Source organism: Bombina bombina, chromosome 1 (genome assembly GCF_027579735.1).
Source record: "Bombina bombina isolate aBomBom1 chromosome 1, aBomBom1.pri, whole genome shotgun sequence".
In the NCBI taxonomy this organism is placed as follows: Eukaryota; Metazoa; Chordata; class Amphibia; order Anura; family Bombinatoridae; genus Bombina; species Bombina bombina.
This window is the reverse complement of record NC_069499.1, coordinates 1124533212-1124605300: the sequence shown is the minus strand read 5'-3', so window position 1 is coordinate 1124605300 and position 72089 is coordinate 1124533212.

Sequence of the window (72089 nt, the reverse complement as noted above, 5' to 3'; positions counted from 1 at the left end):
AGAAAAATCCCAGACTTTACATATTAATAGTAGAAATACAATTTAGCAGAAAATAACCTAAATTATACAGTTCTAATATTCCAGTCTCTTTCAGTAACGTGGTTCAATTATTAGACAAAGGCCAAACTTAATAAAGGAATTATTTATTATGCCAAAAATATTATGCACAATGCATTATTAATAAACAAGTTGTTACAAATAAAATTACACACGCAAACAGTGTTTTAAAATAAAAAGGAGAAAAAACAGAATTGAATACTTTCCTAGATTCAAGCTCTGTGCCCGGGACTGGCATGAAAATGATGGCTCCTTACTTCTGTACAGCAGCTCCCCTTGTAAGGAATGACAATCTTATTGTTAAGAAATAAAATTCTTAAACCTATTTTTAAGAGATCAGGTTGCCTAACCACACCCTCCTGGGCGGGCTAAGAAACCCCCCTGTCTTTATGACCTTCAATAGACTAATTTCTTGTCTGAAATTATACAATCCATTATGATTCTTGCTAGGTAACTCAATTTCTATATTTACATATCGGGAATCTCCTAGTTTCATTGGGAGAATCGGTTTGATATCAAATATGCCATAGGTTGTCATATTTAACTTCATTTAAGGTTATAACAGTTTTAACACACATATGTACATAATATACCAATGTCCTTTCAGTGACCTGGTCAGTTTTTGTGATGAAGGGCCTGTTTTGCATCATGCATTCTATTGACAGCCTAAGCCATAAACCCTTTCCTGTGTATTTTCTGAAACTAAGAGCTTGAGTGGCTTTATGACTCAATGCATACACAATAACACTTGGTGGGGCTATTTAGGAGGTTTCTGGCACTTCAAAGAAAATACAAACACAATTCTTCTTGAAAACAAATAACTGTTTTGAGTTCAAGCTACACAAAGTTAACTCCTTAGCAGCTGAATCCTGAGATATTTGTGACACAAATAATATCTATGTTTAGAGATGGATTGGGACTACATGACCTCTGGAGATCTCAACATCCAGACCATAGGGACTATATCTGTGTCTCTAAGACACATCACACTTTCTCACGCATAGATCATTTCCTTACCTCTCCTCAAATCGCTCCCAACATATTAGATACATCTATCCTTCCAATCACGATATCAGATCATGCCCCCATAAGACTAACGCTCCAACCTTTTAAAGTTAAATCTCCTCAAAAAACCTGGAGGTTTCCCTCCTACTTGTATACTAATGCGGACGTCCGACAGCAATTGAAGGCCTTTTGGTTACAATACATTTTTGACAATGACCGACATAAAGCCAACCCTGACTTATTCTGGCATGCCTCCAAGGCAGTTATCAGGGGCAAGATAACAGCATACACTGCACATCATTTTAAATCCCCCAAAAAAGTCACTACACAACTTCTCTCTGAATTGACTAACGCTTACAACACCTACTTAGATAGCTCTACGGAAACTAACCGTCAGAAATACTATGATGCTAAGAAGGAAAGGGACACGCATTTGCAAATTCTTGACCACAAGTTCAACCTACACCGACAGGGCAGGTTCTATCGTCATGGTAACAAGGCCGGCAGACTTTTAGCAAGTTTGGTGAAACTTCACAAGCCTAAATCCATTATAACTGCTATTAAATCGGGAACACATCTTAAGACTGACACTAAAGATATAATGAAGGAATTCACAGCCTATTATAAATCCTTGTACACTAGACAAAACATAAAAGAAGAAGATAAACACATGTTTTGGAATAATGTCACAGTGCCCTGGTTGTCTGAAACTCAAAGACACAGTCTTAACTCCCCCATACATGTGCAGGAAGTATTGCTGGCCATTGGTAACTCAAAGATATGAAAAGCTGCAGGTCCGGATTCCCTCCCTATTGAGTACTATAAGATTCTTAGCACCCACATAGCCCCAATTTTAGCCACCACCTATACTAGTTATCTCTTGGGGAAATCCACACCAGATGCGAGATTTACAGATGCCAACATCTGCATTCTCCCAAAGCCGAATAGAGACCACACACTTCCCTCCTCATACAGACCAATTTCATTGCTCAACAGCGATTATAAATTATATACCAAAATTCTGGCAGACAGACTGGCGATGATATTGCCAAACTTAATACACCCGGCCCAGACAGGTTTCATCAAACACCGTACCTCAGTGATTAATATTAGAAAAACACTTGCTGTTATATCTCATACAATAATTTATATTACACTGACCCTCAGAGACCCAGTGTTGATGCCTGCCTTCTTGCTATCGACGCCGAAAAGGCGTTTGATAGAATAGAGTGGGACCATCTTTATATCTCCTTAGGAAAGTTTGGCATATCTGGAAACTTTCTCAACGCGCTCCAACAATTATATGCATCACCTTCAGCTTCTGTAATCGTTAATGGTCAGATATCTCCCCCGTTCCACCTGGAAAGAGGAACCAGGCAAGGATGTCCCTTGTCCACGTTGCTCTTCAATTTGGCAATAGAACCGTTAGCGTGCTTTATCCGCCAGTGCAGTGAAGTTTTAAAAATTTATAGGCAGACCTTACATTTGTTTTTATATGCTGACGACCTTCTCCTATATGTCCCCAACCCGCGTACTAACGTACCCAAACTATTACACATTTTAGGCAAACTCAGGGATGTTTTAGGCTACAAAATAAACATAGACAAATCCAAATTAACATGGCTCCTTAACTGCAGGCCACTGACTTGAAAGTAACTACAGGAACCTTCACATACTTAGGGATCCAGGTAAGATTATAACCCTTATTCAAAATCAGGTGAAAGGCTGGAGAAACCTGCCTTTATCCCTCACGGGTAGAATTCATCTTTTAAAAATGATTATTTTACCAAAATTGCTTTATCCCCTCCAGATGCTCCCTATCCTGCTGGCAAAGCGGGACCTAAATAGCTTAACAACCTTATTTGGTGCATTCGTCTGGCAACATGGGAAGCAGAGAATTAGCAGGCTCCATCTAGCAATGCCAGTTAATTCTGGTGGATTTAGTCTTCCCAATCTTAGGTGGTATAACTGGGCACCTTTGACCAAAATGGTAGTGGGTTGGCTGACCCAGTCAGACTATTTTTCCATTCCAGTGGAACGCGAGCTATTAGCACCTATACATCCTGCCTTTCTGCCACACACATTGCTATCAACTCTTCCTCCACACATAAAACATAACATACTATTTAGGGATCCACTAAGGGCTTGGGCCAAACTTTGCAAAACATGGGGGATGGAATTTGTATTTTGCAAATATTTACCTCTCCAAGGAAACCCTAATTTTATCCCAGGATATACTACAGCTGTCTTTAAGCACTGGGAATGCCAGGGACTAACAATGGTTACGCAGTTGATTAATCCTACAACACATCAGGTGCTCCCTTTTTCTGACCTGCAAGCACAGTACACCCTCCTGCACGCACAGATTTGCTTATTTCCAAAGTCGGCACTATGTTCAAAACCTCTTGACTGAGGGATTAGCTTCATTGGACATAACTAAGATTGTAACTCTCTGTAACCTAGCTTCGCCGGGAACACACTCTATCACCCCTATCTATAAACTTATAGTTACACATAATGAGTCACAGACAATGCAGGATATCATATCTAAATGGCAGGGACAGAGGATTCCTGAGGTCACACAAGAACACATCATGCATAGCATATCAGCAGTCAGGGCAGCCACCCTGTCCTCGAGCCTCCGCGAAACGCAAATACAATTTCTGCACCAGGCGTACATAACACCCAAAATCCGATCCAAATGGGTTTGGGATGCAGTGAACGAGTGCTCTAAGTGTTCAGCCCCTACCCCAGATTTGATACATCTGGTGTGGGATTGTCCTAAGATGCGGAGGTTCTGAGGCAAAGTCAAATTCTGGTTGTTGAAAGTACTCAGAACTGACATAGTTTTAGCCGCAGCTAACGTACTCTTCTTTCAGAACATTTCCCTACCCCATAATCACCAAAAATTCTTTAACATAGTGGTACTATTGGCCAGGAAATTGATTCTACAATACTGGGCCTAGAATAGGGAACCCCCTTTCAAAAAACTGACACATGCATTATACCAGCAGTTCCTGATACAAAACGCAGACACACAAAGTGACCGTGATGCTAGAATAAAAACATTCAGAAACAAGTGGGACCCATACATACTACATTTACCAAGAGACCTAAGGGAAAAACTGTTACTCCCCTTTCAACATTCTGTGTTCATGCTTAACGAAAACCTACATGGCCGCTGGTGCATACAAGAACCTGACTCTGACACTTAATTGCCCGTGACTGACTTATTGGAGGGACTGTTATCTGAATGAAGGGACCTCAGAACTGTGACTATAGCCATCCGCAGAAGCAGAAGCATCATATTTACATAGCGAAGGTAATTGCATTGTTTTATGTTAATTGTTGACATCACTGTATCTATTTACCTGTCTGATCAATGTCTCTAAATGTTACCGACTTACATGGAAGGCCTGAGCACGCACAGAAACTTTTGGCAGCAGGATGAAACTTACTTTAGTGTTGATGGGAAACTCATTTATTGTGCTGACAGTGCCTCAGAGAAACTCTCTGATACATACTGATTTATCAGGTGCCAACACGCCTCTAGTCTACTGATGTCAGTTGCCGTTAATTGTTATTGTTCTGTTTATTTGTTGTTTTGTTTATTTAAATGTTTTAGTTCTATATGAGGCTTGGCTGCGCTTCACATGGTCCAAGAATGGACTTTTGGACTCAGAGTAGATTCAGCTACATTGCTGGGACTATATACCGCTACCTATAAAATGCTTTATGATGATTGCTATTGTATAATGCTATGTGATGTTGTCCAAGTTCCTCTAAGAAAAATGTCAAAATTAAAGTTTAAAAAAAAACAAAAAAAAAACAGTACCACAATCATAATTAGGATTATGGATCTTCAGAGCATTACATGTTCATTATGTTTGAATGCCAATGTGGAGTCCCTTGTTACTTTTTGTCCATCATGCACTGAAAGGACTTTGCAGTTTAGAGAACACATTTTCTTTAATAAAAATTTGTCAAAAGCGGACGCTTCTCAGGATTCTGCTGTAGAGGTTCAGAGTATGCCGCAACTTTCTCCCCAAGCGTCACAGCCATTACCGCTCGCTCAGGCGATGCCTTGTTCTTCAACTGCGTCTGCTGCGTTCACCCTGCAGGATATTGCTGCAGTTATGTCATCTACTCTTTCAGAGGCGTTATCTGCTTTGCCAGTACTGCAAGGCAAACGCAGTAAGAAAGAGGCCCATGTGGTCCACGCAACTTCTGATGCTTTGATGGCGATTTCTGATGTACCCTCCCAGGACTCTGAATTGAGGGGTATGGAGGCTCTGTCCGAGGGTGAACTTTCTGACTCAGGAAGTGTATTGCCCCTGACGGTTTCAGACATCATGTCTTTCAGGTTTAAGCTTGAACACCTCCGCCTGTTACTCTGGGAGGTTTTGGTGACTCTGGACGACTGTGATTCAATTGTGGTCCCTCCAGAGAAATTGAGTAAGATGGACAGATATTTAGAGGTCCCTTCTTATTCTGACGTTTTCCCAGTTCCTAAGAGAACTTCGGAAATTATTGCTAAGGAATGGGAGAGACCGGGTATTTCACTCTCCCCTTCTCCTGTTTTCAAGAAAATGTACCTATAGCTGACGCCATTCGGGATTCTTGGCAGACGGTCCATAAGGTGGAGGGAGCTATATCCACCTTGGCTAAATGAACTACTATTCCTATCGAGGATAGTTGTGCCTTCAAAGACCCTATGGATAAGAAGTTGGAGGGTCTCCTTAAAAAGATCTATGTTCATCAGGGGTTGCTGTTGCAACCAGCGGCCTGCATTGTTACAGTTACGACTGCGGCTGCTTTTTGGTTTGATGCCTTAGAAAAGTCTCTTAAAACTGATACTGCTTTGGAAGAAATACAAGATAGAATTAAAGCTCTTAAGTTAGCTAATTCTTTTATTACAGATGCTTATTTTCAGATTACCAAATTGGTGGCTAAGAGTTCAGGATTTTCCATCTTAGCATGCAGAGCCTTATGGTTAAAATCTTGGTCTGCGGATGTGTCATCTAAATCTAAGCTTTTGGCTATTCCTTACAAGGGGAAGACCCTGTTCGGGCCTGATTTGAAGGAGATTATTTCTGACATCACGTGAGGTAAGGGTCATTCCCTCCCTCAGGATAGAAAATCCAAACAGAGGGGTTGACAGAGTAATTTACGTTTCTTTCGAAACTTTAAGGGAACCCCCTCTTCCTCTTCTTCTAAACAGGAAGGTAGACAAATGGTATCCACAGCACCAATTAGGTAAAAGAAAATACCTTTATTTTCACATTACATGCGACGTTTCGGCCTTCACAGCCTTAATCATGCATACAAAACACTTCAGCCTCTGTCCACAGTATATAGGCTTATCAATTAAAACATTAATTACAAACAAATTTGACAAAATGTTTCACACAGAGCAATTACTCCCTCTAGTGTTAGTCATATTTTACTACATCCTATAAAATTTAACTCTCAAGTTACCAAAAATACAATTACTAGAGGAGTTTCCACTGAATGTACAAGTGTCATTAAAAACAAGAAAATATATAGGAACAAGTCTTACTGCAATCTTATATCTCTATAGTAAACAGGAAGGTAACTATTCGCCAGCCAAATCTACCTGGAGACCAAATCAGTCTTGGAACAAGGGTACACAATCTAAGAAGCCTGCCGCTGCTCCCAAGTCAGCATGAAGGGTTGGCCCCCGATCCGGGACCTGATCTAGTAGGGACCTGATCTAGTAGGGGGCAGACTGTCTTTCTTCATCAAGGATTGGATAAGAGATGTTCAGGATCCCTGGGCATTAGAAATAGTGTCTCAGGGATACAAGCTGGAATTCAGAAATTCTCCCCCCAGAGGAAGGTTTCTTCCTTCTCGATTGTCTGTAGACCAGATAAAGAGAGAGGCGTTCTTACGCTGTGTAAGAGACCTCTCCTCCATGGGAGTAATTTGTCCTGTTCCTATACAGGAACAGGGACAGAGGTTTTATTCCAATCTGTTCGTAGTTCCCAAAAAAGAGTGAGGTTTCAGACCTATCTTGGATCTCAAGAGTCTAAACAAGTTTCTCAGAGTTCCGTCTTTCAAGATGGAAACTATTCGTACCATTTTTCCATTGATCCTGGAGGGTCAATTTATGACTACCGTGGACTTAAAGGATGCATATCTTCATGTTCCTATCCACAGAGATCATCACAAGTTCCTGAGGTTTGCCTTTCTGGACACTCATTTCCAGTTCGTGGCTCTGCCTTTCGGTCTGGCCACAGCACCCAGAATTTTCACAAAGGTTCTGGGGTCTCTGCGGGTGGTTCTTCAGCTGCGGGGCCTTTGCAGTGGTGCCTTATCTGGACGATATTCTAATTCAGGCGTCATCTTATCAGCTAGCAAGGTCTCATATTGACCTTGTTATCTCCTTCCTGAGGACTCATGGGTAAAAGATAAATCTGGGAAAGAGTTCGCTAATTCCACAAACCAGGGTACCCTTCTTGAGAACTCTAATCGACTCTCTATCCATGAAAATTTTCCTGACGGAGGTCAGGAGGTTAAAGATCATGAATACGTGTTGAGCCCTTCAGCCCAATCCTCGGCCGTCAGTGGCTCAGTGTATGGAGGTAATTGGATTGATGGTAGCGGCAATGGACATCATCCCATTTGCTCGCTTTCATCTCCGATCTCTGCAACTGAGCATGCTAAGGCAGTGGAATGGAGATTATGCAGACTTGTCTCCTCAAATTCATCTAGATCAGGAGACGAGGGACTCTCTTCTTTAGTGGTTGTCGCTGGATCATCTATCCCAGGGAACATGCTTCCGCAGACCCTCGTGGGTGATAGTGACGGCGGACACCAGCCTGCTAGGATGGGGAGCAGTCTGGAACTCCCTGAGGGTGCAGGGTGTATGGACTTAGGCAGAGTCTCTCCTTCCAATCAATATACTAGAGTTGAGAGCTATTTTCAATGCGCTTCAGGCTTGGCCTCAGTTGGCTTCGGCCCAATTCATCAGGTTCCAATCGGACAACATAACGACGGTGGCTTACATCAATCATCAGGGAGGAACTAAGAGTCCCTTGGCAATGACATAAGTAGCCAAAATAATACAGTGGGCGGAGTCTCACTGTTGCCATCTGTCGGCAATTTACATCCCAGGGGTGGGAAACTGGGAAGCAGACTTTCTGAGCAGACAGACGTTTCATCCGGGGGAATGGGAACTTCATCCGGAAGTGTTTTCTTCCCTGATTCTGAGATGGGGCAGGCCGGAATTGGATCTCATGGCATCTCTTCAGAATGCCAAGCTTCCGAGATACGGGTCCAGGTCCAGGGATCCCCAGGCCGAGCTGATAGATGCCTTGGCAGTGCCTTGGGCTTTCAGTCTGGCTTATGTGTTCCCTCCATTTGCTCTCCTTCCCTGGGTGATTGCTCGAGTCAAACAGGAGAAGGCATCTGTGATCCTTATTGCTTCTGCGTGGCCTTGCAGGACTTGGTATGCCGATCTGGTGGACATGTCATCTCAGCCACCGTGGAGGCTTCCATTGCAGAAAGACCTTCTCATTCAGGGACCCTTCCTTCATCCGAATCTAGTTTCTCTGCAGCTAACTGCGTGGAGATTGAACGCTTGATTTTATCTAAGCGAGGGTTTTCTGATTCGGTCATATATACTTTGATTCAGGCACGTAAGCCTGTTACTAGAAAGATTTGGTGTAAATATCTTTATTGGTGCAAATCCAAGGGCTACTCATGGAGTAGGCTTAGGATTCCCAGGATTTTGTCTTTTCTCCAAGATGGATTGGAGAAAGGGTTGTCAGCAAGTTCCTTAAAGGGACAGATTTCTGCTTTGTCTATTTTGTTACACAAGCCTCTGGCAGATGTTCCAGATGTCCAATATTTTTGTCAGGCTCTGACTAGAATCAGGCCTGTGTTTAGATCGATTGCTCCTCCTTGGAGCTTGAATTTAGTTCTTAAAGTTCTTCAAGGGGTTCCGTTTGAACCTATGCATTCCATTGATATTAAGTTATTATCTTGGAAAGTTTTGTTTTTGGTTGCTATTTCTTCTGCTCGCAGAGTATCTGAGCTTTCGGCATTACAATGTGATTCTCCTTATCTTATTTTTCATTCAGATAAGATAGTGTTACGTATCAAACCTGGTTTTCTTCCTAAGGTTGTTTCAAGTAAAAATATTAATCAGGAGATTATTGTTCCTTCCTTGTGTCCTAATCCTTCTTCTAAGAAGGAGCGCCTGTTACATAATTTAGACGTGGTCCGTGCCTTGAAGTTTTACTTGCAGGCTACTAAGGATTTTCGTCAATCGTCTTCCCTGTTTGTTGTGTTTTCTGGGAAGCATAGGGGTCAGAAAGCTACGGCTGCTTCTCTCACTTTTTGGCTGAAGAGTATCATCCGTTTGGAAATGAGACTGCTAGACAGCAGCCTCCTGAACGAATTCCGGCTCATTCCACTAGGGCTGTAGCTTCATCATGGGCATTCAAATATGATGCTTCTGTTGAACAGATTTGAAAGGCTGCAACTTGGTCGTCTCTCAAACTTTTTCCAAATTTTCTAAATTTGATACTTTTGCCTTGTCGAGGCTGTTTTTGGGAGAAAAGTTCTTCAAGCAGTGGTGCCTTCCATTTAGGTGCCCTGTCTTGTCCCTCCCTTTTCATCCGTGTACTATAGCTTTGGTATTGTATCCCACAAGTAAGGATGAAATCCGTGGACTCATCGTATCTTGTAAAAGAAAAGGGAAATGTATTCTTACCTGATAAATTTGTTTCTTTTACGATACGATGAGTCCAAGGCCCACCCTGACCTTGTTTTTGTAAGGTCAGGTGAGAGAGAGGAGAGGGGGAGAGAGAGAGGAGAGGGGGAGAGAGAGGAGGGGGGAGAGAGAGGAGAGGGGGGAGAGAGAGAGGAGAGGGGGAAAGATAGAGGATAGGGGGAGAGAGAGAGAGGATAGGGGGAGAGAGAGAGCTCAAAAGAGAGGGGGAGAGAGTGCGCAAAAGAGATGGGGGAGAGAGAGAGCTGAAAAGAGAGGGGGAGAGAGAGCACAAAAGAGACAGGGAGAGAGAGAGCAAAAGAGAGGGGGGAGAGAGCGTAAAAGAGGGGGGAGAGAGCGCAAAAGAGAGGCAAGAGAGAGAGAGCACAAAAGAGGGGGGATAGAGAGAGAGAGCAAAAGAGGGGAGAGAAGGGGGAGAGAGAGAGAGAGGGGAGAGAGGGGGGGAGAGAGAGAGGAGGGGAGAGAGAGAGGAGGGGTGAGAGAGAGAGGAGATGGGGGGAGAGAGGGGGGGAGAGAGAGAGAGGAGGGAGAAGAGAGACAGAGAGGAGGGGGGAGAGAGAAAGAGGAGGGGGGAGAGAGAGAGAGGAGGGCGGAGAGAGAGGAGGGGGAGAGAGAGAGAGAGAGAGAGGAGGGGGGAGAGAGAGAAGGGGGGGGAGAGAGAGAGGAGGGGGAGAGGAGGGGGGATAGAGAGAGGAGGGGGGAGAGAAAGAGGATGGGGGAGAGAGAGAGAGGGGGGATAGAGAGAGGAGAGGGGGAGAGAGGAGAGGAGGGGGAGAGAGAGAGAGAGAGGGGGAGAGAGATAGGAGGGGAGAGAGAGAGGATGGGGGAGAGAGAGAGGATAGGGGGAAAGAGAGAGAGCACAAAAGAGGAGGGAGAGAGAGAGAGCAAAAGAGGGGAGAGAAGGGGGAGAGAGAGAGAGGGGGGGAGAGAGAGAGGAGGGGAGAGAGAGAGGAGGGGTCAGAGAGAGAGGAGATGGGGGGAGAGAGGGGGGGAGAGAGCGAGAGGAGGGGGAAGAGAGAGAGAGAGGAGGGGGGAGATAGAGAGAGGAGGGGGGAGAGAGAAGGGAGGGGGGAGAGAGAGAGAGAGAGAGAGAGAGAGAGGAGGGGGGAGAGAGAGAGAAGGGGGGAGAGAGAGAGGAGGGGGGATAGAGAGAGGAGGGGGGAGAGAAAGAGGATGGGGGAAAGAGAGAGAGGGGAGGGAGAGAGAGAGGGGGGGAGGGAGAGGAGGGGAGAGAGAGAGAGGGGGAGGGAGAGAGAGAGGAGGGGGGAGAGAGAGGAGGGGGGAGAGAGAGGGGGGAGAGAGAGAGGGTTGAGAGAGAGCTCAAAAGAGAAGGGGAGAGAGAGCTCAAAAGAGAAGGGGAGAGAGAACGCAAAAGAGATGGGGGAGAGAGAGAGCTCAAAAGAGATGGGGGAGAGAGAGAGCAAAAGAGAGGGGGGAGAGAGCGTAAAGAGAGGGGGAGAGAGCGCAAAAGAGAGGGGAGAGAGAGCACAAAAGAGAGGGGGAGAGAGAGAGAGCGCAAAAAAGAGGGGGGTGAGAGAGAACACAAAAGAGAGGGGGGGCGTGTCCGGGCTTGGGCTGAAGATGGTCGCAAAACTGAGAGCTCTGGTAGATTACATTACATTTCGCCATGTAATTAATATAAATTGATGCCATCCAGCATAAATACTTAACACAGCTGAAAGGGAATAGTGTGCTGATTACGGCAATACTTATATTGTGCAACCTCAGGGTCTCTCAGACCGAATCGCTGTAGTTTATTCTTGGCGGCCTCCACGGAGGGAATTTCTCAGCACCCCCCGGGGAACCGGGTATAGGGAGGTATTCTGCAAAACCTCCTTCTACATTGCCTATAAGAATGAACATGCAGGACATGCTTGAGGCTATACAAGGTTGGATGGCCGATTTGGATCGCACAGTGTCTGCTAGATTTGACCGCCTTCTTTCCCACATGACACATACTCATACTAAGATGGCTTTGCCCGGAAGCGGGAGAGAGGTGATCATGAAGCATTCTGAGTTATGTGGCAAAGCACTCAAGGACATTAGTCTACATATTGCCACGGCTACTCCTGTCTGTACTCAGCCGGGGCCTTGTGAGAACCCCTTACTTGCTTTGGTTCCTACCTGGGGAGATGCGGCCGGCTCTCCGGGGTGGGATCAGGGTGAGGTACGAGTTAAGCTGTGGATAGAGGAAGGTCTACATGCTGCACCTAAGCCACCGACACCGGGACTCCTTTGTTTGCCTGACACAGGACTTTTTCTACTGAAAGAGGAAGGTGGATGTATTTTGTGCATATTGCCCGCTGTCACGTTGCCGTCTGAAGGAGTTGTCCCCTGGATAGCCGCATGCAGTCAAGAGGTGTCTGAGAGTGGCGCCTCCCGGACCGGCGTCGGGTAACTGTGTATAACTTTTGCCAACATGGAGGGATAGTTGGTAATATTTAGGCACCTAGTTTGGCACTGACTTTGAGCTACATCCCTGAGACCGCTGAAGCTCTTTTTCTGGGACTAATGAAGACCTTGTGGTCTGATAAATCTAGTAATGGAACACAGGATATTTAGAGATTTTACCTATGCTCTTACATCGCTACGATTCAAGATACCCTCTGATGCATATACATACCACTCTTGAACGTATACTTCTTTTATCTAATGGAGGCTCGCAAGACATGTTTTACTGTACATTCACTTTAATAGCCTATTGACCATATGTGTACGTTTGTAGATAGCAGTTTGGGGGGGGGGGGGCATTGGGTTCATAACAAGGGTTTTATGTTGTTTTTCATTACTTATTTTTGGTTATGTTGATGCCTGAGAAAAAACCCTAACATGCCATGCAGTATCACAGTATAGAGGACTACTGCAGAGCAGGCGACAAGAGTACCTGATTACTTGTTTCTCTGAGTTGTACATATCTTACTTGCATCGCCTGCATAGTTAATGTAATTTATAAGATAAGGTAATATGTTATATATACACTGTTATGTTTAGCTCCTTTACCCTTTCCTCACTGAGGCTAGGTGCTCCAGATATAGATCTACATATGCATATGAGGTACCAATCCCTGAATCCTAAGGGCCTATATTTAGGAACAAAACGTAAGCAATTACAATGACTACTGGGACCATGTTATGGGCCACCCTCACACTTTGCTTAGTTAATTGAGAGTCATCTAACACTGTTAGTGTTAAGCAGCAATGTACACCTGCACCATTGCTGGGGGAGCAGATGTAATGCACAATAAGACGAACATATACTAAGGTTTTCACTTGAAGATATATATGTGTGTGTGCAAGTGTATGTAAGCAGGTGTGGTAAATACTGTTCAGCATTTCTATTGTACTAGACTTGGCACTACATATTGCACAGTACTCCATAGAGAATCTTCCAGAAGCGATGTAAGGATAAGTGTTGAATTTATAATATGTGGGCTTAATGGTTTCAGGGGATAGTTAAAAATATCTGTCACAACAGACTATTTCTCACCTCATAGGAATCTATAGGACAAGGTGCACCTTTAGGATTATAATATTTGAATGTCCTCTATATAGTACAAGAGAGTGTATTTCTATTTTGGGGAGGATCTCGGAGGACCCTTGTTGCTGTGAGCGGTTTCATATACCTTCAATATAACTAGTTCTACAATATTTAAAACTTCAGAGGTATAGTATATTGTATAGGTGCCCAAAAGCGGCCTATAGCCTATTTCTTTACACGATTATCACTTAACGTATATAACCTCCTGTGCTATGTAAGTAGTTGCCTAAGGCCCAGGAGTGGCCTTCGCAAAGCTAGGAGGTCAGAATAAAAATAATATTTTATCAACACCCTACTAAGGCGTCCCCCAGAAATTACCTCTCACTTATACTTCCCGTATGTGACCCATGAGTGGCCACCAATGCTTAAATGGGGTACGCTTTCCCTTAATTTCTGCATATTTAGGGGGACTCCTTGTTTTCACGTTTCCGTGTTTATTTATTTTATGTTCTGATGTGCATGGTATGGACACACAAGGGCCTACTTTTTATTTAGAATCCTACACGAAAGCTAGGCCGTTTGACTACTACTTGCTAATTTACTTATTGGTGTTCAAACTAACATGTACTTATATAAAAAAGAGGTGCCACTCATGGCTTGTTATATTTTCCTACTGTTTAGGAACTAATATTGTTTATGGTCACTAGGACATGCCTTCTGTATAGGATACATGAGACTCAATGTATGTTTATAGGCGTGTTGCCATGACATATGCAAGAGTTTGTTTTTGTATGCCATTGCTACCTCAATAAAAACTATTTAAAAAAAAAAAAAAAAAAGAGAGGGGGAGAGAGAGCAAAAGAGGGGGTAGAGAGAGATAGAGAGCACAAAAGAGAGGGGGAGAGAGAGCACAAAAGAGATGGGGGAGAGAGAGAGCAAAAGAGAGGGGGGAGAGAGTGCAAAAGAGAGAGGGGGAGAGAGAGAGCGCAAAAGAGAGGGGGAGAGAGAGCGCAAAAGAGAGGGGGAAGAGAGAGAGCGCAAAAGAGAGGGGGAGAGACTGAGAGAGCAAAAATGGGGGAGAGAGAGCACAAAAGAGAGGGGGGAAAGAGAGCAAAAGAGGGGAGAGAGAGAGAGCACAAAAGAAAGGGGGAGAGAGCGCAAAAGAGAGGGTGGGAGAGCACAAAAGAGAGGGGGGAGAGAGAGCGCAAAAGAGAGGGGGAGAGAGAGCACAAAAGAGAAGGGGGAGAGAGAGAGAGAAAAAGAGGGGGAGAGAGAGAGAGCACAAAAGAGAGGGGGGAGAGAGAGGGGGGAGAGAGAGAAAGAAGGGGAGATAGAGAGAAGAGAGAGAGAGAGGGGGGAGAGAGCTCAAAAGAGAGGGGGAGAGAGAGCAAAAGAGGGGGTAGAGAGAGATAGAGAGCACAAAAGAGAGGGGGAGAGAGAGCACAAAAGAGATGGGGGAGAGAGAGAGCAAAAGAGATGGGGGAGAGAGAGAGCAAAAGAGAGAGGGGGAGAGAGAGAGCGCAAAAGAGAGGGGGAGAGAGAGCGCAAAAGAGAGGGGGAGAGAGAGCGCAAAAGAGAAGGGGGAGAGAGAGAGCAAAAGAGGGGGAGAGAGAGAGAGCACAAAAGAGAGGGGGGAGAGAGAGGGGGAGAGAGAGAAAGAAGGGGAGAGAGAGAGAAGAGAGAGAGAGGGGGGAGAGAGCTCAAAAGAGAGGGGGAGAGAGAGCAAAAGAGGGGATAGAGAGAGATAGAGAGCACAAAAGAGAGGGGGAGAGAGAGCACAAAAGAGATGGGGGAGAGAGAGAGCAAAAGAGAGGGGGGAGAGAGTGCAAAAGAGAGAGGGGGAGAGAGAGAGCGCAAAAGAGAGGGGGAGAGAGAGCACAAAAGAGAGGGGGAAGAGAGAGGGGGAGAGAGTGAGAGAGCAAAAATGGGGGATAGAGAGCACAAAAGAGAGGGGGGAGAGAGAGCAAAAGAGGGGGGAGAGAGAGAGCACAAAAGAAAGGGGGGAGAGAGCGCAAAAGAGAGGGTGGGAGAGCACAAAAGAGAGGGGGGAGAGAGAGCGCAAAAGAGAGGGGGAGAGAGAGCGCAAAAGAGAAGGGGGAGAGAGAGAGCAAAAGAGGGGGAGAGAGAGAGAGCACAAAAGAGAGGGGGGAGAGAGAGAAAGAAGGGGAGAGAGAGAGAAGAGAGAGAGAGAGGGGGGAGAGAGCTCAAAAGAGAGGGGGAGAGAGAGCGCAAAAGAGAAAAAAGAGATGGGGAGAGAGAGTGAGCTCAAAAAGAGAGGGGGAGAGAGAGCGCAAAAGAGATGGGGGAGAGAGAGGGAGCAAGGGGTGGGACTGCAAAAAATGGCCCGTGTGAACGGGCTTTAGGACTAGTTTCTTATACTTTACAAGGTTACCAGTTTGAGAATTCCGTTAATATCCAAATATGTCTATCGTCATATGTTTTAGGAGAATTATGCCCATTTGTAAGAGAATTCATCTTGATAGTCTCTTATCCACGAAGAGGGTCCCAACGTAGTTGTCTTACAGAAAACTGTGTTCGCACCCTGGTCTCTTTATAAGCAAAAATGGCAACAGCAGGACTGTCACCAACCAACATTTTCCCACCATGATCTTTTCTCTCCGGGCAGGGAGCTTTTGTCTGAGACAAAATTCCTCCCCATGTCTTAATCATTCAATAGATTTGGATACAAACTTTCAGCTAGATCACAAGTTTTGTCTGTAAGGCTGTGCATTGCTAACGCTCCTTTTTTTCTTACCGCTCCCTTTAAACAACGCTGGTATTAAGAGTTTTCTTTAAGCCGGCGTTAGCCTCTGAAAAGTGAGCGTTGAGCAAAATTTAGCACCACATCTCACCTCGATACCAGCGTTGCTTATGGTAGCGGTAAGCTGGCAAAACGTGCTTGTGCACGATTTCCCCATTGGAAACAATGGGGCTGAGCTGGCTGAAAAAAACCCTAATACCTGCAAAAAAGCAGCGTTCAGCTCCTAACGCAGCCCCATTCTTTCCTATGGGAAAATAAAAAATAAGTCTACACCTAACACCCTAACATGAACCCTGAGTCTAAACACCCCTAATCTTACACTTATTAACCCCTAATCTGCCACCCCCGACATCGTCGCCACCTGCATTATACTATTAACCCCTAATCTGCTGCTCCGGACACCGCCGCCACCTACATTATACTTATAAACCCCTAATCTGCTGCCCCCAACATCGCCGACACCTACATTATAGTTATTAACCCCTCATCTGCCCCCAACATCGCCGCAACTATATTAAATTTATTAACCCCTAATCTGCTGCCGCCAACGTCGCCGCCACTATAATAAAGTTATTAACCCATAAACCTAAGTCTAACCCTAACTAAATTAATTTAAGATAATTAAATAAATTAATCCTATTTAAAACTAAATACTTACCGATAAAATAAACCCTAAGCTAGCTACAATATAACTAATAGTTACATTGTAGCTATCTTAGGATTTATATTTATTTTACAGGAAACTTTGTATTTATTTAACTAGGTAGAATAGTGTCTAAATAGTTATTAACTATTTAATAACTACCTAGCTAAAATAAGTACAAAATTACCTGTAAAATAAATCCTAACCTAAGTTACAATTACACCTAACACTACACTATCATTAAACTAATTACCTAAACTACCTACAATTAATTACAATTAAATAAAATAAACTAAATTACGAAAAATAACAAACACTAAATTACAGAAAATAAAAAGAATTACAAGAATTTTAAACTAATTACACCTAATCTAATCCCCCTAATAAAATAAAAAAGCCCCCCAAAATAATAAAATTTCCCTACCCTATACTGAATTACAAATAGCCCTTAAAAGGAGATATCTGTAATTAGAAATAAAAAAGAGGGCGCCCTCTTTTTTATTTCTAATTACAGATATCTCCTATCCGAAGACCAGAGGAGCGTTTGCCGCCAGTATATTTGATTGCAAGATTCAGCACCATCAACTCACATGAACTTTATGGTTTGTTTTTAGACCAATACCACGTATTAACCTTTTTCAGCGCACCCCGCACACGGTTCCCCTCGGGGTTCCCTTCTCAGCCCTTAAAAGGGCCTTTTGCGGGGCATTGCCCCAAAGTAATCAGCTCTTTTACCTGTAAAAAAAAAATACAATACCCCCCAACATTACAACCCACCACCCACACACCCCTACGGGTGTGTGGGTGGTGGGTTGTAATGTTGGGGGGGTATTGTAGCTAGCTTAGGATTTATATTTATTTTACAGGAGACTTTGTATTTATTTAACTAGGTAGAATAGTTATTAAATAGTTATTAACTATTTAATAACTACCTAGCTAAAATAAGTACAAAATTACCTGTAAAATAAATCCTAACCTAAGTTACAATTACACCTAACACTACACTATCATTAAACTAATTACCTAAACTACCTACAATTAATTACAATTAAATTAAATAAACTAAATTACGAAAAACAACAAACACTAAATTACAGAAAATAAAAAGAATTACAAGAATTTTAAACTAATTACACCTAATCTAATCCCCCTAATAAAATAAAAAAGCCCCCCAAAATAATAAAATTTCCCGTCCCTATACTGAATTACAAATAGCCCTTAAAAGGGCCTTTTGCGGGGCATTGCCCCAAAGTAATCAGCTCTTTTACCTGTAAAAAAAAAATACAATACCCCCAACATTACAACCCACCACCCACACACCCACACACCCCTACGCTAAAACCCACCCAATCCCCCCTTAAAAAAACCTAACACTGATACCATCTTGTATAAACACTTCTCGACTGCACATAAAGGGAACATCAAAGATGTCAAATATACAGGGATCCCAAAGATCAGCAAAAATTGGAGAGGTGGCAATTACGAGAAAAAACTTCTTACTATAGAATCAAAATGGATATTTTTTTAGATTGTCTACATCCGAAACTAGAACTATTAACTAGAACCTCTTAATAGCCAAACCCATTCTACATGTTTAGTCTTATTATTGGCTGATGTAATCAGCCAATCAGATTGAAGTTCAATCCGATTGGCTGATCCAATCAGCCAATAGGATTGACCTCGCATTCTATTGGCTGTTTGGAACAGCCAATAGAATGCTAGGTCAATCCTATTGGCTGATTGGATCAGCCAATCAGATTGCACTTCAATCCGATTGGCTGATTACATCAGCCAATAGGATTTTTCCTACCTTAATTCCGATTGGCTGATAGGATTCTATCAGCCAATCGGAATTCAAGGGACACCATCTCGGATGACGTCATTTAAAGGAACCTTCATTCTTCGTAGGGGTGTGTGGGTGGTGGGTTGTAATGTTGGGGGGAGGTATTGTATTTATTTTTTTTTACAGGTAAAAGAGCTGAATACTTTGGGGCAATGCCCCGCAAAAGGCCCTTTTTTTTTTTTAATAACTTTATTTTCACAAAACTCACCCAGAGAGGGACATTACAATTCACCACAGTAATCAGAGTACAATAGCGCTTTTTTTTTTTTACAGAGTTAGACTTACAGTTAGTGAAGGTGAAGAAATCATACAAGTAGTGCATAGGAGTCTCTCCGAGCTTGCCTTTCCTTTTTATACTAAAACCAATATTAATATTAATAAGGAAAGATGGGGCAGGGGTGGGAGGAAGAGGGATGGAGGGGGGGGTTGCGGGGGGGGGGGAGAGAGGGATGGCTTAGGGTAAGGGTGTGGGAAATAACTATAACTCAGTCAACTTGTTAAAGCACCAATCCCTACGTTACTTTAGTTAAACAGTACACAGGTTTGCAAAAAACAGGGGGAAAGTACGCAGGAGTTTAATTTTTTTTTTTTTTTTTAATTTGTAGTTTTTATTGAATTTTGTCAAAATAACAGAGTGATAGATACATCAACTGTACGAGACAATCGTACAACAAGTACAAATACATCATAGCATTTACGTAATCATTACAGACATAAAGTAAATTTCTATGAAAAGGGAGTCAGTGTCCTAACAGGACATAGGATATCGTCAAAGTGGGGGGGGGGGAGGGGGAGGAGGGGAAGGGGGGAGAGGGGGAGGGGAAAAGGGTAGGAAGATACGCTAAGATAACTTTAAAAGGGGGCTAATTCAGACATGCAAGAGTGAAGTCAGATCTACTGCTTTGTGGTTAGGGGTGTACTGCCATTTAGGTGTCAAAGGTGGGAAGCCAGAGAGTATCAAATCTATTTTTCCAATCGGACCAAATCAGTTCAAAGAAATCAGTCCTACCCGAGGCATAATAGATACTCTTCTCCATAGAGTACATGTATGCCATAGTGGATATAATATCCGACCAGGCTGGGGGGAGGGATCTTTTCCAAGATCTCGCAATATTAAGTTTAACAGCTGATAGAAGGTAAACACAAAGTGCACCATAATGTTTGGGTAATTTACAAACACCTAAGTGAAACAGAGCCGTCTCGGGAGTTCTGGGTAGGTTGATACCCAAACTGGTTAATGTGGAGAAACATTTGTTCCAGAGAGGTTTGAGTCTGGGACAGCTCCACCAAATGTGGATCATATCTCCTATGTGCGAGCAGTCTCTCCAACAAATGGGGGAGGCCTCTGGAAAGATTTTCGCAAGCCTAGCTGGGACATAATACCAGTGTGTGAGCACCTTAATGTAGGTTTCCAGGATGGTAATGCAGTGAAGGGTTTTCTTTGTAAAAAGGAGCGTGCGTTGCCACTCCAGAGAGGGTTTCGTAAAGTCTAACCTCCGTTCCCATTTCAGAATATGTTGGGCTTTGTCAGCTGGGGCAGCGCCTTCCATAAGAGAATAGTGTAAGGACAGTGGTTTGCCCAGTCTGAGCCCCTGTTGCCATCTAGCTTCCCAGATGGTAAGCTGTTGAGGCAGAGATGGTTTGAAACCCCACCTAGATAAGAAACTAGTAACTCTGGAGTATTCAAATTTCATATACAAGGGTGTAGATGGGGTTATGTTGAGTTGGGTGTAGGGAGGAAAGGTTGTATGTGGCGGGGTTGACCAAAGTTCTCCCACCTTCATAATACCCAGCCGAGCCCAAGCGTTTGGATGGGAGTCCGGTAAACCGGATAGAAGACCGGTTACAGAGGTAATTGGGGAAGGATGAGGGGCTACCTTGGGGTTATGTCTCAGGCGGTCCCAGGCAAATAGGCATTCCTGTATAATCGGATTAGAGGCGCCCAAATTCCTTCTGCAATGGGGTGGCGTCCATATTAGGTCCCTTAAAGTAAGGTTATGTGGTAGGGAGGCTTGTTCAATAGACCTCCATTTGCTGTCTGAGTCCTTGACTCCCCATTGAGAGATATGGGTGAGCATAGCGGCATCCGCATACCTAAAAATAGAGGGAGAGGCAACCCCGCCGTGCATTCTAGGGTATTGCAGGGCATTATGAGCAACTCTAGGGGGTTTACCCTGCCAAATGTATTTGGTACAGGCGCTCTGGAACTGTACTAAAAGGGTTCTGGGAACTCTTATTGGCAGACAACGGAGTGCATACGTGAGTTTAGGGAGATAGCTCATCTTTAGAGCTGCTATGCGTCCTAACCAGGATACACATTTGAAGTTCCAGCGTGTGGGCAGGGACCTTAATTCAGTCAAGAGTGGTTTGAGGTTATCCTCAAGAATTTGAGGGAGGGAATTGGATAATTTAACACGAGATGGGATACGTACTTAAGGCTGGGGATAAACTTATATTTTTTACATAAGTTTTTGGAGATCTCCTCGGGAAACCCAGAGGTGTATAGTTCAGATTTCGAGTGATTTAATTTGTAGTACGACAAGGAACTAAATGTCTCTAGGAGGGGCAGGAGTCTCGGGATCTCTCGAGAGGGATTGGAGAAGAACAGGGTAATATCATCTGCAAATAGGGCTACTTTGTGGACTGTACAGTGTAGGGTGATTCCCGAAATCTCATTATCCGTCCTGATGGCCGCAGCCAGAGGCTCCATGGCCAGTGCGAACAGAATCGGGGAAAGGGGGCAACCCTGACGGGTGCCATTAGATATAGGGAAGGGAGTGGGGTCAAACCCCAGTCCTCTCACCAAGGCTACCGGGGAGGAATATAAAGCTTTAATTGCCAAGATAATTCGTGTAGGGAACTGAAAGTTCTTTAAGACCCGCCAGAGGTATTCCCATCTGACGCGGTCAAAGGCCTTCTCGGCATCCAGAGAGAGCACCGCAAGTGGCCTATTCAGTCTCTTGGCCTCTAGGAGTATGTTAAGGAGCCTCCTGGTGTTATCTGGGCCTTCCCTCCCTGGTATGAACCCGACCTGGTCTGGGTCAATAATTGTTGGGAGCAATTTTGCTAGCCGATTAGCCAGGATTTTGGCGTAGATCTTAACGTCGGTATTGATGAGTGAAATGGGTCGATAATTAGCGCAAAGGGTAGGATCTTTATTGGGTTTGGGGATGGTAATGATGGAGGCTTCAAGGAATTCCTTGTCGAATTTCCCTGTGGACATAGCCTTATTGAAAAATCTGGTAAGCATAGGGGCGAGTTCTGCTAGGTATGTCTTGTAGAAAATGGCCGTGAAGCCATCAGGTCCAGGGGCTTTAAGAGATTTTAGCTTTTCAATAACCAATTTAACCTCCTGGCTAGTAATCGGGGAGTCAATGCACTCTTTATGAGAGTCATCAAGGGTGGGAAGCTCAAGGGTGTGAAGGAAGGAATCTATGTTTTCCGAGGGGGCTTTCCCGTGCGTCGCGGTAGTGCCTATATTATAAAGTTCAGAATAGAACTTATGAAACTGTTGGCCAATCTGGGAAGGAAGTTGGAATGAACAGCCACCCTGTTTGATTTCATGAATACGGGTGGCACCTGCACGCTGCCTGATTTTGTTGGCTAGTAAAGAATCTGCTTTATTGCCCTTGGAGTATAGGAGGTGTTTCAGACGGAGGAGATTGGATTGTGTTTTATGGAATTCTAATTGGCATATGTGCCGTCTAAGGTCCTCCAGCTCAGATTTGTAGGCTACAAAGTCCGAGATCCGCCGTTGGGTTTCAAGCACCTGCAGTCTGCTATGTGCTTGGGAGAGGGAAAGGCCTGCTTGTCTCCTGAGATGAGCTTGCTTATGGATGAAAAGGCCTCGTAGAGTAGCCTTAAATGCCCCCCAAATAGTATTCTCACTAACTTCTGGGGTATCATTGGTCTGGAGGGTGAAGCAAATCTCTTTCCTGATCTCTTCTCTAAACGGGACATCTGAAAGGAGATGCTGTGGCAGTCTCCATGGGGCTCTGGTTTTAGTAGTGTGACTAGAGTCAATATCTAAGGTGATAAGGTCATGATCTGGCCACGGGGTAAGGTGAATATTCACAGAGCGGACCAGATCTAGGTCAGTGGGGTGGCAAAAAAAGTAGTCAAGCCTAGAGTGTGTAGAGTGAGGATGGGAAAAGTGGGTGAAATCTTTGTCTAGAGGATGTATGGACCTCCAAATGTCAAAATACGTGAACTGGCAAATAAGTTCCCGGAACCTACGACTGGTAGGGTCGTGGTTGGAGGGGAGTCTCTTAGAGGGGCGAGTTTTCCTATCCATCTTCTCATCCCATACCATGTTCAGGTCACCAGCGAGGATAACTCTGCCTTGTTTGACCTTCTCCACATGCAGAAGGACTTTCCTGAGGTATCTGGGTTGAAGTGAGTTTGGGAGATAGACCGAAACAAGGGTATATGTGACATGACCTAAATTACAAATAAGGATGAGATATCTAGCCTGAGGGTCTCTGAATATAAAGAGGGGCTCGTAAGCCACTCTTTTGTGTATTAGGACGGCTACCCCTCTGGCTTTCTTTGTGAAGGAAGCCTCCCCAAATACTGGGAAGTCCTTGGAGATGTGGGGGGGGGGGGAGTCCGCTAGGAGGTGTGTCTCCTGAAGGAAGGCTACGTCCGCTCCGTGGTGACGGAGGGATCGCGATAGAAGGCATCTCTTGCCCACAGTGTTGAGGCCTCTGACATTATGGGTGAGGAATCTGAGGGAGGCCATTTAGAATTCCTGGGGGGGGGGAGGGAGAGGAGGGTAGGGTCAAAGGTTGATTGGAGGGGAGGATGGAGGATAGCAAGTGGAAGTAGTCCACCTATGTGGGGCCCTAGAATGGGCACCAGAAATTGGGGGGGGAGTTAACCTTGTTTAAAAGACAGAGGGACTAGTGCAAATAGCCCCGCTCAACTACAAGAAGATCACATAATAACTAATTAACCATATATATCAACTTAAACACTAACTTAAATTAGTTACAATAAATATTAAAAATGGAAACAAATCACAGTATATGAACCTGACAGTGGTATTGAGATGCATGCCGACAATCTCAAGTGGGTGAGGCCTGAGGCTTCAGCGTGTGGTCAGGGGGGTTCGGTTTTGACCGCTTTGGTCTTTGTTCTTTGACAGACCATTCGGGGGCTGTGACCCTCAACCTGGAGCGAGACTCTTGCTGGTTGCTGGGGGCAGGTTGGAGGCCCCAATTAGCTAGTAGAGTGCCTCCCATAGAAGGTGAAGAGACTGTGTGGGTTTGATTGTCCTTAGTCACAATCAGCTTAGTGGGGAATCCCCACCTATATTTGATCCCTGCTTTCCTCAGCTGAGTAGTAATTGGAGCATAGAGCTTTCGTTGTTGCAAGGTATGTGAGGAGAGGTCAGGTAGGAGTTGGATATCTTTGAGATTATCGGGCAAAGTAGGTCTGTTGTATGCTGCCTGCATCAACCAGTCTTTGAAGGTAAAGTGGTGGAAGCAGACGACCACATCTCTCGGTCTATCTGATGATACTGAACGTGGCCGGAGAGCCCTGTGGGCCCTCTCCATAGCATGCATGTTGCCTTCCAGAGGTCCCAAGTATGCGGTGAACAAAGCTGTGAGAAATTCCTGTAAACCTCCCGTGTTTACCGTCTCAGGTATGCCTCTAAATCTTATATTGTTCCTCCTAGCTCTGTCCTCCACATCTGCCAGCTTCAATTCCAGCTGGGAGATTTGTTCGGCTAGATTTTCTGCGTAGGCCAGGAGGTTTGAATTATCGGTTGCCAGATCGTCTTGTTGCCGTTCGAGGGAATCAACCCTATCTCCTATTTCTTGGATTTCTCTTTTAAGTTCAGCCGAACTTCTCTGAATCTCAGCAGTGATAGATTTAGTCTGAGCTGCGAGGAGTTTCTGGAGAGTACTTTCGGTGATGTAGTGGTTAAGATGCGCAACAGACTGAGAACTTGATTGCGAACCCTCATCTTGAGATTCTGGGTCGCTAATGTCCTTGCTCACAGAGGGAGGTTCCTTGCACGGTTGAGAGAAATGGTCTAGAACAGTCTGCTTCGAGGCCGCTTGGGTCTTGGAGTTCTTTCTAGCTGAGTGTGACATGGTTGATGGTTGAAGGAGACCAAGGAGTTTGTCGGTATGGTGGAGACAAGGCCCACCCTGACCACGTACCCACAGAGAAGTCACTAAAGCCCTGGACTAAACTCAGAGAAAAAGAAGGGTTAAATTTCAACACCTGGATAATACATTGGCAATATATGATATACTGTAAGAGCGGGGCCCGCACTGTCCTCGCAAGGAGTGACACCTAGCACATAGTACTACACCTCAGCAATGTTGACGGCTCCAAAGAGCCCCCACGCACCTCAGGGAGGGGGATACGACCAAGAGGAAGGGAAAAGGGGAAGTGGAAGTGACCAACCCAGACAAGCTGGGCCGGAGCGGAGGAGGCGCGAGGGGGACCAATGCAGCCCATCCCGTGCAGCGGGACCCACAGGACTATCACAAAAACACAGAGCAATAAGGACATACAGAAATATGCTTCAATGTTTAGAACAACTCTAGGAAGCAAAGGCCCTAGTAGATAACTAGAATAAAATGATGGGAAGCACTACGCCCCGAGTGTTGGGGACTAAACAGTCCGAGGCCAGAGCTAATGGGTTATCACTTAGCCTAGTATATTGAATAAGGACCTAAGAATCAGGTTAGCAGGGTGAGGGTGGGGAGGTGAGGGAGAATCACTTATGTGACATATTACTGTAATCACCCATACAGCTAACTCAGCCAAAATGTTAGTCAAGGGGGGGGTTGGGGGGGGAGAGCGAGTATGTGGGTTAGGGGACTGGGCCTTACACCTCAGATAGATATATAGAGCTAGGTAAGGGAACAGGGGTATGACCCGCCAGCGATAGCCTGGTGGGAGAGGGAGGGGAGGACACCTCCAAAGCCTGAGAGGGGCGGTTATACTAACAATGCAGATACATCTCTATACACATTCAAAACACCAACTTTATAGAGATTTAACCCTGGAGCTATTGTTATAAGGGAAGACCATATAACTAGAACAGATTACCAGGCCCTAGATATGTTTATACAGTAGCTTTTGGCAAACATATGAACCAGGCTTAAACTTAATGACCTGCAATATAAGACATTGGATGTTACTGCAAGAGATATAATAGCACTCCACCTCAGGCTACAAACCTGAGGACAATAAAGCTGACGCAGCAGCTAATACACAAAGGGCAAAGCTATTACATATATCTGAATCCAGAGAGTATGAGAGATACCTCCTCAAATTAAGGCCTTAGTAGTGTTCTCTTGTGGGGAGGGAGATGTAGATGAGAAGTTGCAACTTATTGAGTAAAAAATAGGTAAATGGGAGAAGTGGTTATTATCCAGCAGTGAAGTCTCCTATTATGCTGCGTTCCCACAAGTTCCAAACCCTTATGAAAAAGTTGCAGTAGGAAGGGGAGATAGATCCAACTCAGTTAGTGGGGTATAATGTCCCAGGCCCTGTGTGTAGCCGGGTAACTACCTTAATTATCCCTTGTGTGCAGTCTACCCACCGGGGTCTAAGGGAATAGTATAGGGTTCCAAGTATACCAGCAGTTTCTTACCCGTTCCCTGAAGTAGGTCACGCTGCGAGGAAAGGCACAACAGCTTTTGTCTGGATAGACACAGCAGCAAAAAACTCTCTCCGTTAGTAGATGGCTGTCACTCCTGGCCCAGTGTTGTGTGAGGTGTTGCTGAAGCCCAAGATGGCGGGCGTTCGCGCCTTTTCTAGAGACTGCGCAACAAGAAGGCCCGGACAACTTCTCACCAGGTCAGTAGGTCTAAATAAGCCAGCCAGACTCCCAGCACAGCCTACCACCTGATGGTATGCAATAGGTGAGTAGTCCGCCTCCGATCTCCTCCATGCAAGGACCGCCAGCAGTGAAGACCTCCAGACGCACCCGGGCAGGACACCCGGTCTGATGCCGCCTTATCAGGTACAGCAGGTGCCGCTAGTTGAGCTGACAGGGGGGAGCTGAGAACAAGTGCGGGCTGCCAGTCGCTGTATCAAGCACTCCGGAGCGGAGCCCCGGCCCTCCGGAGCAGAGGCACAGCTGCAGCCACAAGTAGTAGGGGAGTTTAGTGTCCGCTCGTGAGTGCCGATGTCCTCTAGGGTAGTAGCAGCTGGGCTCTATAGCAAGATCCAGATATGCGTGGACAGATGTTGGTTGACCCGGAGTGGATCCCCAGCCCTCCGGGTTAGAGCCGATAACAGCCGCTCACAGTAGAGTAGGTGAATGGGTTCGTATTGACGAATCAGGCGGACAAAGCTGATGAAGCAGGTCAAACCGCCAAAGGATAATGTCCACCTAAAACAGCCAACAGTTTAAGTGACCGCTAGCCATGTAGATTTACACTTTGTAGAGCACTTTTTAACTCATAGCCTCAGGAGCTTGGTGAATACACGTCTAGTCAGTGCTATGGCTAGCTCCGCCCCCCGCAGGAGTTTAATTTAGTGAGCTCATCCTGAGCTCACGCTCATTTCCCGGTTAACCTTTCTGGTAGAGAAGGGTGGGCAAAGAGTATTGGAGGATGGGTGAGGAGGGGGGTAGGGGGGGAAGAGGGGGGGTATGGGGGGGGTGATAGGGAAGGTGGGGCCGGGGGGGAACAAGGTAGGGAGTTGGAAGTGGCGAGGGAGGGGAGGAGGGGGGAAGGGAGAGGAAACAAGGGAGAACAAACAATTATTTAGTTGACAGCCTAGTTTCCCAGTAGACGGCAACTGCTATCTTAATTGAAGCCATTTAAACATTCCTACGTACATGTTGTGCTGCCATTCCTCGAAGTTATGAGCCGAAGCCCGTTCTAAGCATAAACCCCGATCAACTAGGCCTGGTATCTAATAACCGATCATTTCAGATATAAGCATGGTCAAACATTTCCAAGTGTAGAAAAAAAACAAAAAAAAAACAACATCATGTAACAACCAAGTAACAGTTCTATTGCAGTATTAAATCCCATACCGTGAATTATGAATTCTGTACCCCGTACAGGTAAGAAGAAGAAGAAGGGGGGGGCGCCAGCAGCCAGCAGCCAGCTTGTAGGTGTGTCACATCCATATCTTTAGGCACAGTCCCGGGTCTGCAATAATGTTAGGGATGGGTGAAAGTCATTATGTGATATGTAGGAAGTCAGCTATTTTCTTCTATCAGGAGCCACCGGCCCTTCAGTTGTTCAGTCATGAAGTAGGTGCTATTGCGAAAGGGTGTCAGAAGGTGTTGTCTAACGTCTGGAGCGAGTTGCAGCAAGTAAGGTTCCCATTTGGACATGAAATGTTTTACCCTCATCTCCACATCTCCCTTAACATCGGCTTGTTCAATAAGAAACTGGGTGTGTACTAGCCTTGTGAGGTGGGTTATGTGTGGGGGTTTGGGGAGGATCCACTGTTTAAGTATTAGTTTCCTGGATAACAATATAATTGCATTTATGAAGCGAACTTGCGGTGGAAAAGGGGGGTGGCCCCGCAGAAAGAAAACCTCATGTCTTGTCAGTTTGGTATTGTCGCCAGTGATCTTGGAAAGCCAGAACTGCACTTTTTCCCAGAATTGTAAGATTTTGGGACACTCCCAAAAGAGATGCACCACGCCCGGATCCAGGAAAGAGCACTTATGGCATGTGGTGTCTGCACCAGGCACCCATTTGGCTCTTAAGGTTGGTGTGATGTAGCTGTGGTGCATAAGTCTAAGGTGTGATTCTCTGGCATCTGAGGCCAGAGTGGCTCTTACGACCCGTTCATAACTATTCGTCATTGTATCTGTGTCTATCTCCTCATGCAGAGTGATCGACCATTTTTCACTAAGGTGTTGCACAATGTCCACAGCCGTCCGTTGCATAACTAGATCATAAATATAAGAGATGGAATGAGTTCCTTGTTTAGTCAGGGAGCAAAGGCTATCCACATGTGTGTGGTTCCTAATGTCCAATCCCTCTGTCTGGAGCTTGCGTACGTAGTGGGTACATTGAAGATATGGAAAGATACTGTGTGGGGGGAGGTTGTGCTTTTCCCGAAGCGTAGCTAGTGAATACACTTCTCCAGAGAGGGGGTCTATAAGCTGTGATACTGAGGTCAAACCCCTCTCCCTCCATGTTCTGAACACCTGTGTGGTCATACCCGGGAGAAAAGTTGGGTTCCCCTGCAATGGGAGGCGCCTGGTGATAGTGTGAGAAAGTCCCCACCACCTACACAATCTCGTCCATGCCCTTAGGGGGTCCCTGAACAATATACTATCTTTGATATGGGATGGCAATGAACAAAGTTCTGCATGTGGCAGGAAGGCTCGGGCCAGCGGGTTTATAAGCTTGGCCTCCAGTTGCTTATCACCGAACACTGCCGTGCCCTCCAACCATTCAAAGATCAATTTGGCCAACGTGGCCCAGTTGTACCACTCTACATTGGGCAACCTAAGCCCCCCCCTGGAAACCGGCATAGCCAGTTTGAGTCGGCTAATCCTTTGTTTTTTGCCGTTCCACGCAAATCTGGTAAACATTGTGTTTATAGCTTGCGTGTCTTTTCGCGTAAGGAGGAGATGCAGTAGTTGGAGTGGGTATAGCAGCTTTGGCATTGCTATCATCTTTATTAGGTTGGTCCTTCCTGATAGTGATAGCGGGAGCTTAGACCAGCCAGTCAAAAGGGCATGGACCTGCGCGAGTATCGGGGGGATGTTGAGTTTGTAAATCAAGTTAGGGTTCGTGTGTAGATATATGCCTAGGTATTTAAACGCGTCAGTTGTGATTTTAAGCGGTGGGTGTCGCAAAAGGCCCTTTTAAGAGCTAGAGACATTTTATTATTTTGGGAGGATTTTTTATTTTATTAGGGGGATTAGATTAGGTGTAATTAGTTTAAAATTCTTGTAATTCTTTTTTTATTTTTTGTAATTTAGTGTTTGTTGTTTTTCATAATTTAGTTTATTTAATTTAATTGCAATTAATTGTAGGTAGTTTAGGTAATTAGTTTAATGATAGTGTAGTGTTTGGTGTAATTGTAACTTAGGTTAGGATTTATTTTACAGGTAATTTTGTACTTATTTTAGCTAGGTAATTATTAAATAGTAAATAACTATTTAATAACTATTCTACCTAGTTAAAATAAATACAAAGTTGCCTGTAAAATAAATATAACTCCTAAGCTAGCTACAATGTAACTATTAGTTATATTGTAGCTATCTTAGGATTTATTTTATTGGTATTTAGTTTTAAATAGGATTAATTTATTTAATTATGGAACATCTGGGGGGGCGGAGCCAACTAGAGAAGAACCAAGACGCACAATTTAACAGCTCCCAAAGATTTTTTTAGTTTTGGCGATCTAAAGCTTGCATTTTCACAAAATTTCCAACCTATGATTATTTCTGAGGAGGGCAGCCGTAGCAGAGACTGACTTGAGGACAATTTACACGCTTGATCTAATATTAACTGGAGCTACAGACACCCGCGGTGACCACGAGGCCACGAGGGCTGTCAACCTCTCAGTCGCAATTTCATGCAGGAGGTTCGAGCGACTACACGGCTAATTATGATGGATTTTTACTCACAGATGTGGGTGCTGCTGGACAACTTTGCAGAAAAGGCGCAGCTTAATCTTGCTCGCACAAAATCTACAGCTGTCACTGAGCTCACAAGAGCAGCCGCGGTGAGTGAGGAAATGGCGATTACTACAGTCCCTACAGCAGATACAGACACCGCCGATGTAGCGAGCTGCAAGTTAAGGCTTACCAGGGTGAGTGTTTTACCCCCTATAATGCCACAAGCTGTAACACCACTTGTTACTAATTCTCCTTGGAAGAACCCAGCTACAATCTCCCTCTACACACATGAAGCGGTGGCAGCTACGCTCTACCAGTTTATGCCGGCTCACTCTCTTACTATCCCACACGCAGATCCTGTATTAACACAGATCCATTCTACAATGCAGGAGAGAGATGAGCGGCGCACCTTTACACCGCTTGCTACTTTATTTTCATGGCACCTTAATTCAACATGGGGATATGAACTATGGACACTTGGGGGGCTACTTATCAAGCCGTCTACTTTTCTGGCTTCGCCGGCCCAATACGTCCGCCTAAGCTCGCCTACCTTCGCCGCCGCGGACCTTGAATACGTTCGCCTAAGTTATCAAATAAAGCTGTCAAAAAGCCGCGGGGCGATGAGCAGCGGACTGTGACAGTTATCACTCATCCGATCTCGCTGCCCTTCGGCTTTTTCCCAGCTTTATTGCTAGCCTGTCACTAAGCACTCACACTAAACTACACTGTTCTACCCCCTATACCGGCGCCCCCGGAGGCCCCCGCAACTAAATAAAGTTACTAACCCCTAAACCGCCGCTCCTAGACCCCGCCGCAAGTCTTATAAATGTATTAACCCCTAAACCGCCGCTCCTAGACCCCGCCGCAAGTCTTATAAATGTATTAACCCCTAAACCGCCGCTCCCGGACACCGCTGCCACCTACATTATACCTAGTAACCCCTATCCTGCCCCCCTATACCGTCGCCCTCTATTATAAAATTATTAACCCCTATCCTGCTGATCCCGCACCTCTCCGCAACTAAATAAATAGTTTAACCCCTAAACCGCCGCTCCATGAACCCGCCGCAACCTATAATAAATTTATTAACCCCTATCCTGCCCCCCACTACGCCGCCGCCACTGTAATAAAATGATTAACCCCTAAACCTAAGTCTAACCCTAACCATAACGCCCCCCTAACTTAAATATTAATTAAATAAATCTAAATAAATTAACTCTTATTAACTAAATGAATCCTATTTAAAACTAAATACTTACCTTTAAAATAAACCCTAATATAGCTACAATATAAATAATAATTATATTCTAGCTATCTTAGGATTTATTTTTATTTTACAGGTACCTTTCAATTTATTTTAACCATGTACAATAACTATTAAATAGTTATTAACTATTTAATAGCTTACCTAGCTAAAATAAAGAGAAATGTACCTGTGAAATAAATCCTAACCTAAGTTACAATTACACCTAACACTACACTATACTTTAATAAATTATTCCTATTTAAAAATAAATACTTACCTGTAAAATAAACCCTAAGATAGCTACAATGTAATTAATAATTATATTATAGCTATCTTAGGATTTATATTTATTTTACAGGTAACTTTGTATTTATTTTAGCTAGTTAGAATAGTTATTAAATAGTTATTAACTATTTAATAACTACCTAGCTAAAAGAAATACAAAATTACCTGTAAAATAAATCCTAACTTAAGTTACAATTAAACCTAATACTACACTATCATTAAATTAACTAAATAAACTACCTACAAAGAACTACAATTAAATACAATTACATAAACTAACTAAAGTACAAAAAATAAAAAAAGCTAAGTTACAAAAAATAAAAAATTAAGTTACAAACATGTTAAAAATATTACAACAATTTTAAGCTACTTACACCTAATCTAAGCCCCCTAATAAAATAACAAACCCCCCCAAAATAAAAAAAATCCCTACCCTATTCTAAATTACATAAATTTCAAAGCTCTTTTACCTTACCAGCCCTTAAAAGGGCCATTTGTGGGGGCATGCCCCAAAAAGTTCAGCTCTTTTGCCTGTAAAATAAAAATACAACCCCCCCCCAACATTAAAACCCACCACCCACATACCCCTAATCTAACCCAAACCCCCCTTACAAAAACCTAACACTAATCCCCTGAAGATCATCCTACCTTGAGTCGTCTTCACTCAGCCGAGCCACCGATGGAACTGAAGAGGACATCCGGAGCGGAAGAAGTTAATCCTCCAAGCGGCGCTGAAGAAATCTTCCATCCGATGAAGTCATCATCCAGGCGGCGCTGAAGAAGTCTTCGATCCGGCCGATGTCATCTTCAAAGAGGCGCTGAGCAGGTCAAACCGCCAAAGGATAATGTCCACCTAAAACAGCCAACAGTTTAAGTGACCGCTAGCCATGTAGATTTACACTTTGTAGAGCACTTTTTAACTCATAGCCTCAGGAGCTTGGTGAATACACGTCTAGTCAGTGCTATGGCTAGCTCCGCCCCCCGCAGGAGTTTAATTTAGTGAGCTCATCCTGAGCTCACGCTCATTTCCCGGTTAACCTTTCTGGTAGAGAAGGGTGGGCAAAGAGTATTGGAGGATGGGTGAGGAGGGGGGTAGGGGGGGAAGAGGGGGGGTATGGGGGGGGTGATAGGGAAGGTGGGGCCGGGGGGGAACAAGGTAGGGAGTTGGAAGTGGCGAGGGAGGGGAGGAGGGGGGAAGGGAGAGGAAACAAGGGAGAACAAACAATTATTTAGTTGACAGCCTAGTTTCCCAGTAGACGGCAACTGCTATCTTAATTGAAGCCATTTAAACATTCCTACGTACATGTTGTGCTGCCATTCCTCGAAGTTATGAGCCGAAGCCCGTTCTAAGCATAAACCCCGATCAATTAGGCCTGGTATCTAATAACCGATCATTTCAGATATAAGCATGGTCAAACATTTCCAAGTGTAGAAAAAAAACAAAAAAAAAACAACATCATGTAACAACCAAGTAACAGTTCTATTGCAGTATTAAATCCCATACCGTGAATTATGAATTCTGTACCCCGTACAGGTAAGAAGAAGAAGAAGGGGGGGGCGCCAGCAGCCAGCAGCCAGCTTGTAGGTGTGTCACATCCATATCTTTAGGCACAGTCCCGGGTCTGCAATAATGTTAGGGATGGGTGAAAGTCATTATGTGATATGTAGGAAGTCAGCTATTTTCTTCTATCAGGAGCCACCGGCCCTTCAGTTGTTCAGTCATGAAGTAGGTGCTATTGCGAAAGGGTGTCAGAAGGTGTTGTCTAACGTCTGGAGCGAGTTGCAGCAAGTAAGGTTCCCATTTGGACATGAAATGTTTTACCCTCATCTCCACATCTCCCTTAACATCGGCTTGTTCAATAAGAAACTGGGTGTGTACTAGCCTTGTGAGGTGGGTTATGTGTGGGGGTTTGGGGAGGATCCACTGTTTAAGTATTAGTTTCCTGGATAACAATATAATTGCATTTATGAAGCGAACTTGCGGTGGAAAAGGGGGGTGGCCCCGCAGAAAGAAAACCTCATGTCTTGTCAGTTTGGTATTGTCGCCAGTGATCTTGGAAAGCCAGAACTGCACTTTTTCCCAGAATTGTAAGATTTTGGGACACTCCCAAAAGAGATGCACCACGCCCGGATCCAGGAAAGAGCACTTATGGCATGTGGTGTCTGCACCAGGCACCCATTTGGCTCTTAAGGTTGGTGTGATGTAGCTGTGGTGCATAAGTCTAAGGTGTGATTCTCTGGCATCTGAGGCCAGAGTGGCTCTTACGACCCGTTCATAACTATTCGTCATTGTATCTGTGTCTATCTCCTCATGCAGAGTGATCGACCATTTTTCACTAAGGTGTTGCACAATGTCCACAGCCGTCCGTTGCATAACTAGATCATAAATATAAGAGATGGAATGAGTTCCTTGTTTAGTCAGGGAGCAAAGGCTATCCACATGTGTGTGGTTCCTAATGTCCAATCCCTCTGTCTGGAGCTTGCGTACGTAGTGGGTACATTGAAGATATGGAAAGATACTGTGTGGGGGGAGGTTGTGCTTTTCCCGAAGCGTAGCTAGTGAATACACTTCTCCAGAGAGGGGGTCTATAAGCTGTGATACTGAGGTCAAACCCCTCTCCCTCCATGTTCTGAACACCTGTGTGGTCATACCCGGGAGAAAAGTTGGGTTCCCCTGCAATGGGAGGCGCCTGGTGATAGTGTGAGAAAGTCCCCACCACCTACACAATCTCGTCCATGCCCTTAGGGGGTCCCTGAACAATATACTATCTTTGATATGGGATGGCAATGAACAAAGTTCTGCATGTGGCAGGAAGGCTCGGGCCAGCGGGTTTATAAGCTTGGCCTCCAGTTGCTTATCACCGAACACTGCCGTGCCCTCCAACCATTCAAAGATCAATTTGGCCAACGTGGCCCAGTTGTACCACTCTACATTGGGCAACCTAAGCCCCCCCCTGGAAACCGGCATAGCCAGTTTGAGTTGGCTAATCCTTTGTTTTTTGCCGTTCCACGCAAATCTGGTAAACATTGTGTTTATAGCTTGCGTGTCTTTTCGCGTAAGGAGGAGATGCAGTAGTTGGAGTGGGTATAGCAGCTTTGGCATTGCTATCATCTTTATTAGGTTGGTCCTTCCTGATAGTGATAGCGGGAGCTTAGACCAGCCAGTCAAAAGGGCATGGACCTGCGCGAGTATCGGGGGGATGTTGAGTTTGTAAATCAAGTTAGGGTTCGTGTGTAGATATATGCCTAGGTATTTAAACGCGTCAGTTGTGATTTTAAGCGGTGGGTGTCGCAAAAGGCCCTTTTAAGAGCTAGAGACATTTTATTATTTTGGGAGGATTTTTTATTTTATTAGGGGGATTAGATTAGGTGTAATTAGTTTAAAATTCTTGTAATTCTTTTTTTATTTTTTGTAATTTAGTGTTTGTTGTTTTTCATAATTTAGTTTATTTAATTTAATTGCAATTAATTGTAGGTAGTTTAGGTAATTAGTTTAATGATAGTGTAGTGTTTGGTGTAATTGTAACTTAGGTTAGGATTTATTTTACAGGTAATTTTGTACTTATTTTAGCTAGGTAATTATTAAATAGTAAATAACTATTTAATAACTATTCTACCTAGTTAAAATAAATACAAAGTTGCCTGTAAAATAAATATAACTCCTAAGCTAGCTACAATGTAACTATTAGTTATATTGTAGCTATCTTAGGATTTATTTTATTGGTATTTAGTTTTAAATAGGATTAATTTATTTAATTATGGAACATCTGGGGGGGCGGAGCCAACTAGAGAAGAACCAAGACGCACAATTTAACAGCTCCCAAAGATTTTTTTAGTTTTGGCGATCTAAAGCTTGCATTTTCACAAAATTTCCAACCTATGATTATTTCTGAGGAGGGCAGCCGTAGCAGAGACTGACTTGAGGACAATTTACACGCTTGATCTAATATTAACTGGAGCTACAGACACCCGCGGTGACCACGAGGCCACGAGGGCTGTCAACCTCTCAGTCGCAATTTCATGCAGGAGGTTCGAGCGACTACACGGCTAATTATGATGGATTTTTACTCACAGATGTGGGTGCTGCTGGACAACTTTGCAGAAAAGGCGCAGCTTAATCTTGCTCGCACAAAATCTACAGCTGTCACTGAGCTCACAAGAGCAGCCGCGGTGAGTGAGGAAATGGCGATTACTACAGTCCCTACAGCAGATACAGACACCGCCGATGTAGCGAGCTGCAAGTTAAGGCTTACCAGGGTGAGTGTTTTACCCCCTATAATGCCACAAGCTGTAACACCACTTGTTACTAATTCTCCTTGGAAGAACCCAGCTACAATCTCCCTCTACACACATGAAGCGGTGGCAGCTACGCTCTACCAGTTTATGCCGGCTCACTCTCTTACTATCCCACACGCAGATCCTGTATTAACACAGATCCATTCTACAATGCAGGAGAGAGATGAGCGGCGCACCTTTACACCGCTTGCTACTTTATTTTCATGGCACCTTAATTCAACATGGGGATATGAACTATGGACACTTGGGGGGCTACTTATCAAGCCGTCTACTTTTCTGGCTTCGCCGGCCCAATACGTCCGCCTAAGCTCGCCTACCTTCGCCGCCGCGGACCTTGAATACGTTCGCCTAAGTTATCAAATAAAGCTGTCAAAAAGCCGCGGGGCGATGAGCAGCGGACTGTGACAGTTATCACTCATCCGATCTCGCTGCCCTTCGGCTTTTTCCCAGCTTTATTGCTAGCCTGTCACTAAGCACTCACACTAAACTACACTGTTCTACCCCCTATACCGGCGCCCCCGGAGGCCCCCGCAACTAAATAAAGTTACTAACCCCTAAACCGCCGCTCCTAGACCCCGCCGCAAGTCTTATAAATGTATTAACCCCTAAACCGCCGCTCCTAGACCCCGCCGCAAGTCTTATAAATGTATTAACCCCTAAACCGCCGCTCCCGGACACCGCTGCCACCTACATTATACCTAGTAACCCCTATCCTGCCCCCCTATACCGTCGCCCTCTATTATAAAATTATTAACCCCTATCCTGCTGATCCCGCACCTCTCCGCAACTAAATAAATAGTTTAACCCCTAAACCGCCGCTCCATGAACCCGCCGCAACCTATAATAAATTTATTAACCCCTATCCTGCCCCCCACTACGCCGCCGCCACTGTAATAAAATGATTAACCCCTAAACCTAAGTCTAACCCTAACCATAACGCCCCCCTAACTTAAATATTAATTAAATAAATCTAAATAAATTAACTCTTATTAACTAAATGAATCCTATTTAAAACTAAATACTTACCTTTAAAATAAACCCTAATATAGCTACAATATAAATAATAATTATATTCTAGCTATCTTAGGATTTATTTTTATTTTACAGGTACCTTTCAATTTATTTTAACCATGTACAATAACTATTAAATAGTTATTAACTATTTAATAGCTTACCTAGCTAAAATAAAGAGAAATGTACCTGTGAAATAAATCCTAACCTAAGTTACAATTACACCTAACACTACACTATACTTTAATAAATTATTCCTATTTAAAAATAAATACTTACCTGTAAAATAAACCCTAAGATAGCTACAATGTAATTAATAATTATATTATAGCTATCTTAGGATTTATATTTATTTTACAGGTAACTTTGTATTTATTTTAGCTAGTTAGAATAGTTATTAAATAGTTATTAACTATTTAATAACTACCTAGCTAAAAGAAATACAAAATTACCTGTAAAATAAATCCTAACTTAAGTTACAATTAAACCTAATACTACACTATCATTAAATTAACTAAATAAACTACCTACAAAGAACTACAATTAAATACAATTACATAAACTAACTAAAGTACAAAAAATAAAAAAAGCTAAGTTACAAAAAATAAAAAATTAAGTTACAAACATGTTAAAAATATTACAACAATTTTAAGCTACTTACACCTAATCTAAGCCCCCTAATAAAATAACAAACCCCCCCAAAATAAAAAAAATCCCTACCCTATTCTAAATTACATAAATTTCAAAGCTCTTTTACCTTACCAGCCCTTAAAAGGGCCATTTGTGGGGGCATGCCCCAAAAAGTTCAGCTCTTTTGCCTGTAAAATAAAAATACAACCCCCCCCCAACATTAAAACCCACCACCCACATACCCCTAATCTAACCCAAACCCCCCTTACAAAAACCTAACACTAATCCCCTGAAGATCATCCTACCTTGAGTCGTCTTCACTCAGCCGAGCCACCGATGGAACTGAAGAGGACATCCGGAGCGGAAGAAGTTAATCCTCCAAGCGGCGCTGAAGAAATCTTCCATCCGATGAAGTCATCATCCAGGCGGCGCTGAAGAAGTCTTCGATCCGGCCGATGTCATCTTCAAAGAGGCGCTGAAGAGGTCTTCTATCCGGGCGAAGTCATCTTCCAAGCCGGGTCTTCAATCTTCCTTCCGCCGACGCGGAACCACCTTCTTCACCGACGGACTACGACGAATGACGGCTCCTTTAAGGGACGTCATCCAAGATGGCGTCCCCTCAATTCCGATTGGCTGATAGGATTCTATCAGCCAATCGGAATTAAGGTAGGAAAATCTGATTGGCTGATGGAATCAGCCAATCAGATTGAGCTCGCATTCTATTGGCTGTTCCGATCAGCCAATAGAATGCGAGCTCAATCTGATTGGCTGATTGGATCAGCCAATCGGATTGAACTTGAATCTGATTGGCTGATTCCATCAGCCAATCAGATTTTCCTACCTTAATTCCGATTGGCTGATAGAATCCTATCAGCCAATCGGAATTGAGGGGACGCCATCTTGGATGACGTCCCTTAAAGGAGCCGTCATTCGTCGTAGTCCGTCGGTGAAGAAGGTGGTTCCGCGTCGGCGGAAGGAAGATTGAAGACCCGGCTTGGAAGATGACTTCGCCCGGATAGAAGACCTCTTCAGCGCCTCTTTGAAGATGACATCGGCCGGATCGAAGACTTCTTCAGCGCCGCCTGGATGATGACTTCATCGGATGGAAGATTTCTTCAGCGCCGCTTGGAGGATTAACTTCTTCCGCTCCGGATGTCCTCTTCAGTTCCATCGGTGGCTCGGCTGAGTGAAGACGACTCAAGGTAGGATGATCTTCAGGGGATTAGTGTTAGGTTTTTGTAAGGGGGGTTTGGGTTAGATTAGGGGTATGTGGGTGGTGGGTTTTAATGTTGGGGGGGGGTTGTATTTTTATTTTACAGGCAAAAGAGCTGAACTTTTTGGGGCATGCCCCCACAAATGGCCCTTTTAAGGGCTGGTAAGGTAAAAGAGCTTTGAAATTTATGTAATTTAGAATAGGGTAGGGATTTTTTTTATTTTGGGGGGGTTTGTTATTTTATTAGGGGGCTTAGATTAGGTGTAAGTAGCTTAAAATTGTTGTAATATTTTTAACATGTTTGTAACTTAATTTTTTATTTTTTGTAACTTAGCTTTTTTTATTTTTTGTACTTTAGTTAGTTTATGTAATTGTATTTCATTGTAGTTCTTTGTAGGTAGTTTATTTAGTTAATTTAATGATAGTGTAGTATTAGGTTTAATTGTAACTTAAGTTAGGATTTATTTTACAGGTAATTTTGTATTTCTTTTAGCTAGGTAGTTATTAAATAGTTAATAACTATTTAATAACTATTCTAACTAGCTAAAATAAATACAAAGTTACCTGTAAAATAAATATAAATCCTAAGATAGCTATAATATAATTATTAATTACATTGTAGCTATCTTAGGGTTTATTTTACAGGTAAGTATTTATTTTTAAATAGGAATAATTTATTAAAGTATAGTGTAGTGTTAGGTGTAATTGTAACTTAGGTTAGGATTTATTTCACAGGTACATTTCTCTTTATTTTAGCTAGGTAAGCTATTAAATAGTTAATAACTATTTAATAGTTATTGTACATGGTTAAAATAAATTGAAAGGTACCTGTAAAATAAAAATAAATCCTAAGATAGCTAGAATATAATTATTATTTATATTGTAGCTATATTAGGGTTTATTTTAAAGGTAAGTATTTAGTTTTAAATAGGATTCATTTAGTTAATAAGAGTTAATTTATTTAGATTTATTTAATTAATATTTAAGTTAGGGGGCGTTAGGGTTAGGGTTAGGTTTAGGGGTTAATCATTTTATTACAGTGGCGGCGGCGTAGTGGGGGGCAGGATAGGGGTTAATAAATTTATTATAGGTGGCGACGGTGTAGGGGGGGCAGATTAGGGGTTAATAAATGTATTATAGGTGGCGACGGTGTAGGGGGGGCAGGATAGGGGTTAATACATTTAATATAGGTTGCGGCGGGTTCAGGGAGCGGCGGGTTAGGGGTTAATACATTTATTATAGTTGCGGTGGGCTCCGGGAGCGGCGGTTTAGGGGTTAATATGTATAGAGTAGCTTGCGGTGGGCTCCGGGAGCGGCGGTTTAGGGGGTAATAACTTTATTTAGTTGCGGCGGTGTAGGGGGGGTCAGATTAGTGGTGTTTAGACTCGGGGTACATGTTAGGGTGTTAGGTGTAGACAGCTCCCATAGAAATCAATGGGATGTCTGTCAGCAGCGAACTTGTACTTTCGCTATGGTCAGACTCCCATTGATTCCTATGGGATCCGCCGCCTCCAGGCTGGCGCTTTGAAAACCAGGTACGCTGGGCCGTAAAAGTGCCGAGCGTACCTGCTAGTTTTTTGATAGCTAGCAAAAGTAGTGAGAATGTGCCGCACTTGTGTGCGGAACATCTGGAGTGACGTAAGAATCGATCTGTGTCGGACTGAGTCCGGCGGATCGAAGCTGACGTCACAAAATTCTACTTTTGCCGGTCTCGAGCCTTTGATAACTAAGGCGTATCAGCCTCGCCACAAATACGCTGCGGAATACGCAGCGTATTTGAGGTTGACGGCTTGATAACTACCCCCCTCTGTGCTGTTATATCTGCGGTCCTGTCGGACCTCTGCTTTGCCTTACCTGCTGCGGCCCAACTTCTGATCCCTAGAGGAATTGGATAGATGAACTGTCCTGACAACTATTGAGCCCACCATGCTTTCTGTGGACACAACAGTCACTGGGTTTTTACACTCAGCCTAGTGATTATATTCATGAACATATTATTAAATATACTTATTTTCCCCTAGTTCTTATTGTGCTTCTCACTTCAAATTGTGGAATGACAGTCTTATCTTATAGACTTGAAGAAGCTTGTACAGGACAATTTGTTTTCATTACAGGTTCATAAGTTGTTGAGTATATGGGACTTTGCTGATGGTCAATAATTATCAAATGTTAACCAGATTACTACTTTTTTGTTTTTGTATGTCAGATCCTATACATGTTTTCATTTCTCTGAGCTAGGTGTTCTGTTCACATGTCTCTTGTCACCTTCTATTAGCATTTATATAGAAGCTTAATAGCTACCCACATACCAGTTGTATTCTGCCCCTTGCTCCAATCTCCCACTAGCCTGTTTTTAACATCACTATCTGCATGTTCACAGTTACAGTTCTTTTATGTTTCTTATCTTAAAGGCAAACATTTTATCATGTCATTTGGTGTATGGTTAAGTGTTTTTTTCTACTGTCCTAGCTTTTGTCTCACTAATCTATACAGGGGAGGCCTGCGTATTTGCTGAACATTAGAGGTATTATCATAGAAGATATGTAATATATTCAACTGTCTATTAGACCCTTATATCTACTGCTGCAGGGCATAGGGCCCGTGTCCTGTGGCAGATTTAATTTTTACATCACTATGTTTTGAATAGGCGGAGATTGCCACCTAACAACCAGTCGCTCCCCATAAAGCTATGCGCTTGGCTTAGAAATGACTGATTAGATGGTTCTTATCCCTTGCTGAACCTTATTGTTTTATAAAAGCTTTGTGAGGTGCACATACTAATTAAATATATAAATGCTGCACGACTGCTCTACCTACATATCTTGACCTGGTAGCAGTTGGGCTATTATAGTGATTATGTAGATTTCTTTGTCACAGCTTGTGGAGTTTAGTCTTCACGACACTAGTACTTTTATGGCTTTATTTTACACATCGTTCAGTATTTTGAGTTGATTGCAATTGTAAGGTGTACCCCACATACCACAATTACTGAGTAAGACATGATTAAAGTTAAGTACCTATGAAAAAAGGAGCTCCTGTTAAACATACATAATCACCTCTGTACCCCCCCATATTATAGTACTCAGGATAGGCTGGATTCATCCTGAGTCTTTAAAGCGGTTTCTCTCGTCACAAAACCGCAATTAACCTATGGTCTTAATATTTATATCTCTACGTATTATATATAAGCAATATTGTGTTCACAGAATTTCAGCTATTCCAATAATTGTACTATCTAGAACTAATATTGTAAAGAGTCTGCATTTTCATATAAGAGATACCAGTTGGTGTTAACAATGTAATATATTTATTTATTTTTCTTTCTTCTTTATGGTTGCTCTATCTTAGAGCTTATGGCTTATTTCCTATATCTTCATATGTTATAGAATATATATGTATTATGTGAGCTCTATTTCTAATTGTTGCAAAACAAAGAAAAAGATTTGAAAATGTGAGGTTCACTCTATACACGCTTTCAACTGTCCTGTGATGTAATCTGTATGATTGTATAATACTTCTTTCAAGACATCTGATGTGATTCTTATTTCTGTGTCATTGCAGTGGTTGATGTTTTGTTTATATTTTATTGTATATCAAACCTCAATAAAAAAATTATCTAAAAAAAAAAAAAATTTTTTATTTAATTATCTAAAATTAATTTTGTTTAATTTAAATTATATTTAAGTTAGGGGGGTTAGGGTTAGACTAGGTTTAGGGTGTAATACATTTTTTAGAGTAGCGGCGACGTTGGGGTTGGAAGATTAGGGGTTAATAAATGTAGGTAGGTGTCGGCGATGGGGGGGGGGCAGATTAGGGGTTAATAAAATTTAACTCGTTTTTGCGAGGCGGGAGTTCGGTGGTTTAGGGGTTAATACATTTATTAAAGTGTTGGCGATGTATGGTCGGCAGATTAGGGGTTAATAATTGTAGGTAGGTGGCGGTGACATTGGGGGCGGCAGATTAGGGGTTAATAAATATGATGTAGGTGTCGGCGATGTTAGGGACAGCAGATTAGGGGTTCATAGGTATAATGTAGATGGCGGCGATGTCCGGTCGGCAGATTAGGGGTTAAAAAAAATTATTTTAGTGTTTGCGATGTGGGGGGGCCTCGGTTTAGGGGTTAATAGGTAGTTTATGGGTGTTAGTGTACTTTTTAGCACTTTAGTTAAGAGCTTTATGTTCCGGCGTTAGCCCATAAAACTCTTAACTACTGACTTTTTAAATGCGGTAGGAGTCTGAACAGGAGAGGGTCTACCGCTCACTTCTTCCAAGACTCGTAATACCGGCGTTAGGAAAATCCCATTAAAAAGATAGGATACGCAATTGACGTAAGGGGATTTGCGGTAGCCTCGAGTCGCGGAAAAAAAGTGAGCGGTACACCTGTACCTGCCTGACTCGTAATACCAGCGGGTGGTAAAAAGCAGCGTTAGGACCCCTTAACGCTGCTTTTTTACCCTAACCCTTTTGGTTGTAATACTGGATTTAGGCCATCGGGGGCAGCAGACAAAAACAAACAGTTTCATTTTTAAACTGCTAACAGTAAATACAGTTCTTATATATTTTTATTCAATATACTATATTTTCTAGTATTAATAAGTCATATGTTCCATGTGTATTGGATTATGTCATACTATTTACCCTGAGTATTTCAAGACTAGCTATTATATATATTTCTCATAATATTTTAGAAGATGCCTTTAAAGTTGCATTTGATTATTGTTGTCCCATATTTATATAAATACAGTATGCTCCACATTCAGTACACCTCTTGCTGAGTGCACAAAAACATATGACACAATTTACAGCACCAACTATACATGCACTAAATAAAAAGAATAGGTTGTTTGAAATAAATTGGACAATTTAAATTGACTGTATAGCTACTTATTAAATTCAGCAAATTTTCATATTTAATGTTATACAAATAAACAATCTCATATTCATTTATTTGTATCTATTATTTAATTGTCTGAGGCACATAGTTAATGTTTGAAAACTATATATATGATTTGTCCAAACTTCGAATCCTTAAGACTTCTATGTTTTCTAAAATACATAGGTTAAGACATGTTGAAACCTTGCTTCATAGGCTTTCAGCTTCCCATATTACCTTTCTTAGGCATAGACAATCTCCCAGATTCATATGTTCATATTTAATATGTGTCTGAATATATATATCCATTTGAGTATCTTAAACTACATGAAAATTAGGCATAATTCCTTTATCTGAGATCTAGTTTCCCATGTCATGCAGAGACTTGAAACGCCAGCTCGTCTGGGAGATGTATATTGGGGGCTTAGAATGGGACAATTTATCACCTATATACTAAGGGCTATTTCCTCTGAATATGTTTGTCCATTCCACTATTTTTACAGACGGAGCAACTGGTTTTTCAGATAGGGAAAAATTATTTACACAGGCCTCCTTTGAAATGGATAATTGGGATATTCTGGCTTGTATTGTGTATTCTAGTCACATCAGGGGGTGTTGTCATCCTGAGATTTTACAGATGTGAGTTCCTGAGTTCCTTTGTTCTCAGATGTTCTGTTAATCAGGAAAAAGGGGGGTTTGGGCCATAGTGAGACCAATTCATATCAAATTAGATTTTTGCTAAAATGAAATATTAGATTCTATGATATATCTGTAGTTTACTTAAGGTTTCTTCACAGATACCCTGACATTGTATATAGGAATTAAGCGATTTCTGACAAAGGGCCCTCACCAAAATAGTACCTGTTTTGTTTCCCTCAGTAAAGTGCTTAAAAAGGAAAAAATCCCTTTTCAGTGCCTCTTTGTGTAGGTGTGAGTTGAAATCTGCTCTAGCTGTGGATAAGTCCTTAAGAAGTGCTCCATCTGAAGGGAATTGATTATACATTTTCCCTAAGTCATTTAACTTGAGAAGTAAGCTATTGTATTATTGCCTTTTGGATTTTGTTAAGATCGCCTTGTGTTTTAGAAATTCTCCCCTCAGTACCGCTTTGTGTGCATCCTATATAGTGTTAGGACCGATAGAGTCATCACTCTGGTTAAAAGAGAAATATTCTAAGAGTGAGCTAGTAATTTTTTTTTAAGTGAGTGGATTTTTAAAAAGGGATTCATTGTTACTCTGCTCCTCCATGATTATAACCATTGCTATGATCGCTGCGTGACTCGCAGGTCCGTAAGCATGGCCGTTGCCATGGTCACGGTGGTTGTTGTGGGCGCACAGCGATGACGTTATCGCCGCATGCCTTAGTATCCAATGGCGCTCTGGATTCACCTGGGAGGTCTCCTTGGCGCGAACAGGTGCCTATGTAAGTACCTCCTTCACTTCTCTTCACTGCCCAAGTATAGGTTAGGCTTGTGCTTCCCTGGGTGCTATTATTCTGAATTGCTGTTACTTTGATTGCCTTATTGTTACCGAACTCTGCCTGTCTTACCACTCTGCCTGTTTAAACCTTGAATTGCTGAATTGCCTTTTCATTGCTGAACTTTGCCTGTCTGACCACTCTGTCTATTTAACCCTTGAATTGCTGGATTGCCTTATTACTGAACTCTGCCTGCCTGACCATTCTACTGGTTTACCCCTGAACTGCTAAACCACTTGATTACCTTTGTTGCTGACCTCTGCCTGTTCCTGACCATTCTTCTGGTTTACCCCTGAACTGCTAAACTGCTGGATTAGCTTTGTTGCTGACCTTGGCTTGTTCCTGACTATTCTGCTGGTTTACCCCTGAACTGCTAATCTGCTGGATTGCCTTTCTCTTTTTGCTGTTAAGGACTGCCCTGTCTACAGTGAGTACTGCTTACCTCATTTCTTATACTTACTTTGTTCAGGGATAATTCCTTATCCTTCCACTTGACGCCGGTATAAGAAGACTACTGGCCAAGTTTGGTCTGATAGGGAAATATCCCACGAGCATTACATTATACTTGGGCCATGGACCCAAATGAGGTAGTAAGAGCAGTCTCTCTTCAGGGACAGACCCTGGGAACCCATGCCATACACTTGCAGAATGTGGTTCTAAACTAGAGGCTATGGGGCCTAGTTATCAACGTGTCTACTTTACCTGCCTTCGCCGGTTCAATACGCCCGCCTAAGCTCGCCTACCATCGCCGCCGCGGACCTGAATACGTTTGCCTAAGTTATCAATAAAGCTGCCAAAAAGCCGCGCACCAAGTACGGGGCGATGAGCACATCCGATCTCGCTGCTCTTCAGCTTTTTCCCAGCTTTATTGCTAGCCTGTCACTAAGCACCCACACTAACTACACTGTTCTACCCCCTATACCGGAGCCCCCCGCAACTCAATAAAGTTATTAACCCCTAAACCGCCGCTCCTAGACCCCGCTGCAACTCTTATAAATTTATTAACCCCTAAACCGCTGCTCCCGGACACCGCCGCCACCTACATTATACCTAGTAACCCCTATCCTGCCCCCCCTATACCGCCGCCCTCTATAATAAAGTTATTAACCCCTATCCTGACGATCCCGGACCTCGCCGCAACTTGATAAATAGTTTAACCCCTAAACCGCCGCTCCCGGACCCCGCTGCAACCTATATTAAACTTATTAACCCCTATCCTGCCCCCCCTACACCGTCGCCACCTATAATAAATTTATTAACCCCTATCCTGCCCCCCTACACCGCCGCCACTGTAATAAAATTATTAACCCCTAAACCTAAGTCTAACCCTAACCCTAAAACCCCCCTAACTTAAATATTAATTACATAAATTTAAATAATATTTGTCTTATTAACTAAATTAATCCTATTTAAAACTAAATACTTACCTTTAAAATAAGCCCTAATATAGCTACAATATAAATAATAATTATATTGTAGCTATCTTAAGCCTAGATTTAGAGTTGGGCGGTAGCCGCGAAAACCAGCGTTAGAGGCTCCTAACGCTGGTTTTTGGCTACCGCCGGTATTTGGAGTCAGTCAGGAAAGGGTCTAACGCTCACTTTCCAGCCGCGACTTTTCCATACCGCAGATCCCCTTACGTCAATTGCGTATCCTATCAATGGGATCTTTCTAACTCCGGTATTTAGAGTCGTGTCTGAAGTGAGCGTTAGAATTCTAGCGACAAAACTCCAGCCGCAGAAAAAAGTCAGTAGTTAAGAGCTTTCTGGGCTAACGCCGGTTTATAAAGCTCTTAACTACTGTGCTCTAAAGTACACTAACACCCATAAACTACCTATGTACCCCTAAACCGAGGCCCCCCCACATCGCCGCCACTCTATAAATTTTTTTTAACTCCTAATCTTCCGCTCCGTACACTGCCGCCAACTACGTTATCCCTATGTACCCCTAATCTGCTGCCCCTAACACCGCCGACCCCTATATTATATTTATTAACCCCTAATCTGCCCCCCACAACGTCGCCTCCACCTGCCTACACTTATTAACCCCTAATCTGCCGTCCGCATGCCGCCGCCAGCTACATTATAGCTATGTACCCCTAATCTGCTGCCCCTAACACCGCCGACCCCTATATTATATTTATTAACCCCTAATCTGCCCCCCACAACATCGCCTCCACCTGCCTACACTTATTAACCCCTAACCTGCCGAGCGGACCGCACCGCTATTATAATAAAGTTATTAATCCCTAATCCGCCTCACTCCCGCCTCAATAACCCTATAATAAATAGTATTAACCCCTAATCTGCGAACACAAGAAAAGAACAGAGCGCAACCGCAACTCAAGGTAAAAGTTTTATTACTTTATCGAGCGCTAAAAACAAATTGCACTTACAAGAAGTTAGCAATATTCAAGCCTTTAGGTTTAACAATCCACTGGACCGCAATCTCTCTGATAGCCCTCCACGCTGGATTCAGATATGGCGTCTCCGGGAAGTCCGCAGGCTTAGGTGTTAATAACCAAATAGTTAATAGTAAAAAGTACTTGTAAAAGCAATAAGTATTAATGTCTTCAACAATGTCCCTTTATACAGTCTACGCGTTTCATCCTCTTTATCGGGACTTTCTCAAGACTCCGGGTTTAATGTCCTAGTTCGTGGGGATCCTCTTCTTAAAACTCCAGCTACATTTCCATAGGTTGGAATATGGACCAATCGCGAGCGCCAATCTGACACACCCACTCTCAATCCATGTCTCTCTGCTATGGTGAGTCAGATTGGAGCCGCCGGTCTCCACACTATTATTTTCATTCAGAACCACTGTTTACCTAATATACATTTTACTATTAAGCCTAATGCATATACATGAATGGTACATAAATAAATCAAACATATAAACACCAACTTATCATAATATCTTGCTTAAACATAACGGCTGTGAGGCTTCTACCTAAAATATACTTTGCTAAATGTTCTTACGGGGATATTAACATTTTCTTAAAGCAATATTAACAATACCTTCTCCCTTCTATTGCCTCCTATTACTGGTAATAGCAATGTACCAACACCAATCCTGATACTTGGGTAATATGTGCTAGCCTAAAAATTTATATAAAGAAAATTATTATTAATTGCTTTTTTTAAAAACATTGATTTGCAAGATTTAAAAATAATAATAATGGATATTGTTTAAAAAAATTAATTAATAATTGTTATTTTATTCTAATTAAAATCATTATTACTTGCATGGATCTATTTTACCCTTATAGGAATTATTTCATCTTATTTATTTCACGAACTTAAATCATGAATGCTTGGAGGTCCAAATCTATATTTAACCCTTTTGGGGCCAAACAATCTAAAGCTTGGATCCACTTTGTTTCTCTTTTTCTCAATTCCGTTAATCTTTGATGAGGGTTAGTAGTCACAGATACTGTTTCTAAGATACTGATTTTAAGGCTATTGGGGTCTTTGTTATGAAACACTCGAAAGTGATCGGACACACTATGTGTCTTGAGGCCTTGTTCTATGTTGTGAATGTGCTCATAACATCTACGTTTCACTTTCCTTTTTGTCCTCCCTACATAGACACACCCACATTTGCACGTTAAGCTATATACCACATATGTGGATTGACAGGTACCTCGTGAATTAATGGGAAATGTTTTGGAATGACTAGTGTCCTTAATGGAGTCCCTATTCCAAATTAAGGGGCACATGCAACAGTTTTTTCGACCACATTTAAAGGTCCCTGGTTTCCCTTTCGCCCAAAGGTCTAATGTTCCCAGGCCCCGTTGTTTATTACTTTCTAACATAGGCAATTTGGAGGGGGCTAGGATATTCTTGAGGTTCCTATTTTTCTTATAAACAATGTTGGGTTTATCATTAATTGCATCCCTCAGTAGGGGGTCTGCCTGCAGGATACCCCAATGTTTGTTCAGGATTCTCTTAAAGAAACCAGCACCTTCATTATACGTGGTTATAAACCTGATTGTATTATGCTCAGACTCTTCACTAATTATTCTCTCCTTAAAGCATAAAAGAACATCTCTACTGCACACTGTATTTCTATTTCTTGCTTCTGTTATCAGATTCTTGTCATACTCCTTCTCTAGGAACTTCTTTTCTAACACATCGGCTTCCTTACTGAAATCCTCTATTTTTGTACAGTTTCTACGTACCCTACGAAACTGCCCATATGGGATATTTTGTATCCATGATCTCTTATGGCCACTATTGGCATTTAAGAATCTGTTACTGTCAGTGGGTTTGCGGAAATTTTTTACCATTATGGTGTTCGGAGTGCCCTCACTAAAAAATTCCACGTCCAAGAAGTCTGAATCTCAGGGCCCCTGGGAAGAGTGCACAAACATATAAACCTCAAAAGAGGGCATTTGTATCATTATACAAAGAGTTGTGCCAAGTTGAGCATATGAAAACTATGTTATTAAAGAGGGTTAATACATCTAAACTTAAACGGTAAAAACATAAACAGCATAACTTGAGCAAGGTAGAGAGACACATACACAAACAGTAGGTACATTAAGTCAGACTAGCTAGTGATCTCCTGCAGTGTAAGTTATGGGTCTTTGTATGATAATGCTACACACCTCAAATAGTGACAGACAAAGACCAAACAAAACCAGCAATAAGATTGTGTCTATACACTTTTAATTCTCGCTAAAGAGTAGGCTATACTATATGGAGATCCTGTGATGATCAATGGAACTGCCTTATTAAAACCTAGTGGTCCCATGTGATTAGAATTAGTGGTATTCTAGATAGTTCTCATAGAGCTAGAGTATAACCTCATACTATCTAGGGATAGGTAGTTAAGTTAGATACAATATGAAACAGCAATTTGGTATAGTAAGGGTTATACAATCTAATGTCAACTAGCACATGTTGGGTTGCGTTAAACATTTAGGGCTACTGGAAGATAACTTACAGCTTAAGCAAAGCCTGAACTTCATGCCTATATTTTCAATTTGGAGAATAACTATTAATATGACAGTTAAGATATCTGTTGGCATAAGATTCATTAGGACACTGAGACATGGACCCTATATCTCAGGGCCAAAAGTAAAATGAGCAGCTCCCTAGTTCATAATATAAAAATATGACCTACATAGGAAGAATAAGGGGCTTAAAAATATAACTGTAAGATGGAGCAGTACATCTTGACTCCAAGGGCCACCACATCAATCTGTACCAGATTAGGGTCGAAGCTGAATAATATAGTGGCCCCAAAAATCAAACTAGCACATGACAAAAGAGGCTCTAAGACTCATATGAGATAAGGTATATTAGTGCATCATAAGAGAACTACTCCATAAACGTATATTAGAAATAGTGGGAATATATACGCAGTAGCTAAAGTAAAATATAGTAACTTACACACAAACATTAGGCGATTAAGATCAAACCAAGAAGTGGTCTCTGAAAGTGAACAGTATGAACCATGCCATCAAAATGTTATTAGCAAAAGTCTCAAGGAAACAAACAAAAAGTAAACTATGTCAGTGATAGGATTGTGTCCATAAGCTGTTAGTCCATATAACCCTAGTCACAATATGTACATACTCTCACCAGTCCACGGCCTTTCAGCCTATGCCAGCTTTTGGTGAACTATAAGGGCTGATAGAATCCGCTTCAGGGGCCCTCCGCACAGCATGTGCGAGTGAAGACTCAACGACAGGTGTAATGTCTGCTTTGGAAAGATGGGCGAGAGTCTGCCGAATCCATGCACGCTCAGCACTAATCCTGACAGCCACGCTATATCCTCTTGCTGCTATGGTGTAAGTCGCGATCAGCCGCATTGTAGTGGGTTCCAGTATCACTCCAGCTATAGGAGAGGGAAGAACTAGAGGCCCCAGTAAGTCAGGTCGGCTCCAGTGACATGTAGACAAAGATCGCGGGTATTGAAAAGATTCCATCGTCATCTCATTCTGCATTGGTAGAGCTATATCAAAGGACTGTGCGTCATTTATTTTCCTCGCCACCTCTTTTAGGCTGATAGCCTCCAGCACTAGTACTCTTTGGTGTAAAGGATCTGGATCGGGTCTCGGATAGCTATTGTGAGGTGGATCCATTTTGCCCTCATCAGAAATCCCAGATCAACTGCAGCGTATAGTATCAGTTAGCTCTTCCTCAAATCGAGACAAACAAGCACATAGCAGTTCCGTAATCGTACGGCTGGACTGTTCGTCCATGTTGGGCTCTAGTCACAGTACAGAGCTCCAGCACAGCCGGCTGGACGGATTGAATTATTAGAGTCAACTTTGTAGGGTAGTTCTAATAGTCCTGAGGTTCGAGACCAAGGATTGTAGAAGTAATCGTATCTTTGTACTTTTAGACCCAGGGGCCTGAAGGGGAGATATATGCAGCATCCCCAGCCACTCTATTCACAAGCAGTGTGCGCAGCTCACTTGGATAACATAGGTCAGGGTGTTAGTCGATCGCTCCTGTTCTTCAGAGATATTAGATAGACAGTCTTAGCTTCCCTAAAAAAAAAAAATCTTTAGTTGAATAGTTCTTCTAAGTTGAAAATAGAAAGCAAAGTTTATATAGCATAAGCAGGAGCTTCTCCAAAACACGTCCTGCCGCTCCAAGCATAGGCTCCGCCCCCCAGTTTATGTGTTTCATATAGATAACCTGCACCCTAGTGTCTTAATGCTTTGAAAGTATTGCACACCAAATTTCAAGTCTCTAACCCCTTAAATGAGCAAACCGGAGCTAATTGTTCAATTTACCAGTTTAAACCCACTACAGTCCCTGCTACAGCCTTTGCTGCAGCTTTTACCTTCCTTGGGGGTTATTCACCACAGAAATAAGCCTTCTTGAAATCGTTTTTATGGCCACAGGACCCTCTCACATGAAGCTGCATGCACTGCTTCCAAAAGTAACTGCGCAACTGAGGCGGGAAAATGAGGCCTACTCCCTCTGCATACCAGAGTGAAGGGGACTTCCTGACTAGATTAGGTGTCTAAACAACTGCCAGGCGTAATAAAAACGTTCCCAAAAGTGTTTCAAAGTCACAAAACACTCCAAAAGTCATATAAATATTATATAAATCAATCGATTTAGCCCACAATAGTGTCAACCAGTATAGAGCCCATTTATAAGCCTTCATTCTGTTATGAGTCTAAGAAAATGGCTTACTGATCCCATAAGGGAAAATGACAGTCTTCTAGCATTACTATGTCTTGTTAGAAAAGAGACTAGTCATACCTGGAGCAGAAAAGTCTGCAAACTGTTCCCCCCAACTGAAGTTCTCTAGTTTCAACAGTCCTTCGTGGGAACAGCAATGGATTTTAGTTACTGTTGCTAAAATCATACTGCTCTTTTAACAGAACTCTTCAACACTTTCTGTTGTAGAGTAAATAGTACAAACCGGCACTATTTTAAAATAACAAACTCTTGATAGAAGAAATAAAAATACAACTAACACCACATACTCTTTACCATCCCCGTGGAGATGCTACTTGTTCAGAGCAGGCAAAGAGAATGACTGGGGGGCGGAGCCAGAGGGGGGACTATATGGACAGCTTTTGCTGTGTGCTCCCTTTGCCATTTCCTGTAGGGGAAGAGAATATTCCCACAAGTAAGGATGAAGCCGTGGACCGGACACACCAATGTAGGAGAAAAAGCCAGCGTAGCTAACGCACCCCTTTGGCCGCAGAACTCTAAATCTAGCCGTTAGGGTTTATTTTACAGGTAAGTATTTAGTTTTAAATAGGAATAATTTATTTAATGATAGTGTAGTGTTAGGTGTAATTGTAACTTAGGTTAGTTTTTATTTTACAGGTAAATTTCTCTTTATTTTACTAGGTAGCTATTAAATAGTTAACTATTTAATAGCTATTGTACCTAGTTAAAATAAATTGAAAGTTGCCTGTAAAATAAAAATAAATCCTAAGATAGCTACAATATAATTATTATTTATATTGTAGCTATATTAGGGTTTATTTAAAGGTAAGTATTTAGTTTTAAATAGGAATAATTTAGTTAATAAGATAAATATTATTTAGATTTATTTAATTAATTTTTAAGTTAGGGGGGTGTTAGGGATAGACTTAGGTTTAGGGGTTAATAATTTTATTACAGTGGCGACGGTGTAGGGGGGGCAGATTAAGGGTTAATAAGTTTAATATATGTTGCGGCGGGGTCTGGGAGCGGCGGTTTAGGGGTTAGACTATTTATTTAGTTGCGGCGGGGTCCGGGATCGACAGGATAGGGGTTAATAAATTTATTATAGGTGGCGGCGGTATAGGGGGGACAGGATAGGGGTTAATAGGTATCATGTAGGTGTCGGCGGGTCTGGGAGAGGCGGTTTAGGGGTTAATACATATATTATAGTTGCGGCGGGGACCGGGAGCGGCGGTTTAGGGGTTAACATATTTATTATAGCTTGCGGTGGGCTCCAGGAGCGGCGGTTTAGGAGTTAATCAGTTTATTAGAGTGGCGGTGGGCTTCGGGAGCGGCGCTTTAGGGGTTAACATATTTATTATAGCTTGCGGTGGGCTCCGAGAGAGGCGGTTTAGGGGTTAATAAGTTTATTATAGTGGCGGTGGGCTCCGGGAGCGGCGGTTTAGGGGTTAATACATTTATTAAGTTGCGGCGGTGTAGGGGGGGACAAATTAGGGGTGTTTAGACTCGGGGTACATGTTAGGGTGTTAGGTGTAGACAGCTCCCATAGAAATCAATGGGAAGTCGGGCAGCAGTGAACATGAGCTTTCGCTGTGGTCAGACTCCCATTGATTTCTATGGAATCCGCCGCCTCCAGGGTTTGATTGAAAACCAGGTATGCTGGGCCAGAAAAGTGCCGAGCGTACCTGCTAGTTTTTTGATAACTAGCAAAAGTAGTCAGATTGTGCCGCACTTGTGTGCGGAACATCTGTAGTGACGTAAGAATCGATCTGTGTTGGACTGAGTCCGGCAGATCGAAGCTTACGTCACAAAATTCTACTTTTGCCGGTATCTAGGGCTTGATAACTAAGGCGAATCAGCCTCGCCACAAATACGCTGCGGAATTCCGGCTATTTGAGGTTGACGACTTGATAACTAGGCCCCTATATCCGCTATGCTCTCCTCACTGGTTGCAGGGAAAAACGCTGCTCTTAGGTTTTTAAGGGGGGTTTGGGTGGGTGTGGGTGGGTATTTTTTTTTACAGGTAAAAGAGCTGATTATTTTGGGGCAATGCCTCGCAAAAAGCCCTTTTAAGGGCTGGTAAAAGAGCTAGTTACCTGGTAATTTAGAATAGGGTAGGGCATTTTTTTATTTTGGGGGGCTTTATTATTTTATTAGGGGGCTTATATTAGGTGTAATTAGTTTAAACTTCTTGTAATTCTTTTTTATTTTCTGTAATTTAGTGTTTTTTATTTTTTGTACTATAGTTTTAAAATTTAATTTTAGGTAATTGTATTTAATTTATTTAATTCATTTAATGATAGTGTAGTGTTAGGTTTAATTGTAACTTAGGTAAGGATTTATTTTACAGGTAATTTTGTAAGTATTTTAACTAGGTAGATATTAAATAGTTAATAACTATTTAATAACTATTGTACCTAGTTAAAATAAATACAAAGTTGCCTGTAAAATAAAAATAAAAGTTTTATTTAGATTTATTAAAATAATATTAAAGTTAGGGGGGTGTTAGTGTTAGACTTAGGTTTAGGGGTTAATAAGTTTAATATAGGTAGCCGCGGGGTCCGGGAGCGGCGGTTTAGGGGTTAAATATTTAATTTAGTTGCGGCATGGTCCGGGAGCAGCGGTTTAGGGGTTAATGAGTTTAATGTAGGTTGCGGCGGTGTAGTGGGGGGCAGGATAGGGGTTAATAACTTTAATATAGGTGGCGGTGGGCTCCGGGTGAGGCGGTTTAGGGGTTAAACAATTTATTTATTTCCGGCGGGGTCCGGGATCCGCAGGATAGGGGTTAATAACTTGAATATAGGTGGCGGCGGTGTAGTGGGGGGCAGGATAGGGGTTAATAGGTATGATGTAGGTGGCGGCGGGGGCCGGGAGCGGCGGTTTAGGGGTTAATACATTTATTATAGTTGCGGCGGGTTTCAGGAGCAGCGGTTTAGGGGGTAATAACTTTATTTAGGTGCGGGGGGCTCCGGGAGCGGCGGTTTAGGGGGTAAAACAGTGTAGTTTAGTGTGGGTGCTTAGTGACAGGCTATCAAAAAAGCTGCAAAGAAGCCGATGAGCAGCGAGATTGATGACTGTTAGTTAACAACAGTCCACTGCTCATCGCTCCGTACTTGGTGCGCGGCTTCTTGACAGCTTTTTTGATAACTTTGGCAAATGTATTCAGGTCCGCGGCAGCAATGGTAGGCGAACTTAGGCGAGCGTATTGAGCCGGCGAATGCAGGAAAGTAGACGGCTTCATAACTAGAGGCCTGTGTTTCTATTGTGGTTCTAATTCACACGAACTCAAGAATTGTGATTTACTGCCGGGAAAAGCCAACGCTTAAAGGATAAAAGTGGGGTATCTCTAAGCGTGGCCACTGCTAATTCCCCTCACACTTCTCGGATCCTGGTCCCTGTTACCCTTACCTTTCTTCAGAATTCTGTCTATGTTCAAGCCTTTATTGAATCCAAAACCAAAAACATTAATCCAGCACACAGCGACCCTTGCACGCTACTCTAGAGGCCCACTCAAGTCTCTGAATACTCAAATAAATCCAAAATGAGTAGCAGCAAAAAAGTGTATTTATGGTTTTGTTGTGTTAAACAATAAATACACTTTTCAAGCCTTTATTGATTCAGGGGCAGCTGGAAATTTTCTAGTTCACCGTTTGATGATTCATGCAGGGTTGCCTCTTCAGAAGAAGAAACATACACCTACATTTAGAGTTTGGCGTTAGCCGTCAAAAGCAGCGTTAAGTGGTTCTAACGCTGCTTTTTACCGCCCGCTGGTATTTAGAGTCAGACAGGAAAGGGTCTAACGCTCACTTCCCTACCGCGATTCCAGGCTACCGCAGATCCCCTTACGTCAATTGCGTATCCTATCTTTTCAATGGGATCTGCCTAACGCCGGTATTTGGAGTCTTGGGAGAAGTGAGCGGTAGAGCCTCTACCGACAAGACTCCTACCGACAAAAAAAGTCAGTAGTTAAGAGCTTTATGGGCTAACGCCGGAATATAAAGCTCTTAACTACTGTGCTCTAAAGTACACTAACACCCATAAACTACCTATGAACCCCTAAACCGAGGCCCCCCCACATCGCAAACACTATAATAAATTTTTTTAACCCCTAATCTGCCGACCGGACACCGCCGCCACCTACATTATAGCTATGAACCCCTAATCTGCTGCCCCTAACATCGCCGACCCCTATATTATATTTATTAACCCCTAATCTGCCCCCCCAACGTCGCCACTACCTAACTACACTTATTAACCCCAATCTGCCGACCGGACCTCGCCGCCACTATAATAAATGTATTAACCCCTAAACCGCCGCACTCCCGCCTCGCAAACACTATAATAAATAGTATTAACCCCTAATCTGCCCTCCCTAACATCGCCGCCACCTACTTTCAATTATTAACCCCTAATCTCCCGTCTGCAACGTCGCCGCTACTATAATAAAGTTATTAACCCCTAAACCTAAGTCTAACCCTAACCGTAACACCCCCCTAACATAAATATAATTTAAAATAAACGAAATAATATTCCTAAAATTAACTAAATTATTCCTATTTAAAACTAAATACTTACCTATCAAATAAACCCTAATATAGCTACAATATAAATAATAATTACATTGTAGCTATTTTAGGATTTATATTTATTTTACAGGCAACTTTGTATTTATTTTAACTAGGTACAATAGCTATTAAATAGTTAATAACTATTTAATATCTACCTAGTTAAAATAAGTACAAAATTAACTGTAAAATAAATCCTAACCTATGTTACAAATACACCTAACACTACACTATCAATTAATTAATTAAATAAATTACCTACAATTAGCTAAATCAAAATACAATAAAATAAACTATTCTATAATACAAAAACAAACACTAAATTACAAAAAATAAAAAAGAATTTCAAGAAGTTTAAACTAATTACACCTAATCTAAGCCCCCTAATAAAATAAAAAAGCCCCCCAAAAAAAAAAAATGCCCTACCCTATTCTAAACTACCAAAGTAACCAGCTCTTTTACGAGCCCTTAAAAGGGCTTTTTGCGGGGCATTGCCCCAAAGTAATCAGCTCTTTTGCATGAAAATAAAAATACAATACCCCCCACAACATTGCAACCCACATACCCCTACTCTAACCCACCCAAACCCCCCTTAAAAAAAAAACTATGGCTAACCCCCTGAAGATCTGCCTACCTTGAGTCATCTTCACTCAGCCGAGCCAAATTCTTCATCCAAGCGGAGCAAGAAGATGTCCTCCATCCGGTAGAAGTCTTGATCCAAGCAGCAAAGAAGAGGTCCTCCATCTGGGCGAAGTCTTGATCCAAGCGGCAAAGAAGAGGTCTTCCATCCGGGTGATGTCTTCTTCCTAGCGGCATCTTCTATCTTCTTTCTTTCGGATCCATCTTCATCCCGCCAACGCGGAACATGCTCCTTCCCCGACGGACCAACGACGAATGAAGGTTCCTTTAAGGGACGTCATCCAAGATGGCGCCCCTTCAATTCCGATTGGCTTATAGAATTTGTATTGAACTCGCAGTCTATTGGCTGATCGGAACAGATCTTAGGCTTAGGGGTTAATAACTTTATTGTAGTAGCGGCGACGGTGTGGGCGGGAGATTAGGGGTTAATAATTGTAGGTAGGTGGCGGCGATGTTAGGGAGGGCAGATTAGGGGTTAATAAAATTTATTTGAGTGTTTGCGAGGCGGGAGTGCGGCGGTTTAGGGGTTAATACATTTATTATAGTGGCGGCGAGGTCCGGTCGGCAGATTAGGGGTTAATAAGTGTAGGTAAGGTAGCGGCGTAGGGGGTAATAAATATAATGTAGGGGTCGGCGATGTTAGGGGCAGCAGATTAGGGGTTCATAAGGATAATGTAGGTGGCAGCGGTGTCTGGAGCAGCAGATTAGGGGTTAATAATATAATGTAGGTGTCAGCGATAGCGGGGGCAGCAGATTAGGGGTTAATAAGTGTAAGGCTAGGGGTGTTTAGACTCCGGGTTCATGTTAGGGTGTTAAGTGCAGACTTAGAAAGTGTTTCCCCATAGGAAACAAATGGGCTGCGTTAGGAGCTGAAAGCTGCTTTTTTGCAGGTGTTAGGTTCTTTTTCAGCCAGCTCAGCCCCATTGTGGGGATATCGTTCACAAGCACATTTTCCCAGCTTACCGCTACCGTAGGCAATGCTGGTATTCAGGGTTGAAGTGGAGCTAAATTAGGCTCAACGCACCCTTTTTTGAGCCTAATGCAGCCCCTCAGACAACTCTAAATACCAGCGTTGTTGGAAGGGTGCGTTGGGAAAAAAAGCAGCGCTAGCTACGCGGGTCTTTACTCTACGAAACATGTTTGATCAATCTTATGTTGTTGGTTTGTACATTGCACTTTGTATTTTGTGCTATTTTTGGTGCTATTAAATGAGTGAATACTTTTGCTCTTGTCCGTGGATAATTTATTGGACAATTTAATCTCTGGATTTTTGTTTTCCCGGGTGCTGCTTCTTTGTTATTTGGTCTTAAAATAACTACTCTGGATGGCACTCCCCTTGGATCAGGGTTAATCCATTTCTAATCAGCACCCCTTACCATGACTGTGGGAGTCCTTCATAGCGAACAATTGCTTTTCGATTTCATTCATTATCCTGCACAACCAGTTATCATTGGTCTTCCTTGGCTACGTCAACACAGTCCTCAATTCGACTGGACTGAGTGACAGTTGGCTTCCTGGGGTAAATCCTGTTTTCACTCCTGCCTGGCTAAGGTTACTCCGCTGCATCACATCCCTATAGCCAGCTTTCTGACCCCTTCTAATCTTCCCTCAGTATACGCAGAATTTATGGATGTCTTTGAAAAGAAAGTAGCTGATGTGCTGCCACCCCATCGTCCTTACAACTGCAAAATAGACCTCTTTCGTGGAGCCCCACTTCCTAAAGGCAGGACTTATCTGCTCTCCAAAGCCGAAACCAAGGCCATGGAGGAATATATCCAAGAAAACCTAGCTAAATGCTTTATTCACCCTTCCTCCTCCCCTGCCGGGGCTGGCTTCTTTTTTTTCAGTAAAAAGGATGGTGGTCTCAGACCGTGTATCGACCACAGAGCCCTAAACAACATTACTATCATTTTTTTTTTTAAATATAATTTTTATTGAGGATTTGCACAAAACAAAAAGGAAACAGTTGTACAGGAAATGTACTCTCAATGTAAATACAGACATTGTTCAGAATAAAAACATATTTGTACATTTTAAAGCAATTATCCGCTTTTTTTTTTTTATCCCGAGTAACATTTGTTCGGGCCACTCTTGGGTCCTTAATAAGATAAATAAAAGCGATATGGGAGTAATTAAACAACATTAAAGCTATGTCATACAGTTATTATAAAATATACAGGGTAAAGGCCAAAGCTAAACTTTCTGGTATCAATGTAATACAATTGTAAGTAGCACTCTGCACAGGGACATTTTGTTTAAGAGAATAATACATATTAATATTGGGAGAAAGGATTGGTATAGTAAGTTAGGTATATAATGTAAGGGACATTGTACAAGGGGAGTATGCATCTTATTAAGATTTACTGGGACTTCCCTGCGCGGTATTCATGGTGGGACATTTGAGTATAGGCAGTATTGGTGAGAAGGCTATCTGGTTAAGTACAAAGACAGATTTGTTTGTTCCTCACAGGGGTTATTAGAATGCTAGGTCTTCCAGCCAACTAAAATGTGTAGTGTCAGGTCATTTACCAGATATCTCTATATGCCTTTTCCGCGGCTCCAGCCACTAGCTGCATTGAAGGAGTCAGAAATTTACTGAACAATTGTGTTTAGATAGTTGTAGTACTTGTAGATAAAACCACTTTCTAGGTCATGTTTAACTTATGGGCGGAGACTGTGTGAGTAATATAACACATTGTGGGAGTAAGAACGGTTCTAAAGTCTCAATGAGGAGATCACAACGATGTATAAAGAGCAATAAATGTGTGCTTGTAAATATACTTATTAAAACTTAACCTTTTAGGAACAGAACTAGCAAAATAAGACACCATAGAAAGTCTCAATAATATCATTGCTTCCCCAGGATTTTGTCTGTAAGGAAGGATGAGATTTAGTGCGGGTGGCACTGCAGGTGATCGCTAGGATAGTTCATGGGTAGTAGTGTCAGATCAGCGACATTGTGTCCCTTTGAGTATTCTGAATTGGCGCATGTTACCTCTATAACATACATAGGATGGCTCATGGTGTGAAAGCCACTAGCAGCAGGAAAATTACGGTAGGCCAATCGGTTGTCAAATTATTTCTGTTAATATGTCCAGACATATTAGTTAGTAACAAACCCTGTGGAGTCTCCCCCAAACTCATACCAACTCACGGACTGTCTGGAATATAATAAGATGAGTTCTTATTGCTATGGCAAAGTCCCCAGGGCAGATCTATAGATGTTTGCGGCCCATTAGAAAGATTCCGGAGCGTCATCACATCTCCGGACATGTGCACATGAGGTGGCCCCTCACTATCCTATTCCAGACTGGAGAGCGCATGGGGCAGAGTGAGGCAGGTTCACAGCCTGGTAGGTGTGGAAGTCGTCCGTCGAGGGAAGATGCTGTAAGACAAGCGGATCCAGCTGGGTCCTCTGCGATCTATCCGCAATCATGGTAAGTTAGGTCTATAGCCCAGTATCCGTTTCCATGCTTGGTGGTTCCACATGCCAGCCTCCACCCATTGTGCTCTGCATGCCATCTTTTATATATAACAGCTTAGTCAAGCAGGGTAAAGTGACCGGCTCTTTCCTTTGTTTCACAAGACTACTGATGACTGGGACCAGCTCGCATGGGGATCGCTGCAGTAGCGCCGCATCTTCAGGCATGTATGGTGCAGGTTCATCAGCTGTGGCCTGAACGGTATGCTGGTGCATTGCAACTTTTGGGTCAGAGGTGGATTTGCCATTTTCATAACAAGTATTAGGACCTATAGTCTCCTCTGTGTCTGCAGTAGCTTTCCCATAAGGGCCAGGTGAAATTGCTGCCTGTGGCTGCTCAATGACTTTCTTACTTTGGCGAGGCTCAGAACGGAATGCCCGTTCTATAGCATTGCAAAGTTTGCTTCTATGTTCTTCCAATAGTAAGGCCAGCTCAGCTAAAAAGATCTTAGTGTTCTCCATTGATTTGTTAAAGCTGCGCACTTTAGGCACAGTTAGTTGTGGGGACGGTGTTGAGGCTTCGGTTATAGGGGAAGGCCCCAAAGTGAGTAGTCCGGTACTGAGGGCAATTAAGCCATGCCACAATCCAATACCCTAGATCTTGGATCGGGTCACCAACAGGCAAGTCTCTCCACTAATTGAAGTAAAATATTACCCAATCTGCTTCAAAGAATTGATATAATATGGAGAAAACTTGAGGAGCTGAAGCTCAGTGCGACCAGTAAGATGGCTGCCACCCGGAAGTCCCCCAACATTACTATCAATTATCGTTATCCTATTCCTTTGATCACTGAATGATATGATTCACTCCAGAATGCTTGCTACTTTACAAAGTTGGACCTACGTGGGGCGTACAATCTAATTTGTATCTTCCCGGGACACGAGTGGAAGACTGCCTTCAACATGAGATCAGGGCATTACGAATACCTCATAATGCCTTTTGGGCTGTGCAATGCCCCTGCAGTTTTACAAGCATTCGTCAATGATGTCTTCCGTGACCTACTTAATAGCACTGTCATCGTCTATTTGGATGACATCCTCATATTCTCATCCACCCTTGAGGAACATCATGAGCATGTGAAACAGGTACTTCTTCACCTCAGAAATAATTCTCTGGTAGCCAAACTGGAGAAATGTGAGTTTGCTCAAGTTCAGATCCAGTTCCTTGGCTATGTCATCTCGAAGGAAGGTTTTGCCATGGATCCTACAAAGCTAACCGCAGTTCTGGAATGGCCTCAACCCACCTCATTAAAGAAACAACATAGATTTTTGGGGTTCTCCAATTATTATCGCAAGTTTATAAAGAACTTCTCCCAAATCATTGCTCCACTCACTGAGCTGATTAAACTTAACAGAGACTGCAAGAATAGGCCTCCTGTAGCTGTGAATGCTTTTTTCATCTGAAAAAAGTATTTTGATCTGCTCCTGTACTCCGCCATCCTGATACTGACCTGCAGTTCACTTTAGAGGTTGATGCCTCCGAGATAGGAGCTGGTGAAGCCTTAACCCAAAGGGACTCCTTAACCTCCATGTTGCACCCTGTAGCCTATTTTTTTCAAACAGTTTACTCCTGCAGAAAGTAATTACGATGTGGGCAATCGTGAACTCTTAGCCATTATGATGGCCCTGACTGAATGGCGTCATTGGCTAGAGGGTAGCGCCCACCCCATTCAAATTCTTACTGACAACTAGAATCTGACATACCTAGAGACTGCTCATCGTCTCAATCCTCGACAGGCCAGGTGGGCCCTATTCTTTTCCCATTTTAACTTTATAGTCTCTTACCTTCCTGGGACCAAGAATAAAAAGGCTAATGCCCTTTCCCATCAGTTTCCTTAGTCTAATGACTCTTCTGAAGCTCCTATCGAACACATCATACCTCCCTCCTGTGTGGTTGCTCAGCTTAACACCTTTCTTCTTCAAAGACTACACCATGCCCAGTCAAGAAAACCTTCTAAAGCCCCTGCAGCTCTTGAGATCCTTTCTGTTACCCCAAACCTTCGCTCTCCTATGCTATCCTGGGCTCATGACAGCAAGCTGTCAGGTCATTCTAGTTTTACAAGAACCTTTAAACTCCTTTCCCAACTCGTGTGGTGACCTACCATAAAGTCAGACTCTCATTATTATGTTAAGGCTTGTCAGACTTGTGCTGTTAATAAGACTCCCTGTTCCCTACCTTGTGGCCTACTTCAACCATTGTCTATACCTAAAAAACCATGGACACACATAGCCATGGATTTTGTTGTAGATCTCCCTCCTTCTGACCATCATACAGTCATCTGGCTTGTGGTGGATCGATTCTTCAAACTTGCTAATTTTGTACCTTTACCTAAGTTACCTACAGCCCAAGAATTGTCCTCTGCTTTTTGTTACAAGTGGTAGGGCTCCATGGTATACCTGTGAACATTGTCTCGGACAGAGGCCATCAATTTATTTTTACCTTTTGGAGAAGCTTTTGCAAATTGCTTGGAACCACTGTTTCTTTGCCCGTCTGGTTATCACCCCCAGACTAATGGGCAGGCGGAAAGGAACAATCAGGATCTTGAAGCTTATCTCAGAGCTTATGTCAATCACAGCATACCAATTGGTCTGGCTTGTTACCCCTAGCTGAACTGGCAAAGAACACTCATTGGCATTCTTCTCTACGATGCTCTCCTTTCCAGGCCACAGCTGGTTATCAACCTCGTGTTTTTCCTCTTTCTGCTCAATCCACAGAAGTTGCTGCTGCAGAGCGTCGCTTCACTGACCTCACCACCCATTGGCAATGAATATGCTCTCAGTTACACTCTAAGATCTCCAGATACAAGAGGTTTATCGTTCATCATCAAGCTTATATTCGTGCGTTTTCTGCAGGTGATTGTATCTGCGTCTCTACCCGACATATCCGCTTAAGTCAACCTTGTAACAAATTAAGAAATACCTGTTACACTATGCAAGCGTAACTCTAGGGGGCGCTAGAATAAATATATAAAACAATCTGTAGGATAATATTGAAGTATAGTAAAAACAATAAAAACTTAAAAATAATATAAAACGATCAGATAATAATGTATAAAGACAAAATAATAATGGCAATTACAGAAAAAATGAGACATGGACTCTCATCAAATGTGATGTGATGAGATCAATATAAACAGAAAATGCAGCTTAAAACAATATATAATAAATAAATAGTATTAAGTCTCTAATAAGTTCTAATCTGTATATGATATTGATGCTCAGACAGTCCCAAGATTAGGAGGGCACTTCAGAGGTTTATTAGTCCTCCTGGGTAGCACATATATAAGATTCTCCCTTAGATCCATAAGTCAGCTCCTTGTCACAAAACCAGTCTGGGTAAATACTCTCTCTGTGCAAAGAAAATCACAAAAGCAAGGGCGCCTCCTCGTGTGATATAGTTTGGACAAATGTAAAAATAGGTGAATACAGATTTTATACTCACAAGTAAAGCAGCACTCTGTTGTGCTTATAGAGGCAGACTGGGAGTTCAGTGTCCCAGTTCACTGACCAAGGCAGTGCAACAAATCACTCCAGGGTAGATTTCAATCAAGCTCAGGCTCTCAGCAAAGAGTTAAAATACCATAGTTTAATGGTGCAGTAAATTACAATATAAAATGTCACAAATGTGACCGTAACAATGGATAAACAAGCAACTAGTTTCTCAGATCTCTGTCTGTTTCCTCAGGCTTCCTGAGGAAAACAGACAGAGATCTGAGAACTATATCAGAGATCTGAGAACTATATCACACGAGGAGGCGCCCTTGTTTTTGTGATTTTCTTTGCACAGAGAGAGTATTGTAACAAATTAAGACCTTGGTACATTGGTCCTTATAAAGTCCTCAAAAGACTTTCTCCTGTTCCTACTGAGTGGCCTTGCCTAAGACCTTGCACATTCACCCGGTCCCATTCACCCGGTCTTTTACATCTCCCTGCTCAAACCCTACATCACGAGTAAATATACTCGACTCAGACATCCTTCTCCACTCATGATTCAAGGGGAACCGGAATATGAGGTTGCTAGGACCATGGACTCCAGATTTAAAGGCAGGCAGCTCCAATACCTTGTTCACTGGAAGGGTTACTGTGTGGCGTTTCGTTCCTGGGTCCCTGCCCGTGATGTGCATGGTCCAAATTCCATGCTGCTCATCCTTTGAAACCGACTGTGGTTTCCAGAGAGAACCCTTGAGTGGAAGGCTATGTCATGCCACTCCTCCATGATCATAGCCGTTGCTATGATCGTGGTGTGACTCGCAGCTCCATGAGCATGGCCATTGCCATGGTCACAGTGGTTGTTGTGGGTGCGAGGTGATGACGTCATCGCTGCAAGCCGTAGTATCCAATGCCGCTCTGGATTCACCTGGGAGGTCTCCTTGGCACGAACAGGCGCCTATGTAAGTACCTCCACTTCTCTTCACTGCCCAAGTATAGGTTAGTCTTGTGCTTCCCTGGGTGCTATTATTCTGAGCTGCTGTTACTTTGATTGCCTTATTGTTACCAAACTCTGCCTGTCTGACCACTCTGCCTGTTTAACCCTTGAATTGCTGGATTGCCTTATCATTGCTGAACTCTGCCTGTTTAACCATTGAATTGCTGGATTGCCTTATTATTGCTGAACTCTGCCTGTCTGACCACTCTGCCTGTTTAACCCTTGAATTGCTGGATTGCCTTATCATTACTGAACTCTGCCTGTCTGACCATTCTACCGGTTTACCCCTGAACTGCTAAACCACTGGATTACCTTTGTTGCTGACCTCTGCTTGTTCCTGACTATTCTGCTGGTTTACCCCTGAACTGCTAATCTGCTGGATTGCCTTTCTCTTGTTGCTGTTAAGGACTGCCCTGTCTACCGTGAGTACTGCTTGTGGCCTCTAGTTATCAACGTGTCTACTTTACCTGCTTTCGCCAGTCCAATACGCCCGCCTAAGCTCGTCTACCATCTCCGCCACGGACCTGAAAAATTTCGCCTAAGTTATCAAAAAATCTGTCAAAAAGCCGCGCACCAAGTACGGGCCGATGAGCAGCGGACTGTGAGAGTTATCACTCATCCGATCTCGCTGTTCTTCAGCTTTTTCACAGCTTTTTTGACAAGCTGTCACTAAGCACCCACACTAACTACACTGTTCTACCCCCTATACCGGCGCCCACGTAGCCCCCCGCAAACTAAATAAAGTTATTAACCCCTAAACCGCCACTCCTAGACCCCGCCGCAACTCTTATAAATGTATTAATCCCTAAACCGCCACTCCCGGACACTGCCGCCACCTACATTATACCTAGTAACCCCTATCCTGCCCCCCCATACCGCCGCCACCTATAATAAATTTATTAACCCTTATCCTGCGGATCCCGGACCTCGCCGCAAGTAAATAAATAGTTTAACCCCAAACCGCCGCTCCCGGACCCCGCCGCAACCTATATTAAATTTATTAACCCCTAATCTGCCCCCCTACACCGTCGCCACCTATAATAAATTTATTAACCCCTATCCTGCCCCCCCACACCGCCGCAACTGTAATAAAATTATTAACCCCTAAACCTAAGTCTAACACTAACCCTAACACCCCCCTAACTTAAATATTAATTAAAGAAATCTAAATAATATTTCTCTTATTAACTAAATTAATCCTATTTAAAATTAAATACTTACCTATAAAATAAACTTTAAGATAGCCACAATATAAATAATAATTATATTGTAGCTATCTTAGGATTTATTTTTATTTTACAGGCAAATTTCAATTTATTTTAAATAGGTACAATAGCTATTAAATAGTTATAAACTATTTAATAGCTACCTAGCTAAAATAAAAAGAAATTTACCTGTAAAATAAAAACTAACCTAAGTTACAATTACACCTAACACTACACTATACTTAAATAAATTATTCCTATTTAAAACTAAATACTTACCTGTAAAATAAACCCTAAGATAGCTACAATGTAATTAATAATTACATTGTAGCTATTGTAGGATTTATATTTATTTTACAGGTAACTTTGTATTTATTTTAGCTAGTTAGAATAGTTATTAAATAGTTATTAACTATTTAATAACTACTTAGCTAAAAGAAATACAAAGTTACCTGTAAGATAAATCCTAACCGAAGTTACAATTAAACCTAACACTACACTATCATTAAATTAATTAAATAAATTACCTACTAATAACTACAATTAAATTCAATTAAATAAACTAACTAAAGTACAAAAAATAAAAAAATAAGTTACAAACATTTCAAAAATATTACAACAATTTTAAGCTACTTAAAATAACAAAGCCCCCCCAAAATAAAAAAAATTCCCTACCCTATTCTACATTAAAAAGTTACCAGCTCTTTTACCTTACCAACCCTTAAAAGGGCCTTTTGCGGATCATGCCCCAAAGAAAACAGCTCTTTTGCCTGTAAAATAAAAATACAACCCCCCCAACATTAAAACCCACCACCCACATACCCCTAATCTAACCCAAACCCCCTTAAATAAATCTGACACTACCCCCCTGAAGATCATCCTACCTTGAGCCGTCTTCAGCCAGCTGACCACCGATGGAACCGAAGAGGAGATGGGGAGCGACAGAAGTCATCATCCAAGGGGCGCTGAAGAAGTCTTCCATCCGATTGAATTCAACATCCAGGCGGCACTGAAGAGGTCTTCCATCTGATTGAAGTCTTCATCCAAGCGGCGTCTTCAATCTTCATCCATCCGGAGCGGAGCCATCTTCAGACGAGCCGACGCGGAGCCATCCTCTTCTTCCTGACGACTAACGAAGAATGACGGTACCTTTAAGTGACGTCATCCAAGATGGCGTCTCTTCAATTCCGATTGGCTGATAGGATTCTATCAGCCAATCGGAATTAAGGTAGGAAAAACTGATTGGCTGATTGAATCAGCCAATCAGATTGAAGTTCAATCGGATTGGCTGATCCAATCAGCCAATCAGATTGACCTCGCATTCTATTGGCTGATTGGAACAGCTTTTTCCTACCTTAATTCCGATTGGCTGATAGAATCCTATCAGCCAATCGGAATTGAAGGGACGCCATCTTGGATGACATCACTTAAAGTTACCGTCATTCGTTGTTAGTCGTCGGGAAGAAGAGGATGGCTCCGCGTCGGCTCGTGTGAATATGGCTCTGCTCCGGATGGATGAAGATTGAAGACGACGCTTGGATGAAGACTTCAATTGGATGGAAGACCTCTTCAGCGCCGCCTGGATGTTTACTTCAATCGGAAGGAAGACTTCTTCAGTGCCCCTTGGATGATAACTTCTGCCGCTCCGGATCTCCTCTTCGGTTCCATCGGTGGTCGGCTGGCTGAAGACGGCTCAAGGTAGGATGATCTTCAGGGGGGTAGTGTCAGATTTATTTAAGGGGGTTTGGGTTAGATTAGGGGTATGTGGGTGGTGGGTTTTAATGTTGGGGGGGTTGTATTTTTATTTTACAGGCAAAAGAGCTGTTTTATTTGGGGCATGCCCCGCAAAAGGCCCTCTTAAGGGCTGGTAAGGTAAAAGAGCTGGTAACTTTTTAATGTAGAATAGGGTAGGGAATTTTTTTATTTTGGGGGGCTTTGTTATTTTATTAGGGGGCTTAGATTAGGTGTAAGTAGCTTAAAATTGTTGTAATATTTTTTAAATGTTTGTAACTTATTTTTTTTATTTTTTGTAACTTAGCTTTTTTATTTTTTGTACTTTAGTTAGTTTATTTAATTGAATTTAATTGCAGTTATTTGTAGTTAATTTATTTAATTCATTTAATTATAGTGTAGTGTTAGGTTTAATTGTAACTTAGGTTAGGATTTATTTTACAGGTAATTTTGTATTTCTTTTAGCTAGGTAGTTATTAAATAGTTAATAACTATTTAATAACTATTGTAACTAGCTAAAATAAATACAAAGTTACCTGTAAAATAAATATAAATCCTACAATAGCTACAATGTAATTATTAATTACATTGTAGCTATCTTAGGGTTTATTTTACAGGTAAGTATTTAGTTTTAAATAGGATTAATTTATTAAAGTATAGTGTAGTGTTAGGTGTAATGGTAACTTAGGTTAGTTTTTATTTTACAGGTAAATTTCTCTTTATTTTAGCTAGGTAACTATTAAATAGTTATTAATAGCTATTGTACCTATTTAAAATAAATTGAAATTTTCCTGTAAAATAAAAATAAATCCTAAGATAGCTACAATATAATTATTATTTATATTGTAGCTATATTAGGGTTTATTTTAAAGGTAAGTATTTAGTTTTAAATAGGATTAATTTAGTTAATAAGAGAAATATTAGTTAGGGTTAGACTTAGGTTAAGGGGTTAATAATTTTATTATAGTGGCGGCGATGTAGAGGGGCAGGATAGGGGTTAATAAATTTATTATAGGTGGTGATGGTGTAGGGGGGGAAGATTAGGGGTTAATAAGTTTAATATAGGTTGCGACGGGGTCCGGGAGCGGCGGTTTAGGGGTTAACATATTTATTATAGTTGCGGCGGGGACCGGGAGCAGTGGTTTAGGGGTTAACATATTTATTATAGTGGCGGTTGTGGTTATCTATTAATTTAAAATATCTCTACTTTCTTCTAAATATAATATACTAAATCTCTATGGTGGTACCACTAAAACCAACACAGATAAATTGTGAAATAAACTCTATGAGGGGTCCTCCATTATTTGTCAAACAGTTTTTTTAGGAATCAATATATGTTAATAATAAGATAAATATTTACAGGTATATATATATAAATCTATTTTACAGATACAGTCCACATTTTAAGATACAGGGCAACTTTTCTACACTAACCCTAATTGTGCAATACTGCTACACAGAATATTATCCCAGAAATACTTAGCCAGATTCTCTGTGTCCAACATCATCCATCTTTTAGCAGGAGCAGGATAAAATAGAGAGACAGAGGCTCTAGTGTTACAGTATTTTATAACCCAATTCAAAAGGGAGTGGCTTATCAAATGCCACTCAAAAAGACCATTGGGTGTGTCTTTCTAGACTACACTAGACAAAAGAACTACTTGAATAAGCCAGCTATGTGAATTGTCAGTTATAAAATCTGTGAGCTATATTCCAATATCCCTGTGATAAAAATGTCACCACATTCCCTCACTTTTTCTTCTCCTATGTTGCCCCGTTTTCTAGTTATACCCACTAGTACAGAAGAACACAGTGGGAGCGAAAACCTTACAGGAGAAATTCTCCCACCATCCCTTTGGAATCATTTCCTCGGCGATATGAGCTCTTCTGTACTTTCCTAGGACTGTCAATTCCTAATCTAACTTTATACAATTCATTAGAAAATTTAATTTAAAATTATACATAGAAACACAAAATCCTATGCTAAACCCCATTAGAAACATTTATACAATGGTCTTAAATATTGGGAAAAGTTCATGTATGAGTGTGTGAGTGTGGGTACACTAGATGGGTATGCGTGTAGTAAAATCTTTATTAAGAAAGTGTGAATTGTGCCTGTAAAACAAAAGTTATAATGGTTCACTGAAGTTCTTTGTTGTCATCTTTTGGCATCTGGTCCTTGCTTTTGGCATCTGGTCCTTGCTTTTGCTTTACCAAATCTCTCTCTTTGAACCACTTTGTTTTTTCCAAGACCCTCAAAGGAATGAAAAAAAGATTAAAACCAGGCATATATTTACTTCACACTACAACACTCCATCTGCAGTAGCAACCACATTCACAGTTATTAACTTCAAGTTGGAAAGTGCCTCTGTTATTGCATCATCCCACTCGCACCCTTACTTAACTTATGTTGCTTGATTTATATGATTATTTACCCCTTTATGCTATATATATATATATATATATATATATATATATATATATATATATATATATATATATATATATATATATATATATATATATATATATATATAATTATTTTGGCCTAATGCACCATTTTACATCTCCATTGTGATACATTATACTTATTTAATTTGTCCAACGCCACCATCATAGCTTCATGGTAAGATCAGTCCTGAAGACACCTGAAAAACAACAATCTATAATATGTGTTATTGGGGAAAAACTGGAAGGAAAGGTGAGAAGCCTTCTATCTTCATTGGTTTTCTTCCTGCAAGATAAGACTTCAGACAGTTTACATAGAAATGGTATTGCATGTGGCCTCCCAAAACTAATCACAATGGAGGTATCTGTTATTGTTTTTTAGAAAGAGAATGCATCAATTAACTATACATTCTTAATATTGGCATTTAAAACTTAATAATGAAAAACACTTAAAATTATTAATTGAACTTAAAACTAAAGTACACATTACACAATACAAATGTACTGCAAACAAATATGCTTATGAAAAAAATGAATGATTTAATTTGAGCCCTCCAGCTCTGTCAGTTGCTTCTTTAGAAACCCAATTTGATCTCTCATTCTCCTCTTTTTTTGTTTGAGTTCCCAATAACTTAAGTTGGCCTTATTGTTTATCTCATTTGACCTCAGCCTCCAATTTTCTCCTCTGTTAATATCGCCATTTAAATTCCTGTCTCTCCAGTTTTCTGTATTTGATGCTCTACTATTCTGATATCCACAAACATTCCTTCTATTACCCCTCTCTGATTCCTGCCTGTGAATATTCAGATTATTCTCCATTGACTGCTTCACTGCAGAATTTGCCTTAATGGTGTATGGGTGATAATTCCACCACTTCTCAGCTCTAGTGAGCACCATATGTAGGTTTGTGGAGTTTGGATCATACAGCTTTACAAACTCCTGACATTTTCTGGGGAGAGCTTCAAGTACCCTCTGTATGTGAGCTGGTGACCCCCAGACCATTTGGGTCTGTGGCTGGCGCAGCACACACCAAAATAAAACTCTTTTTGCTACTTCAAATGGCCCATCTAGTGGTCTCATGGTAATTTCACTAATCTCTTTCTCTAGACTAGTAAAATTGAAAAAGGTTTTAGCTATCCTGCCAGCCTGATCACATATACTTGAATTAAATCCTAATAACCTGTTGGCATAGGGGCCCACGGCATCTTGAAGCAATTCGGTCCATTCCAGCATGCTCATACCTATTTTTATGGCTTTTTCAGTTCCCTTGTGAAACCAATGTGAAAAGTTATTAAAGCTGT